Source organism: Mustelus asterias, chromosome 18, assembly GCF_964213995.1.
Source record: "Mustelus asterias chromosome 18, sMusAst1.hap1.1, whole genome shotgun sequence".
Taxonomy (NCBI): Eukaryota; Metazoa; Chordata; class Chondrichthyes; order Carcharhiniformes; family Triakidae; genus Mustelus; species Mustelus asterias.
Genome location: NC_135818.1, coordinates 86,256,642 through 86,316,289, shown reverse-complemented (window position 1 = coordinate 86,316,289; position 59,648 = coordinate 86,256,642). Strand labels below are relative to the sequence as shown.

The window sequence follows — 59,648 nt, the reverse complement described above, 5'->3', positions numbered from 1 at the left end:
TTTCTTTTTGGATGGGAATGGGTGTAAGGGAAAGTTAGTAGCTCTCACAGGCAGCTTGCTGCATCCTTTAGAGTAGCTTGTCTTGTGTTGCCTTCACTTTCGCCCGCTCTCGTTTCGGTAGGGGAACATGTGGCAAATAGTGACCACAATTCTGTTAGCTTTAGGATAGTGATGGAAAAGGATGAGTGGTGTCCCAAGGATAAGGTGTTGGATTGGGGGAAGGCTAACTTTAGTGGGATTAGGCAGAAATTGGCAGCTGTTGATTGGGAGACTGTTTGAGGGTAAATCCACATCTGGCATGTGGGAGTCTTTTAAGGAACAGTTGTTAGGGCTGCAGGATAGGCATGTGCCTGTAAAAAAGAAGGATAGGAAGGGTAGGATTCGAGAACCGTGGATAACCAGGGAAATTGAGGGATTGGTCAAAAAGACCAATCCCTGGTCCAGGCAGCTAAAAACGGAGGGAGCTCTGGAGGAATACAAAGAAAGTAGGAAAGAACTCAAACGAGGAATTAGAAGGGCAAAAAGGGGGTCACGAAATGTCATTGGCAGACAGGATTAAGGAGAATCCCAAGGCATTTTATTCATACATTAGGAACACAAGGGTTGTCAGGGAAAAAATCGGACCTCTCAGGGACAAAAGTGGGGAATTATGCTTAGAGCCCAAAGAAGTAGGGGAGATCCTAAATGAATACTTTGCGTCGGTATTCAGAAAGGAGAGGGATGTGTTGACTGGGAGTGTCTCGGAGGGGAGTGTTGACCCGTTAGCGAAAATCTCCATTACAAGGGAGGAAGTGTTCGGTTTTTTAGGGAATATAAAGACTGACAAATCCCCAGGGCCTGATGGAATCTATCCCAGGCTGCTCAGGGAGACGAGAGATGAAATCGCTGGGCCTCTGACGCAAATCTTTGTCTCGTCACTGGACACAGGTGAGGTCCCAGAGGATTGGAGGATAGCTAATGTGGTCCGTTATTTAAGAAGGGTAGGAAGAATAACCCGGGAAATTATAGGCCGGTGAGCTTGACGTCCGTGGTCGGGAAGTTGCTGGAGAGGATTCTTAGAGATAGGATGTATGCGCATTTAGAAAGGAATAAACTCATTAACGATAGTCAGTATGGTTTTGTGAGAGGGAGGTCATGCCTCACTAACCTGGTGGAGTTTTTTGAAGAAGTGACTAGAATAGTTGACGAGGGAAGAGCCGTGGATGTCGTCTATATGGACTTTAGTAAAGCGTTTGACAAAGTCCCTCATGGTAGGTTGGTGCAAAAGGTTGGATCTCATGGGATAAAGGGGGAGGTGGCTAGATGGGTGGAGAACTGGCTTGGTCACAGAAGACAGAGGGTGGTAGTGGAAGGGTCTTTTTCCGGCTGGAGGCCTGTGACTAGTGGTGTTCCGCAGGGCTCTGTATTGGGACCTCTGCTGTTTGTGATTTATATAAACGATCTGGAAGAAGGTGTAACTGGGGTGATCAGTAAGTTTGCAGACGACACGAAAATGGCTGGACTTGCAGATAGTGAGGAACATTGTCAGAGGCTACAGAAGGATATAGATAGGCTGGAAATTTGGGCAAAGAAATGGCAGATGGAGTTCAATCCAGATAAATGCGAAGTGATGCATTTTGGTAGAACTAATGTAGGGGGGAACTATATGATAAATGGCAGAACCATAAAGGGTGTAGATACGCAGAGGGACCTGGGTGTACAAGTCCACAGATCCTTGAAGGTGACGTCACAGGTGGAGAAGGTGGTGAATAAGGCATATGGCATGCTTGCCTTTATAGGATGGGGCATAGAGTATAAAAGTTGGGGTCTGATGTTGCAGTTGTATAGAACGTTGGTTCGGCCGCATTTGGAATACTGCACCCAGTTCTGGTCGCCGCACTACCGAAAGGACGTGGAGGTTTTAGAGAGAGTGCAGAGAAGGTTTACCAGGATGTTGCCTGGTATGGAAGGGCTTAGTTATGAGGAGAGATTGGGTAAACTGGGGTTGTTCTCACTGGAAAGATGGAGGATGAGGGGGTGACCTAATAGAGGTGTATAAAATTATGAAAGGCATAGATAGGGTGAACGATGGGAAGCTTTTTCCCAGGTCAGTGGTGACGTTCACGAGGGGTCATAGGTTCAAGGTGAGGGCGGGGGAGGTTTAACACGGATATCAGAAGGACGTATTTTACACAGAGGGTGGTGGGGGCCTGGAATGCACTGCCGGGCAAGGTGGTGGAGGCGGACACACTAGGAACGTTTAAGACTTATCTAGATAGCCACATGAACGGAGTGAGAATGGAGGGATACAAAAGAATGGTCTAGTTTGAACCAGGGAGCGGCGCGGGCTTGGAGGGCCAAAGGGCCTATTCCTGTGCTGTATTGTTCTTTGTTCTTTGTTTGTTCGTGTTCTCTCACCTATGACTCGAAGTAGCTGTTAGTATGCAACAGCGACCATATTCTGGGTAACTGCTTCAATGGGCAGGCTGAACAAGGTGAGGGCAACTGTCCTATCCTATTCTCCTACCCTTGTACATAATCATGCAGAAACTGGTTCCTGCAGACTGGTGGATGAGTCTATTCTAAGTTCAATGGTAATGAATGTGATTCAGCACTGTGCTGTGAACACATAGAGCACAAGACACAGGAGGCATCTTGGTCCATAAACAGAAAATGCCGGAAATTCTCAGCAGGTCTGACAGCATCTATGGAGTGAGAATAGAGCCAACGTTTTGAGTCTGGATGATTCTTCATCAGAGCTGAAGACAAAGAAAATAGGATGAGAATTATACTGTTAGGGTGAGGGGAAGTGGGTGGAATTGACAAAGATATCATAGACAAAAAGACAAGGGAATGTAAATGGTGGTGAGCATGGCTAAGAATGGTGCAGATAGCGGCCATTGGGAGATCAGAATGTGTAAATGGCAGAACAAAGGTAAGCAGAGTGTCGAAGGACAACCTGAGACAGGTAACAGATGGCCGTAGTGGGGTGGAGAGAGGGGGGAGACCTTGCCCAGGGGGTGGGGGATGTTGGGGAAGTGGAAAGCGAGATTTTTAAAAATGGACAAATGAAGGTGGAGGAGAGAGTTGATGCTCTGAGGTTGTTGAGCTCAGTGTTCAGTCCGAAAGGCTGTATAGCATCTAATCCGAAGATCAGGTGCTGTTCCTCCAACTTGCTTTGGGCTTCACTGGGACATTGTAACATGCCAAGGATGGACATGTGAATGTGAGAGCAGGATGATGTGCTGAATTGGCAAGCGACAGGCAGGTCTGGGTCCTGCTTGTGGTCGGACCAAAGGTATTCTGCAAAGCGGTCACCCAGTCTGCGTTTGGTCTCTCCTATGTAGCATAGACCACATTGGGAGCAGCGAATGCAATAGACTAGATTATAGGAGATGCATGTGAAGCACTGCCTCACCTGAAAAGAGTGTTTGGACGCTTGAATGGTGAGCAGGCAAGTTGGAAGCTATGGAAGGAAGATCTCCAGAGGAGATGAGGTCAGTGACCATCCTAGAAAGAATGGCTTGATGTTCGGTGGTGGGGTCATGGTCCAGGGGGATGCAGGAGGAAGCGTCCGAGAGTTGGTGCTCAGCCTCTGCAAGGTAGAGGTCAGTACGCCAGACAACAACAGCACCATCCTTGTCAGCGAGTTTAATGACAAAGCCAGGGTTGGATCTGCGAGAGGGAAGTGCAGCAAGTTTACAAGGAGACAGGCTATAGTGAGTGAGAGGAGCAAAGAAGTTGAGATGGCCGATATCACGCTGACACTTCTTAATGAAAAGATCAAGAGAAGGTAAAAGACCGAAGGGAGGGGTCTAGCTGGAGGGAGAACGCTGGAGGGGGGGTGAAAGGATCTGTTGAACAGAGCACAGAGACGAAGGTGGTGAAAGAAGAGTTCAGCTTCATGTCGAGCCAGAAATTAGTTAAGGTGAGGACGTAAGGTTATGAAGCCGAGTCCTTTGCTGAGAACAGAAAATTCAGCCTCAGACAGCAGAAGATCAGAGGGTATGGAGAACATACGGCAAGGAATGGGGTTAAGAGGGATGGGTCCAAGGATGGGAAGGGGAGGAGGGTCCTGGATGGGTGTTGATATTGATGGGTGTTGTTATCGGGGCGGCACGGTGGCACAGTGGTTAGCACTGCTGCCTCACAGTGCCAGGGACCTGGGTTCAATTCCCAGCTTGGATCACTGTCTGTGTGGAGTTTGCATGTTCTTCCCGTGTCCGCATGGATTTCCTACAGGTGCACCGGTTTCCTCCCACAGCCCAAATATGTGCGGATTAGATGGATTGGCCATGCTAAATTGCTCCTTAGTGTCGGGGGCACTAGCTAGGGTAAATGTGGGGTTGTGAGAATGGAGCCTGGATGGGATTGTGGTCGATGCAGACTCAATGGGCCGAATGACCTCCTTCTGCACTGTAGGATTCTATGGTTCCATAGAGTTGTTGGAGCTTGCATGCTTAACACCTGAAAGGCACAACAAGTAAGCAACTCTGCTCTGTCAAAGGATCATCCAGACTCTAAGCATTGGCTCTATTCTCTCTCCACAGATGCTGCCAGACCTGCTGAGATTTTCCCACATTTTCTGGGGTTTTTTCAGATTTCAGCATCTGCAGTATTTTGCCTTTATTTAAGTAAGCGACTCTCATCAGGATTTATGCAGCTACCGGGATCAATCTTGTAGAAGTCCTGGGCCAATTCTATATGATCTCCAGTCCTTGATTGCTGCTGTATCAAAATCATTCATGGTGACTTCAACGCTAAAGTTGACATGATCACCATGGGAAAGGGTTGCTGGAAATCACAAGGTAGACAGCTGCAACAGCAACCTCCTCTTGCTGAAAATGTTGTCAACTATCACTCTTAGTCACCAACACAGTTTTCCACTTCCTCAATCACAAGGCAACTTGGATGCACTCCTGTTCCATGCACTGACATTTCATTGACTAGGCAGAGGCACAGGTAGAATGTGTGTGTAATGAAAGCCATATGTGGTGCTGAATACTGGACTGACTTATCTTATTAGCTCAAAGCTAAACATCAAAACTGACCCCCTATATGCTCCAGGGACTATTGTCTATACAGTGAAAATGATCACTCACTCAAATGAGGATGACCGGGTGAACTTCAAGGATACGGTATATTCTACGCTCAAGAAACCCTTGGCCCTACCTTTTGTAAGCATCAAGATTGGTTTGATGAAAACAATGAGGTGATCCAGAAACTCAGAGATGCAAAACACTTGGCTGAATCAGAAAGCAGATGATCTTCAGTGATATGTCAACTGCAAAGACTGACGAGATTCTATGATGCTCTGAAATCTGTCTATGGGCCCCAATCTACTGGTTCATCACCAATCCTTCGTGCCAATAGGTCAATATTGCTCTCAGAAAAAGCTCGAAATCTAGAAAGGATGGCACGATAGCACAGTGGCTAGCACTGTGCCTCACAGCCACAGAGTGGACGCTTGGCATGTCAGCTTGGGCGAGCACCTCAGTGTCTGGTATTCTATCTTGCCATTTGATCTTCAAGAACGGTAGCATATGTGTTGGAATGTGTTGCCGGGCAAGGTGGTGGAGGCGGACACACTGGGAACGTTTAAGACTTATCTAGACAGCTATATGACCGGAGTGGGAATGGAGGGATACAAAAGAGTGGTCTAGTTTGGACCAGGGAGCGGCGCGGGCTAATTGTTCCTTGTTTCTCGTTTCAAGGCTTCATTCTATGATCATCTTGCTGGTGCCAGTACAGAGCGAGACTGCGGATAGTTGGGAACCTGTCTCGGGGGCAGGGAATTCATATGGTGTTCATGGAAGTGGAAATGACTAGGGTTGGGAAGCATTTTCCGATCAGGGCCATTGTGATCTCCTGGACTCGTTTCGATCGCCTCAGGGGGTCGGAGAGGAATTTCCCAGATTTTTTTTTCCCCATATTGGCCCTGGGGTTTTTCACTCTGGGTTTTCGCCTCTCCCTGGGGATCACATGGTCTGGAATAGGGGGGTGGGGGTGAGTTAATAGGTTGTAATGAACAAAGCATCGTAGCTGTGAGGGACAGCTCGGTGGATAGGATATTGGTATGTAGATAGGCTGGAAAATTGGGCGGGGATCCTGGATTCAGGATTCAATCCTGGACCGGGGAGCGGCGCGGGCTTGGAGGGCCGAAGGGCCTGTTCCTGTGCTGTATTGTTCTTTGTTCTTTGTTCTTTTGTTCATAGCGGTTTTGTCACTGGACGAGTAATCCAGAGTTTTTTTTTTATTCATTCGTGGGGACATGGGTGTCACTGGCTGGTCAGCATTTATTGCCCACTTCTAGTGCCCTTGAGAAGGTGATGAACTGAGTGGCTGTTAGGCCATTTCAGAGGGCAGTTGAGAGTCAACCACATTGCTGTGGCTCTGGAGTCACATGTAGGCCAGACCAGGTAAGGACGGCAGATTTCCTTCCCTAAAAGACATTAGTGAACCAGATGGGTTTTTCCACAATCTAAAATGGTTTCATGGTCATCAGTAGATTCTTAATTCTAGGTATACAATCAGACAGTCAAAACTTAATTGGGTTGGACATGCAGCCAAAATGCTTGACACTCACTTACCAAAGTGAATCTTTTGTGGAGAGCTTGAATGTGGGTGTGGTATTATGGTGATCAAAGGAAGCATTTCAGAGGCAGAGAGAAAATGCAGGAGAGAAAATCCCAAGTGAGCAGCACATCTAAAACTTTGTCGTCTGCAGTCACCTGTCTTGTTTGGATTTGAACCTTCTGGGTGCAGATTGGATTTAACAGTCACCTACATACCCACTAGAACCCGAACAACACCCCAGATAGTGAACATAGTCACCTACACCTCAAATGACAAACTATTCTTCTGCAAAAGCTTACAAGTACGTTTCCTTCACTCATTATAGTGTTTCTCTGGTGTAAAACCCGATGACCAAGATTACGTAAGATGATTGCTTGCTCTTCCTCCTGCTCTCCAAAGTGGTTGTGGGGCTGAAGTCGTGATCTTATTGTGGTACTTTCCACCTGGGAAGAAGTTGCTGTTGGCTGCATTAATAAGAAAGAAAGGTTTGCATTTCAATAGCACCTGTCACAACCTCAGTACATCCACAAGCACTTTACAGCCATTAAAATACTTTTGAAGTGCTTTTGCAGTTGTATTGTAGGAAACACAACAACAAATATTCGCATAGGAAAACCCCACAAACAGCAATAAGATATGGATCGGATCAACTGCTTAGTCATTTTTGATTTCAGGGAAACCTTTAGCTAGGACATCAGAGAGAACCCTGTCATAGAGTCATAGAGGTTTACAGCATGGAAACAGGCCCTTCGACCCAACTTGTCCATGCCGCCCTTTTTTTTAAACCCCTAAGCTAATCCCAATTGTCCGCATTTGGCCCATATCCCTCCATACCCATCTTATCCATGTAACTGTCTAAATGCTTTTTAAAAGACAAAATTGTACCCGCCTCTACTACTATCTCTGGCAGCTTGTTCCAGACACTCACCACCCTCTGTGTGAAAACATTGCCCCTCTGGACACTCTTGTACCTCTCCCCTCTCATCTTAAACCTATGCCCTCTAGTTTTAGACTCCCCTACCTTTGGGAAAAGATATTGATTATCCAGCTGATCTGTGCCCCTCATTATTTTATAGACCTTTATAAGGTCACCCCTCAGCCTTCCAAGCTCCAGAGAAAAAAGTCCCAATCTATCCAGCCTCTCCTTATAACTCAAACCATCAAGTCCGGGAAGCATTCTAGTAAATCTTTTCTGCACTCTTTCTAGTTTAATAATAACTTTTCTATAATAGGGTGACCAGAACTGTACACAATATTCCAAGTGTGGTCTTACCAATGTCTTGTACAACTTCAACAAGACGTCCCAACTCCTATATTTAATGTTCTGACCAATGAAACCAAGCATGCTGAATGCCTTCTTCACCACTCTGTACACCTGTGACTCCACTTTCAAGGAGCTATGAACATGTACCCCTCAATCTCTTTGTTCTGTAACTCTCCCCAGCGCTCTACCATTAACTGAATAAGTCCTGCCCTGGTTCAGTCTACTAAAATGCATCACCTCGCATCGAAGAATGCATCATTCTTCTTCAAATAATACTGCAGCACCTTTTATACCTCTCTGGCCTGGCCTGTGTCCTGAGAGATAAGGACTGCAATCAGGTGACTTCAGCCATTACTGTCCCACTGGGCCCTGGATCTGTCACACAATACTCAATTTAGACGCCTGATCTAAAAATGCCTAAGATCCTGAATTCCCTGAGACAGAATGAATTAAAATTGCACTGGTCTCAAATTATTTGTGATGTGGAGATGCCAGCGTTGGACTGGGGTAAACACAGTAAGAAGTCTCACAACACCAGGTTAAAGTCCAACAGGTTTATTTGGTAGCAAATACCATAAGCTTTCGGAGCACTGCTCCTTCGTCAGATGGAGTGGTTATCTGTTCTCAAACAGTGCACAGACACAGAAATCAAGTTACAGAATACTAATTAGAATGCGAATCTCTACGGCCAGCCAGGTCTTAAAGGTACAGACAATGTGGGTGGAGGGAGCATTCAACACAGGTTAAAGAGATGTGTATTGTCTCCAGACAGAACAGCTAGTGAGATTCTGCAAGATCAGGGGGAAAGCTGTGGGGGTTACTGATAATGTGACATAAATCCAACATCCCGGTTTAGGCCGTCCTCATGTGTGCGGAACTTGGCTATCAGTTTCTGCTCAGCGACTCTGCGCTGTCGTGTGTCGTGAAGGCCGCTTTGGAGAACGCTTACCTGAAGATCCAAGGCTGAATGCCTGTGACTGCTGAAGTGCTCCCCCACAGGAAGAGAACAGTCTTGCCTGGTGATTGTCGAGCGGTGTTCATTCATCCGTTGTCGTAGCGTCTGCATGGTTTCCCCAATGTACCATGCCTTGAGACATCCTTTCCTGCAGCGTATCAGGTAGACAATGTTGGCCGAGTTGCAAGAGTATGTACTGTGTACCTGGTAGATGGTGTTCTCACGTGAGATGATGGCATCCGTGTCGATGATCCGGCACGTCTTGCAGAGGTTGCTGTGGCAGGGTTGTGTGGTGTCATGGTCACTGTTCTCCTGAAGGCTGGGTAGTTTGCTGCGGACAATGGTCTGTTTGAGGTTGTGCGGTTGTTTGAAGGCAAGAAGTGGGGGTGTGGGGATGGCCTTGGCGAGATGTTCGTCTTCATCAATGACATGTTGAAGGCTCCGGAGGAGATGCCGTAGCTTCTCCGCTCTGGGGAAGTACTGGACGACGAAGGGTACTCTGTCCACCGTGTCCGTGTTTGTCTTCTGAGGAGGTCGGTGCGGTTTTTCGCTGTGGCGCGTCGGAACTGTTGATCAATGAGTCGAGCGCCATATCCTGTTCTTATGAGGGCATCTTTCAGCGTCTGGAGGTGTCCAACGCGCCACAGCGAAAAACCGCGTCCCGTGTTTGTCTTCTGAGGAGGTCGGTGCGGTTTTTCGCTGTGGCGCGTCGGACACCTCCAGACGCTGAAAGATGCCCTCATAAGAACAGGATATGGCACTCGACTCATCGATCAACAGTTCCGACGCGCTACAGCGAAAAACCGCACCAACCTCCTCAGAAGACAAACACGGGACACGGTGGACAGAGTACCCTTCGTCGTCCAGTACTTCCCCGGAGCGGAGAAGCTACGGCATCTCCTCCGGAGCCTTCAACATGTCATTGATGAAGACGAACATCTCGCCAAGGCCATCCCCACACCCCCACTTCTTGCCTTCAAACAACCACGCAACCTCAAACAGACCATTGTCCGCAGCAAACTACCCAGCCTTCAGGAGAACAGTGACCACGACACCACACAACCCTGCCACAGCAACCTCTGCAAGACGTGCCGGATCATCGACACGGATGCCATCATCTCACGTGAGAACACCATCTACCAGGTACACGGTACCTACTCTTGCAACTCGGCCAACATTGTCTACCTGATACGCTGCAGGAAAGGATGTCCCGAGGCATGGTACATTGGGGAAACCATGCAGACGCTACGACAACGGATGAATGAACACCGCTCGACAATCACCAGGCAAGACTGTTCTCTTCCTGTGGGGGAGCACTTCAGCAGTCACGGGCATTCAGCCTTGGATCTTCAGGTAAGCGTTCTCCAAGGCGGCCTTCACGACACACGACAGCGCAGAGTCGCTGAGCAGAAACTGATAGCCAAGTTCCGCACACATGAGGACGGCCTAAACCGGGATGTTGGATTTATGTCACATTATCAGTAACCCCCACAGCTTGCCCCCTGGACTTGCAGAATCTCACTAGCTGTTCTGTCTGGAGACAACACACATCTCTTTAACCTGTGTTGAATGCTCCCTCCACCCACATTGTCTGTACCTTTAAGACCTGGCTGGCTGTAGAGATTCGCATTTTAATTAGTATTCTGTAACTTGATTTCTGTGTCTGTGCACTGTTTGAGAGCACAATCCACTCCATCTGACGAAGGAGCAGTGCTCCGAAAGCTTATGGTATTTGCTACCAAATAAACCTGTTGGACTTTAACCTGGTGTTGTGAGACTTCTTACTCAAATTATTTGGCAGGCTATTCTTAGCAATGCAATGTTTACCACCCCTTTGGTTCCAACACCCAGGTCTCCACCGTAATGGAAGGGTCCTGACATAAGTGACCCAGACATTCACCAGGAACAGGTGAACTTCATTCGCTCATGCAAACTGGGGCCTTAGAACCTCGGTAATGGTCCTAAAGGGACTGCTCCGATAAGACTTACAAAATAGCTCATAACTTAGTTTATTTTTGGAGAGGGTCATCCCACAAAAATTGTTACATGTGACATCCACTCCTTGATGCACTATCAATCAAGGACAAATAGGCTTTTATTAGCCAGAACTTGGAGCCATCCCTGTCGGAGATCTGGTCTGTACTGAAGGCTAGGGGGAGGAGCCACCGCCTTTATACCCGGACCAGGGGGAGGGGAGTCTTGGGCGGAACCGACAGGGATGTGCCACATATACAGATAATAATAAATACTAACTAACAGTGGTTAACCACAACAGATAACAGATAACAATGGTTTACCACACCCCTCTACAGCTTTCCCAGAGAATTTCCTCCCCCCACCCTTTTCCCTTTAATTCCCCTGGATATACTGAGCTCTGTTGTGGAGCTGACAGAGTTCTGAGCCTCACTGATAAACGAGCCATTACAACAGAATGGAAATGAAGCCTGACCATGACATTCATTCAGGTCTCAGTTAGGCTCTCAGACCAGCTCTTGGGAAGGTTTGGGTGAAGTGGGAGGGTAGGCTCATTCTGACCACCTCACGCCAGATGGACATGACTAAGTCACAATGCCTCCAGAACTTACATTTCTATCTGAATAGTGATGCATATCCAAACCTTTTGGGAAATCTGACGAACAGCGTTCTGTAGAGCCTCTGTCCTTTTCCGTTTGCCACCATTTCTTAACCATTCCTGGTGCTGAGAGAGCTGCTAATGAAAAAAGATTTAAATTTTTGATAGGAGGACAATATAAAGGGAAGGAGGAGTGAACAGTTTGGTGTGGGTTGTGGTTAAGCATTAATGCTAAGCCATGACAAGAGATAGTGCATCCCCAGTGTTCAGCATGTCTGTCAATCAAAGAGGTTAGTTGGTTAGATAGAATCCTATAGTGCAGAAGGCAGCCATTCGGCCCACCGAGTCTGTACCGACTACAATCCCACCCAAGCTCTATTCTCGTAACCCCAGACATTTACCCTTCTAGTCCCCTTGACACTAGGGTCAACTTAGCATGGCCAATCAACTTAACCCAAACGTCTTTGGACTGTGGGAGGAAACCGGAGCACCCACCTCATAGCGCCAGGGACCTGGGTTCAATTCCCGGCTTGGGTCACTGTCTGTGTGGAGTCTGCACGTTCTCCCCATGTCTGCATGGGTTTCCTTCGGTTTGCTCCCACAGTCCAAAAGACATTCTGGTTAGGTGCATTGGCCATGCTAAATTCTCCTACCGTGTACTAGAACAGGCGCCAGGGAGTGGCGACTAGGGATTTTCACAGTAACTTAATTGCGGTGTTAATGAAAACCTACCTGTGACACTAATAAATAAACTTTAAAAATGCCCCTCCTTCTGCGCTGTACTATTCTACGATTCGATCCAGTGATTGGGTTCCTGTCCGTACATGCTAAAAACTCAGAGATTGATTTTCATTCTCTTTTCCAAGTTGGGAGATACATGTGGAATGTAGCACTTACCAAAACATTTATGGCAGAGTCCAAGTCGCTGCCACTTTGATTTGAGGCTTGAAGTGAACGATCTTGATGTTTTTCTGCATGTGCTTTTCCAGGATTCTTGTGTGCCTGTGGTTCCTGTACTAACTAAAGACAATACATGAGGAAAATGTTAAATCTATACTCAGGATGCAGGTGATATTGGCAAAACTACATTTTTGATCATCTCAATGTTTCCCTGAAAAGAATGTACAACATTGGAAGGTACTGAAATAAAAACAGAAAATGGTGGAAATTCTCAACAAATATTTGTTATTGATATGAAACATGAACTGTTTCTCTCTCCACTGATGCTGCCTGTCCTGCTGAGTTTACCTGCATTTTCTGTTTTTATTTTATATTTCCAACATCTACAGTATTTTGTTCCAGTGTAGAACTGGAGCGACATGTAAGGCAGATGATGTAAGGGCACTACAGCACTTTCCTGAAGGGCATTATGAACCAACTGAGTTTTTAATGACAATCTGGTAGCTTGAAATGACTGGTTTGCCAGCTGCCAGTGTGGGATTTAAACTATAAGTCCAGTACCGTAACTGCTATACTAGCACACACGCTAAAATGACAGAATTCACGGTCTCCCAGTATGTAGCTTTTGTACATGAAGGCTGGACTTTTACCGGCCCGCCCGTCACGGGAATCGGAGCAGGTGAGGGGCAGAGCATGGGAATGTCCGTTGACCTCAGGGCGGGATTTTAGGGTTTCGGGACAAGCAAGGCCGTAAAATCCTGCCCAAAAGGTTTGGTCACAAAATTCACTCATTGTCCATGTTGTTGAATCCTTAGTCTTGCAGTCATGATGGATTGGAATTGGGAGTTAACTTTTCCCATCCATGAGTATCTTACTTTTTTTTGCATGTTCTTGGATGAAGGATGAGACTTACAAACCTGGACTGGGTTACCCTGAAATTGTTAAGAGTTAACCATTAGTATTGGACTTGAATCATACATAGGCCAGGTAAGGTGTGGCAGGTGCCCTTCACTTTCAAAACCCATTGTCTTTTCCCTATAGTTCACCTGGTTTCATGATCATTGATTCAAGAGGAGGTGGTCTTACCATTGCACTTCGCCGGCCGATGGGCAGGACAAGCCAGTAAGATCACACCCCACCGGCCGGTGGGCACTCAGCCAGGCACCTGGCACTGCCCACCGGGCTCTGAGCAGTACTAAGGGGCATCGCCTAAGGGATGGGGCTTACTAGGGGTGGGGCCAGACCAGAGGCGGGCCGATCAGTGGTGGGGGCGGAAAGCTGTGCACTCTGTTTTTGAGATCAGTGGTGGAAGAGAGAGGGGCCCTCTGCCACTCTGCAACAGTGATCGGTGGGGGGAGGGAGGGGGATCGATCCAGGGTGGGGACGGTCATGGGGTTCGATCTTTCCAGGCAGGGGGGTGTTGTGAGAGTCCATTTTTCCGGACAGGGAGGGCTCGCGATTGGCCGTGGGCCCCTGCAATAGCTGGGGGGGGGTTTAGGCCACAGAGACCAGCTGAAAGCTGCAGGGGCTTCGTGACAGGTCTCTCTGCTGCTCAGAGCAGAGAGACCTGCACATGCACAATTATGCCCTCTGCTGCTATCAGCAAGCCCCCTCTCCTAGTGGTGTGAAACAGATTTTGAGGGGTTTTTTCTGCTCTAAATACCAGATTTGGACTCACCGAAAAAATGGATAAGAAACTCTCCTGTTTTTATGCTCGTTCTGGACTTAGAATTTTTAAATAAGTTTGCCCCCAAGAGCTTCATACTTAAGACCATTCTTCTTTCTCACAGAATAGCATCTTACAGCAAGGAGGCCATTCAGCCAATCCTGTCATTGTCAGCTACTTGACAGGGCTATCTCACAGTTCCTTTATCCCCTGCTCTTTCCCAATTTTTTCGTATTCAAGTACTCATCCAATTTCATTCTGAAATTATTACTGAATCCTCTTCCATCAACTTTTCAAGCAGTACATTCCAGATCACAATTCACTGCATTAAAAAATTCTCCTCATCTCCCTTCTGCTCTCTTTGCATGTGTCCCTGTCCCTCCACACTCTCTCTCTGACCTTTTGCCTCTGTGCGTGTGCCTCTCTCTCCCTCTGTTCCCTCTCATTGTATTATGTCTTTCTCCCCATATCTCCCTTCATGTCTCTCAGCTTTCAAATTACCCCCTCTCTCTCTGTGTCTTTCTTTGTCTCTGTCCCCATCTTTCTCTCTGTATCTCTATCCAAGATTCCACACCTGGTAATGCTTTGCAGTATCCAACACTTTCCGGATTAAGTAGGAATTCTGTCTTTGCTTTTTGGTTTTCAGTTGTTTTTTTCTCTTTATCACACTCTGCTGAAAAAGAGAAGAACATAATGTGGCTTATTCACAGATCAAATGCTGCTGTCAAAGTTTTCTCATAGTCTAAGCCAGCGTATCTCTCTATTAATAGTGAGTGTAAAAGGCATTATTATCTTCTTAATAATATAAAGATGTCATCAAAGTGACACTGTGGAGCTAGAGCTGCAGAGCACAGATCCATCAGTAATACTGTGATAAAACAGACCTACTTCAGTCACTCTCCTTCACCTGGTCCCAGACAGACATTGGTGGAACCCAAGGAACCTGCTAAAATTATGCAAGATTATACATTGTACCTATCCCAACAGATTGGTCATTCAACTACAGTGGCATCAGCACTAAACCCAATCTAGTTGTCAGTCAGTCTCCAATTCCAGCAGAAGTTGTTGAACAGTAATGGGTATCTTGATGATTTAATCTCCTTTACCAAGCGGCAAGCTGGCTGAGATCAACTAGCTAAGCATCAAACTTGGGTCCTTCTGGTCTCAATGAGTCTACTTGTACCAGTTAACCAGCTGAACCACCAGGGAAAAACCTTTTCATTAACCCAGGTAACCATGAGAATCATTTCTTGAGGAAAACTCTCGCTACAGCCTCGCAAGTGAGTGACGCCAGCGATCTATAAAATAGATGATTACAGTCAAGTAATAGTGATCAAGCAGTACATCACGACTGTGTTACTTAAGCGCACCTTTTGTCAGGAACTTATATTTGATTCAAATAGCATGAAGAAAAGCAATGAAAACCAGGCAATAAATTTCCCACTTAAGCTGCTTAGTGAAGTAAAAGTTTATCTTTGACATACTAAGTTGGGGCTATCTTGTTTGACTATGCCTGTCATCCAAACCTCTTGTCTGATTGACCAATCAAATTTGCTGTACAGCCTCAGTGTCCTGGTCAATATTGAACACCACATTCTCTGTATAGGGTCTCCAAACAGCAATCTCCATCAACGTCATCGCATTCAAAACTCTGCCAATTACCACCTTTCCCATACAATGTCCTGCTCGCCCATTATTCCTGACCTTGAAAATTTCCATAACTCTTCCCTATCTCTGCAAACTTCACCCATCTCTCTGTCCCAGCTTGAATCCTTCATTCGTTGAATTCTGGTAATGCCACCATCAGTGGGAATACCTTCAACACTCACCCCCAAACACTGGAACTCTCTCTCTCTCTCTCTCTCCAAGTGCCGTGCATCTCTCCCCCCAACCACCCATAAAACTATTACTTCAAATGTGCCTGAATAGGTCACATGAACTCCCCAGAGTTTGAAGCAGATGCAACATGGTTGCGACAACTAGATGCTGATGGGCCAGGTTTTCTCCTTTGTTTCCCAAGAGGCATGTTCCACTTTAAAGTACAACTCCCCAACTTCCTGGGTGGAAATTTCCTGTCTCGCCTGCCAAGGGAATTGTAGCGAGTGGGACACAGACCATGTAAAGGTCCATTGACCTTGGGCGGGATTTTCCAGTTCTGGGGCAAGCACTGCTGTAAAGTCCCGCCCGAATCCTTTTGGTGCTTCATCCTTATGCATGAGCTCAAAGAGTACAATCAGCAAGAGATTCAATCATTCAGTGTCTTCACAACCAAGTCCATTGGTTCTCATTCATCACCTATGCACTAACACTGCATAACATTCAGGAGCAAAAATCCCAAACAACTTTCCCCTCACTAGCCCGGGGAAACAGAAGTGGTCTTGGGGTAACATCCCACTGCAGCCTCACTGAAATCAGCTGACTCAATACAGACTAAGGTGAAACTTGGGAAATTCTGTTCTACATGACTTTTATTCATCACTGGGACATAGTCTTCCTGGCAAGGCCAACATTTGTTGCTCATCCTTAGTTATCCTGATAAGTTGATTGTGGATCTATCTCTTAAATTGTTGCAGTCCCTTACATTGGTGTGGGACTGGAATTAAACATAGGTCCAGACCAGATACAGCAAATTTCCTTCCTCAAAGGACATTAGTGATCCAGTTAATTTTTTAATGACAATTCAACAGCTTTATGGTCACTTTGCTGATTTTTCTTTCAGCTTTTTAAAAAATTGAATTCAAATACTTCTGCCATGGTAGATTTTGAATTCACATTCTCCTACATTATTAGTCCAGGCCTCTGGATCACTAGCCAATTAACATAAGCACCGCATTACTCAATGGCAAAACTGGCAATACCTTCATCCAGTAGACCATTCGGAGCAGCTGGCACCATCAACAGTGAGAAAGGTAGGAGAGAAGCTGAAATAAATCAAGAAAAAGTAGACCTATTTGCTGAGCAGAGGACCAACTTCCCAGAGAATAAGCAACCATTCAGTGCATACCTCGTGCCCCTCTTTTCCAAAATGCAAAGGCTGGTCATCAGACTCGGAGCTGTTTGAGCCAGTGGTGCTGAAATGAGAAGAGAAAGTAACAAGCATTTCACCAATAACAACAATTCACAGTCCATGGTGTCACCTGTGGCTCAGTGGGTGTCATTCTCATCCCTGAATTTGAAGGTGGTGGGTTCAAGGCCCTCTGCACATAATTGAGGTTAGCTTAGTATTGAGGGAGTGCTGCACAGTTGGAGGTACTGTGCGGGATCTTACAGCCTTGCCCAAACCGAACCGGAAAATCCCACCTGAGGTCAATGGACATTTCCATTATCCACTCCTTGCCTGCTCCGGTTCCATGGTGGGCGAGGCAGTAGAATTCCAGCAACTATGTCCAGATGAGATATTAAACCAAGGCTCTGTCTGCTCTCTTAGCCAGATGCAAAGATCCCACGGTGTTACTTCAAAGCAGTCCTCCCCAGTGTCCTGACTAATATTGATTCCACAACCAACATCACTAAAAGGTATTATCTTGTCATTTTTATATTGCAGTTTGTTGGAGCTTGTTGTGTGGAAATTTGCGACTGCATTTATACATTACAACAGTTCATCAGCTGTAATTGAGATTGTAACTGCAGTTATATAAATGCAAGCTCTTCTTCCTGTTCTACAGAGTAAAGTATGAATAATTGTGAAAGCCTTTCTCTTTTAATGTAAAACATTCAGATGCCATTAAAACTGGTATTTTCCAATGAATTTAACACTGTAGGTCTCAATAAGGGGAAATTCATGAACAAGATAAAAAGCAGCAGTAGTAGTAATATCAGGCCTCCAAATTTATATCTATCCAGAACTTGCACAAGTGCAGGAGACTCACATGCCTTCACTTTTTGCACAGAGAGCCAGTTGTTAATGAGCTAAGTGGCAAATAGCTGGCAACTGACAAACAAAGCAAATGATTGAGGAAATTTGGCAACAGGTACAGCCTGGCATAAAACCAGCATAAATCAGTTATGTATGTATTCCCTTGGCAGGAGGATGGCACCGGGGTGGAGGGCAGGGGAATAGTAAAACTTGAACATGATACTAAGGCACCAACCATAAGCTTGGTGCAAGATGTTCATTAGACTGGGATGGTGCTGCTCCCTCTACTCTCGTTCTCCTCAGAAGGTGACAACAGGGGTATCATCAGGAAACAGTTCAATCACGGCTTCTGTATAGCACGTGAAACAGCAACTTAATAGAACTTCTTTTGGCTTCTTATGGGGTAGTGCCTGAATTCCACTTTGCAAGATGAAAATGTAGAACTTACCACATGAGGAATTGAATGTGCGTTCCAACAACTCATCAATACGTGGCACAAAATGTTCTACAGTTCCTCAAACTAAGATATTGCTTGGTATTGTGGCTCTTAATAAAATTCCAGTGAATCATATGAAGCTAAATGTACAGTAAGTTAAGGAGAGCTTGTTCTGTATGTCATTACTGTCACCACGTAAGAAATATTGTCATGTACCTGGATTCAATATAGGAGAGGATATCGCCAATCGATGCATCAGAATCATATCTTGCACCAGACATCTTCATTTTGGCAGCAACATCTTCTTTTATTTGATTCTGCAACTGCCTTTTGCATTGGATATACTAGAGAGGAGACATGGAATCAACAAATTCACTTCATTAAATGAGGGTGAAATTGGCCTTTGGCCATAAAACAAAATGAACGATAATGAATCAGCCCCTCACTTTACAGTTTATTCCATATTCAGGGCCTTAAAACTGATGTAGTTGAATATTTTTGAGAGGCTGCTAGCATGGTGGATATGGTCTTTAGATATTGTCCATATGGGAAGAGAGGTTAGGTTGTATATAGGATATGAGGTTAGTTGTATATTGGTGTAATAGTATGGATGTGAAGTTAGATACGCATTGAGGTGATAGTACAGGAAGTTAATTTGGATAGATTTTGCATTTGTAGTATCAGACCTGAGGTTCATTAGGTGTTGAAATGAAGAATATGGGATGTGAAATTAACCTGATCGTGAGAATGCATTTTCTGAGATTTGACAGATGTTGAGATGCATAGTTAGGTGTAAAAAACAGGACAGATGTTGAGATGTGAGGTGGAGATGGGACCAGTCACCCACCACAATGGACTGCATTTAATCTGGTCAGGAGCCATTCGGTTATGTTCAATTTCAGAGGTGCAAGAGCAGGCACCTTTCAAATTTCTTAATCAGGCACAACGCCTTTATACCCAAAGATGGATCCACAAATGTCCTATCGCACTATAGCATCTAAGAGGTCAATTCTTCTCTGAACTTAATCCGAATGCTAAAATGGATAGGCAATGAAGAGAATCCAGTATATAAGACAAATGCCTCTTATAGATTTAGAAACATGCAGAAACTTAGCAATTTAATGTAATCACTACAGGCAGGCTACATTAACATGTTTTGATTTTACAAACGACAAGTTTACCTTGGATTGATCAGGATCACAGTAGTCCAGCAAGGTGTCACAGAACTCAAAACCCACTGATTCCAGATCATTCACATTGAAATGAAAATCTTTACTGTTCCCTGCAATGAAACATCAGAGTCAAGACTCAGGTAGCTTCTTTTCAGTATCTTGTTTTAGGGGTGGAAATTGAGACTTGTCCACTGGCAGTCTAATTGGGAAAACTCAGTCTTGATTCAGATTTGCCTTAAACAGGAGTTTGCTGTTTGGACGTTTGGGAGTTGAGTCTCTACCAACTGTAAGGCCGTGGACGTTTTGGGGGCAGGGCTAAGGGACAGGAACTGATTCTCCAAGACACACATTCCCTGTTTTGGATCCTCAGTCAGGATCTCACCATGCACACCTGAAGGAAGCCTCACCTAGAGTCGAGATCATGGTGGGGATTTACCCCCATGGATTTATGGGGCAGAAAAAAGCCCTTGTGTATTAATGTTCTAGTATGACGATTTGCATACATTTGTGAGGCTGTTATGTGCTTTAGGTTATCACTTGACCCAGATTAACATCACAAACAGTGATTGGACAGGATAACACGATATGTATAAGTTTTTTAACGGCTCATCTTAGTGGGTTTAACATGTTTCCAGTTTTCACCTGGCAGGTGTGGTTAAAATTGAACCCCATCATATTGCTAAAAGTAGGCTTACATTGCATAGAATTACATGAGAAGCATGAGTAGGAACAGGAGTAGACTATACCATCACTCATATTAGCAATGTGCTGGCATTCAATAGGATCATGGCTGTTCTTTCACTTGAACATCACTTATCCTGTATTGGTTAATTATTGAATATTCCCAATGATTGGACATACACAGACATCTAGGTTGGAGAATTTCAAAGATTCATAACCCTCTGAGTGAAAACATTTCTCCTCATCTTGATCCTAAATGGCTGACCCCTTATGCAGAGACTGTGCCCTAAACTCTAAACTCTCTAACCAGGGAAAACAATCTCTCTACATCTATCCTGTAAAGCCCGTCACAATCCTACATGTTTCAGTGAGATCATCTCCCACATTCTTCTAAGCTCCAGAGAGTGCAGTCCCATTCTTCTTAATCACTATTCAGAGGACAACCCTCAGCAGGTCTGACAGCATCTGTGAGGAGAGAATAGAGCCAACTTTTCGAGTCTGGATGACCCTTGGTCAGAGCTGCTCTCTATTCTCACTCCACAGATGCTGTCAAACCTGCTGAGATTTTCCAGCATTTTCTATTTTTGTTTCAGATTCCAGCATCTGCAGTGTTTTGCTTTCATATTATAACATTCAGGGCTATGAGCCAAGTGCTGGCAGGTGGGATTAGTTGGGAGTTCAGGTGTCTCTAATGTGTCAGTACGGACTCGATGGGCTGAAGGGCCTCTCCTGTGCTGTATGATTCTATACGTATGTGTATTCCTCTCTCTCCCTAGGTCCTTTTTACTTGCTATTTTATCCCCCGCGCTCAGACTTACAAACTGATTTCTAATTCCATAAATTGATTGAGGCAGAGTCATATTGCTCTTACCCAATGTGGAACCACAGAAAGTCGCCTCCAGGGTGTAACTGTTCGTGATGCCCATCCTCCAAACCACCACACGGCCCGTTCCTTCTTTAACCCGCTTAACATGGAATTTACAACTTTTGAAGGAGAACTGGAATGAAAAGCAGTCAGCAGGTAAGAGCACAATAATGTTCACTTGTCGCTTTTGGACATTTGAGTGTTTAGTATTGATGCGCGATTAATTCACTCGGGAGGCTGGATCGTACCCGGGAAATAAAGGCTTTTATTAGCAACAAGAATGGAGCATACTGCTTAACAATACAATCCCAGACTAAAGGGTCACTAGGAAGTGCAGTGACCTTTATACTCCTATAGGAAGGCGGAGCCAACCGGAGTGTACCACAGAACAATACCAACAGGTGGAACACCCCAACCCTAACCCCAACAGTAACAAGAGTAACATATGTACAAGTACCCATAGTGGTAACCATCTATGGTTCACCACAAGTATATTCCCAAATGTGCCATCTTAATGTAATCACTACCCATTTTCACATAAACAGCTAGCAGTAACAGAGCATTGGTGGCAATAAAGCAGAGTGTATTAAGCTTGAGACATTGATAGATTTTGATCGGTAAATATATCCAGAGATTTGGAGCTGTGATACAGATCAACATGCTTTAACTGAGCGACAGAACCAACTTGACAGGCTGAATGATTTGCTCATATTCATAATCCGGGATGGGAGGATTTCATAAATTATAGGATCTTGCAGCACTCGAGCAGACACATCCACCGGACTTTTACCGGCATGCACGCCCCGATTCCAGGGACAGGCAGGCTCGAAGAATGGCATTCTCCGTTGGCCTCGGACGGAATCTTACAAGCCTCAGGCGGGCGAGGTGGTAAAATTCGGTGATCATGTCTATGCTCACTCTTTAAAAGAACCAATTAATTAGTCCCACTCCCTGTTCTTATGTCTTGTCAATCACACCACTGAAACCTAATCAAGTCCTTTTTAAGTGGATGTGCAGAAATTTCTAAAATCTAACTCAAAGGTAAGTTTATCCAGAGGTGAATTTACAGTTCATGGGTCCCATGCTCACCATCATTTCTGCCACCGCCCCCCACCCCTCCCCACCCCTCCCCACCCTTCCCACAACCTCACATCCCTCCTGACCCCACCCGCCACCTTGGAAACATCCACCACAGGGAAGGTGGAAAATCCCAGCCTCAGTTTTCCTCAGAGAGAGTTCCGGTTACTTTCGTCATGTAGAGTGGCACAGTGGTTAGCACTGCTGCCTCACAACGCCAGGGACCCGGGTTCAATTCCGGCCTCGGGTCACTGTCTGTGTGGAGTTCTCCCCATGTCTGTGCAGGTTTCCGCTGGGTGCTCTCATTTCCTCCCACACTCCAAAGATGTGCAGGATAGGTGCATTGGCCATGCTAAATTGTCCCTTAGGATCAGGGGGATTAGCAGTTTAAATACATGGGGTTACAGGGATAGGGCCTGGGTGGGATTACTGTCAGTGCAGCTCAATGGGCTGAATGGTCTCCTTCTACACTGTAGGGATTCTATGATTCTACGATTTAGCCTCCAGTCCTCAGCCAACAGCAACACCCAACCAATCCAGATTCCACAGGCACAGGTTTCATCTAAATGGTGCACATCTGCAGAACCTACTCACCATGGCCTTGATGGTGTGGATTTACTAAGATTATACTTCTCAGTAGTCCCATGGACAACCCTGTGCACTGTATGATCAATGTAGTAAATTACCCCTTTATATTTAACTGCTGCCAAATCCTCAATCTCACCTTCGTTTTTCAACTTATTCAAAACATTTCTCTCAAACCTCTTCTGCTGGCCAAAGCTGGTCACTGGAGTCCCTTCTTGTCTATCCTAAACATCTCTTGGAAACCCAACCAAAACAAACATGGCTGCTTTCCCCTGGGCCGACAGGTGAGGCTCCACCGCAAAACAAATGAAATAACTGCCTCAGAAGTTTGCTTTTCAAAAGAGAAAACCATTGGAATGTCATCACCTCGTGCCAGGTCCACACACAACTGATTGTTTCCATGTGATCGAGTCAGGAAGGGACTGGGAGCTGTATTCTCGGGATTGGGAGCTGTATTCTCGGGACTGGGAGCTGTATTCTCGGGATTGGGAACTGAATTCTTGGGATTGGGAGTTGTATTCTTGGGATTGGGAGCTGTATTCTTGGGATTGGCTTGAGGCTGTGTCACTTGCTTGTTAAAAGTCTTGATTGGGAGGAGGAATTTTCTCACTCCAAATCTTCAGCCAGAGTTTTGCCAAATTTCTCTACTGACCAGCTGGTAAGCTGTTGTTAAAATTGTGAACTTGGATAACTGATGCCAAAAGGACTGAAATGGGTATTTATTCATGTACATATATACACATAGTATGTCAAACAACAATGCATAATCTTATACATGTGAAATATAATTTTATAAGTATAATTACAGATACAATGTATATGTTGAGAGAGTTGGATTCCTTCCATGCAAGAAGTACAATGGAGGTATGCGATCCGACCTAAATTGTGGGTAGCTGGAAAATGTTCAAAGCTAAGGTTAGCTAACTAATCTTCATACTGAAACAGTACTTGTGTTATTGAGGGGTCCATGTAATTTTTATTACGCAAGGGAGGAGAACGTCAAGAAGCAATAAGGTTAACAAACTCTAATTTATTTGGAATGGAGATTGTGTTGTGAAGATGATGTTACATGAGTGCCACCCTCAGTATTCTGTTGAGGATATAAGAGGACAGGCTGGTAAGAAGTGGCAGTGTCAATGAGCATTGTCGATGATCCAACCTAAGTGAGGAGCATTGATTAAAAAATCCAATACTTTAACTTTGGAACCATAGCGTTCAAATTTGGGCCCGGCATTAGAATTTGATTCAAATAGCTCAAACTTCACATGTACAAGTTTCAAAGCTCCATTTCTAATGAAACTTTAACCAGAGTTCTCACCCAAATTAAAGGCTAATTGAAGCAGTTCTTACTTTCCTGGCCTGGGTCTGTTCTGCAGCCAGCACCCAGTGCAAACCCGCTCGCCTGCTCAGCCACTCATGGCTTGTTTCCAGGGTGCTGTGCACCTATAAGTCTGGGAAGGTCCCTCCTGCAAGTGCAAACCTCAGCAGCTTAATCCCTCATCATGTGGCCAGCCACCGCTCCTCTCCCTCGCCTCTTGGGGTCTTGGGCATGCCTGCAACAACTGTTACTTTTCCCACTCTTTGACCTGATTTTGCTCTGCATTTGCTGCTGATAGGCTCATTTGTATTTGTTTGAGCCTATCAGAAAATGCAGAGTAATCAGCTTCCATTTGGATGCCCAGTGCAGCAGCCCGGTGTGGGTCACCCCATTGTTTGGGGCCCTTTGTCCAGGCACAGTGTGTTTCATGGTAAATCTGTCTCTGAACCTACCCAGGTGTAAGTGGTCAGTAGATAGCAAACGTTCAAAATAGTCACAAAAGATGATTTAATAGAGTTCAATATCTGTGTAAAACCCGGCATCGTTAGACTATACCTTGTTACAGCAGTTCTTACTGAGCATGAGAGGGAAAACTCGCTGTTTGGCAAATGATGACACTGTACGCCTTCTACTCTGACAGCCATACATGAAAATGTTCTGCTTCCGATTGTGTCCGTGGAGATCACAGTAAAGAAAAACTGTCCGCTCCTTCATCAACCTGAAAAAAAATGGAAACGTAACAAGAGAGCAAATACAGCAACCACCAGCCTCCCCTTACTAGCGTTAAAGAAGCTCTGTTTTGGGAAATATCAGCAGAGTGGGGCATGGCACAAGCAGGTCACAGTATAAAACTGACCCTCATGAGGTACTAAAGGGCTATCTAATTCAAGAGAGGACACCTGAGAATAAGTTTGCTATTTTCTGAAAATGCTGGAAAATCTCAGCAGGTCTGACAGCATCTGAGGAGAGAGAATAGAGCCAACATTTCGAGTCTGGATGATACTTCAAGGGTCAGACCTGCTGAGATTTTCCAGCACTTTCTGTTTTTGTTTCAGATTCCAGCATCTGCAGTATTTTATCTGGGTGTAAACCTGGATCAGACCCATCTGATCAGAACAAATTGATTATAATTTCAAATCAAGCTCAACATGAGGGATCATCGGACTGTTTCACATCTGGTGAAAAGTTCAAAATAAGTTACATGTGTGGAATATGTGAAATATCACATCTCACTAACAGACAATGCTGTTCCGAGACTGCAGCATTTACTCCATAGAGGGAGCTTTACTCCATATCTAACCATGTGCTGTATCTGTCCTGGGAGTGTTTGATGGGGGACAGTGTAGAGGGAGCTTTACTCTGTATCTAACCCCGTGCTGTACCTGTCCTGGGAGTGTTTGATGGGGCAGAGAGGTCACCAGCTCAGTCTAGAGGAAAGCAGACTCAAAATGGCAAATCTTTGCTGGAATAGGAAATGGGTTGCTTTGTTTTTCAAAAGGAGTGATGCATTTTTTATTCTGTACCTCCTGCAGCACTGCCACTGGCTCTGAGAAGTCCTGGGTTGTACTATCTCACTGTTTTCTGCTTATGTATTTCTCATATTGTCCCTTGCTGTGCAGGACACACTCACACCTGAACCGCATCAATCACACTCCTTCCCAATCGTACCATCCTCAATTGAGTTCAGCCAATACATCCTGGACCAGTGAGTGACCTTCAGATCCTCCTGGTCTGAAAAGTCAATTCTACACTGGATGTGTTTACCTTCATTAGCTAAGATATGACCACGGCTGGATATGGAATAGGGACTGTAGAACTAATCTTTAGCTTCTAACAAACACACTACCTGCATCATTCCCTCTCACCGTTTTATCAGTTTCCGGGTGTACCACACAGGGGGATATGTCTCCTTCAAAAAGGACCGGTATTTCCTGTTCAAATCCTGGCCAGAGAGTGAGCACCGATAATTGCCGACTATGACCCCGTCAGGGTTCAACATTGGCACGATTTTGAAGAGGAATGTATCCCGCAGCAGCTTGGCATCCATTGAGTTGCCAAGAAGGCAGTCGAGGAAGCCTTTCATCATCCAAGAGCTGTTGGTCTCACCTGGGTGGACGCGGGCGGTCAGAATCACCGCCTTCTTTTCAGCTGCCGTCTTGGAATTCTCGGAGGGATTGGTCACAGTCAGGACATAAACCATGTTCCCAGCCAGCGACCGGCACAGCACTCGGACTTTACAGAACTTAGACTTGGCTGGATCATTGGCCACACTCATTAAATAGTCCTGGAGGTCAGAGTATGTGTAAGGGTAGCAGTGGGCGAAGTAGCAAGTGTCCGCATGATGGGGGAACTCGAATGTCCAGGTAAGTGAGTAATACTGTTGCTTGTCACTGCCATAGTTGTTTCTGTAGTACTTGATCTGGCTACCCACCCTGCGCCACCCCACCTGGTACAGTTCAGCATCCTTTGTGGAGTACATCAGTGGCTTCATTCCCATGTTGTATAAACTAGTGGGCTTCATCAGGTTGATAATGGTAAAGCGGTATTCAACTGCCTCCTGCATGTTCTGTACCTGGAAGTAATACCACTGGGTGTGTTTTGATGTGTACAGATCTGTGCGTAAGATCAAGTTGTATTCGTAATCCCCTCTGTAAAGGTTGAAGAAAATAACAACAGATTAAGGGGCAGGGAAGTATTAAGTGCACAGTGTCCTGAGAACTTAGGCTGTGCAAATATTAGTGTAATAACACGCTATATGAGTTTTTAAAAGTTATTTATTTTACAGAGAGTTAATCTATAGTTTAATAGTTTGCTTGGAGTAATTTCAAGCAAGTTACTAGTCCATCAAAACCAGATCACTACAATTCCAAAATCACCAGCAGCAAGATTTGTCCAAAATGAATGATCGTTAAATGCAGAGAGAAGCTCCTACACTGTCCCATTAAACACTGTAAGAAGTTTAACAACACCAGGTTAAAGTCCAACAGGTTTATTTGGTAGCAAAAGCCACACAAGCTTTCGAAGCTCTAAGCCCCTTCTTCAGGTAAACTTCTTACTGTGTTTACCCCAGTCCAACGCCGGCATCTCCACACCATTAAACACTCCCATAGCACATAGCACTGCATAGCACAGGTTAAACACCGAGTAATGCTGCCTCGACACTGTTCCAAGGCAGATGCATCAGAACATGCAGTTACATATCACCTTTAAAATAGCAAATATAACATCTCAAGGTGTTTGATAGGAGTAATTATCAAATTTGACACTGTGGTGAACCATCGTTGGGTCCCACTGGATAGTACTGAGCCAGGGTCTGGCCAGTACTACAAGGATGTACATATGTTACTGTTGGGTTAGGGATGGGTTGTGCTACTTGTTGCTGTTGGGGTTAGGGTGGGGTTGTTACACCTTTGTATTGTAGTGTTGTGGTACATCCCAGTCGGGCTCCGCCTCCTGGGAGAGGTATAAAGGTCCCTGCTCTGGCTGGGACCCCTCAGTCTGGGATCGTGTATATAATTATTGGCTGCTTCATTACAGTAAATAAAAGCCTTTATTTCCCGAGCATCTAGCCTCGTGTATGATAACGCGCATCAGACACCAAGCAGTGTAAGGACATATTAAGACAGATGACCAAAATTTAACCAAAGAGGTAACTTTTAAGGTGAGTCTTAGAGGATGAAAGAGAGATAGAAAGGCAGAGTTAAAGATTGGAATTCCAAGGATTAGGACTCGGGCAATTGAAGCAGCGTTCATGATAGACTGTGAAGAAAATGTTTTTTCATATTTCTGGGTCTACTGTGATACTCTGGGAAGTAGGTTTATGTCTGTATTTATTTGTGACTAATTTAATTAAACTGAAAACAGAAGGTGGAATTTTATGGCCTCGCTCATCCGAAACCGTAAAATCCCACCCAGGGTCGATGGACCTTCCCATTGTCCGCCCCTCAACCGCCCACCCCCCCCCGCTCTGATTCCCGTGGCAGGTGGGGCAGTAAAATTCCAGTCAGAATGTCTACAGGGTTACAAACATCAAAGGAGCTAAATGTAAAGGTAACACTTAAAATGAATACAGCTTTGCTGGATGTTCTACAGGTAAACACAGCATAGGTTAAAATTGGCATGAGGTGAAAGGTATGGGATTGGATTTCAGCTGCTAATTTTCAATGGGAATTAAAAGATTTTATAACATAGGAAAGGTCATAAGTAAACTTGGAAAAGTTTATTAAGTTTTATTTGACCATAGAGAACATGAACGATTTTTGTATTTTGAAGACAGTTCATTTCAGGGAGGTGTTCGGCACAGTAGTTTTAAAGATAAAAGAGATAAAACATATTTAAGGAAAGGTTGGGAGCTGTGTTGAACAATTTAGTTATGTCAGAGCCTGGAGTGTGCTTTGTGCTGAGTAAAAACTATGAAAAGAAGCAAAATGAAGCAGTCTTTAGCCATCCAGAAAAGTGCCTGTTGTTTTCAGACAGGAAAGTTTAATTCGAAAGCTTTTGGAATTCTCCACAGCAGAGTGAGAGAGAGCAAGAAGTGCTGTGACATACCTTCCCTATAGCAATAGTGGGTGCCTTATGGTAATATTACTGGAATTTTTATATATTAAATATCTATAGGGACTGTTGCTTAAAGAGATGTTTATTGTAACTCTAACCAAGTGAAATCTTTCTGGAGGAAACATTCTGATGACTAATTTTAACTGTGTAAGTGTAATCTTGTGTGCTTAAGTTTTCTTTTCTATTGTTAATAACTATTTAAATTTACTATTTGAAATACACATATCTTCTCAGAGGAAAATGCAAATTAAAAATCATTGTGAGAGCTTGGCAAGTTTTCATTTGGGATTTGGTTAGCGCACCACCTACCACCTGCTAGATCATAGAACTAATTACAATTGTGCAAGAAGTTTGAGTTGAAGGAACCCTGATATCTTAGAGGGTTGTAGAATTAGAAGTGATTGTAAAGGGGGTGCAATGAAGGGATTTGAAAAAAGTGAAAATTTTAGAATTAAGACTTTGCTTAACTCGAAGCAAATATAGGTCAGCAGGCACATTGATAATGGGTGAACCTTTTATCAAAGGTTATGGGGAAAAAGCAGGATTAGCCTATTGAGTTGGGTGATCAGCCATGATCTTAATAAATGGTGGAGCAGGCTCGGAGGACCTAATGGCCTCCTCCTGCTCCCATCTTCCATGTTTCTATCTTCTATGAATAGGATTTTTTGTGAGTTAGATCAAGGGAGTGATAGATTATTGGTGTAGACGGGATGCAGATTTGAGATTCCTATCAGATCAGCCATGATCTTATTAAATGGCAGAGCAGGCTCGAGGAGTTGAATGGCCTGCTCCTGCTCCTTGTTCACATGTATTTTGAATGACCTCAACTTAAAAGAGGATAGGACATGGTGGTGGGGGTGGGGGCGGGGGGGCGGGGGGGAGGGGGGGAGGCTGGCGGGGGGTGATGGTCAGTGGGGTGGTTTTGAACTGTTCCATTTTAGAAAGCCAGGTAAAGGATGGAATTGGAGTCAATCTTTATACTATTCTACATTTGTTTACGCAGTTACACATTACAGAAATTGCACTTCCTAGCCCAAAGGCCACAGATTTAGCCTGTGTCTATTGAAGCGAATCCTCATGCCAAATACCTGCTTGCAGTTCATTTAGAATTTATTATTTGGTAGTACAGAACTTGAGTACTGCTGAAAAGGGAGACATCTCAAAGCTTTTCATCTTGCACTCATCAAGACACTTCACAAGAATACTGATATAAGGAAACAACATGGGAACATAAAAAACAAGAGCAGGAGTAGGCTATTTGGCCTCTCGAGCCTGCTCCACCTATCATTATGATTATGGCTGATTATTCAACTTAGTAACCTGATCCCACTTTCTGCAATTTATAGTGCGTGGGAAGAGAATGGCTGGCTAGTGGGCTCTGATTGTTAGAGGGATTGCTATGGAGACTGCACCAGTTGATGATGACTGACAGATAACTGCCAAGCATTATTTGAAACTTAAGCCAGGCAGCTTGACCAGTATAAATTTCTTGTTTCCCTTATACTGGTATTCATGTGAAGTGTCCTGGTGAGTGCAAGACAAAAAACTTCAACATGTCTCTTTTTTCAGCAATATTTAATTTACAATTAACAATGCTGATTGAGGGATAATTATAGGCCTGCATGTGAGTGAGAAGTCCTCTGTGCTGCTTCAGAATAGAGGCCACATTATATTTTACATCCAACTGAGTGAGTAGGAGCGGCACGGTGGTTAGCACTGCTGCCTCACAGCGCCAGGGACCCGGGTTCGATTCCTGGCTTGGGTCACTGTCTGTGTGGAGTCTGCATGTTCTCCCTGTGTCTGCGTGGGTTTCCTCCGGGTGCTCCGGTTTCCTCCCACAATCCAAAAGACGTGCTGGTTAGGTAGATTGGCCATGCTAAATTCTCCCTCAGTGTACCCGCACAGGCGCCGGACTGTGGCGACGAGGGGATTTTCACAGTAACTTCATTGCAGAGTTAATGTAAGCCTACTTGTGACAAATAAATAAACTTTAGGCAAGGCGTTGCTTTAAAGTCTACTCCTAAAGTCAGCACTTCAGTCAGTGGAGCATCCCTTATTTACTGCACTGAAAGTATCAGCCTGGGGACTGGCCTTCTAATTCAGAGGCAAGAATAATACCAGCTGAACCATGGTTGACACACAGGTAGCTAAAGATAAATTCCCCTAACCTGCACTCCCAACAAGGAGTTGAATCTAAAGGGAGTTTTACAGATCACTGGCATGTGGGAGGGTTTCAACTGCACAAGATAACATACATTACAGACCTCAATACACTAAGGAAGAGGAGCTCAATACTTCCCCTTGCACTCAATTAAAATATCTTACGCACACTTTAAAAACTTTCTGGAGATTCCCACTCTCAAATCGGGCCTCAAATATCAGTGTGTTGTCTTGTCTGTCAGGATTAATGGCTGTCTGCTTCAGAGGCTTGGGACTGCCGCTGACTCGGGAAAAGGTGAAGTATGGTTCCAAATAAGCTGCAAAGTAAATGCATCACATGTTTTACATTCAATTCTCTCAAATTTGACATGAAAGGATAAATTTGCGATTTCAAGTTCCTGGTGAGGGACGGTACCATGGGTTGGTATCATGACAGACATGGATCAGTTGGGCCGAAGGGCCTGTTTCTGTGCTGTATTGCTTTGTGATTCTTGGGGTGGAATTTTATGTCCTCGCTCATCCCGAAATCATAAATCCTGTGTAAGGTCAACGGACCTTCCCATGCTCCGTCCCTTTCCCGCTCCAATTCCCATGGTGGGCGGGCTGGTAAAATTCTGGCTCATGACTCTATTACAAGGTGGGAGCACATATCAAAAAATCTTCAGTTGAACTCCCTTTCGAAATTCAACAGCTGAAACCAATTTCTCCACTTATCTCACAATGCAAATTTCAAGATCCAACCTAACTTCACCATAACCTCTCATTATAAATGCACAAACCCAACACCTTTAATTTATTAGACCTCACAGACAACTCTTCTCTAGTAACCTTTCCCCTGTTCAATTAATCCTTGTCTCCCTTTCTCGCTCTCTCTCATACACATACAATTTCCTTTAACTACACAGAAAGCATAATCACAAAAATATAAAAATATACATCTCTTATCACATATGTCTCCTCATCTCTCCGACTGTGCTTTTAGTCATTCCTGTACAATGCCCTTCTTCTTTCTCAGTGCCTAGCTCCTCCCCAACCTGTGAAAGGTATGAAAACTACACTACTGAAAGATATTGCTCTAATTTTCAAACTATCCCCCTGGTCCTATACTAGTTGGAGAACCCTGAATGCATCGAGCCCTCTATTGATCAGTAATACTGATCTTTAAAGGCTGAAAAGAATCACTGAAGGCTGCTCTAAAAACAGCCCATTTGAGAGCTACCCATGTCAAGTCCTACCTTGTTAGTCATCTCAGCTCTGCATGGGAGCCAGCCAATTTCCCACCTCCCACAACTGGTGCCGTCTGCAACTGTTCATCTGACTGTCAATGTGGCTGCTGGGCCTCAGAATGATTCCAGCCTCATAAACACTTACAGTGTCTTTGTACTCATTTGGACAGATCAGAGAGTCCCACTAGGTGCAGAACAATCAGTCACAGGAAACAGTGAAAACGCATTCGCCGGAATTCTACCGCTCCACTCGCCATGGGAATCGGAGCAGGCGAAGGACGGAAAATGGGAAGGTCCGTTTACCTTGGGCGGGATTTTCCGTCTCAGGTCGAGTGCGGCTGGAAAAACCCGATTGAAACAAATCACATCTATCATTCGTGAATGGAAATTCTTGCCTTTTATTTGAACAGTTAAGAATCGAAGAACAGCTCCTTACAAATAATGCAGAATAATTTTACTTGGTGTATTTCTAAAATTTACTTTTGTACGGACTGTATAGCACATCTCAAATTACCTTTATTGGCACTATAAACCACTTCACCCTCTTCAGGATTTATGTAGATTGGTGCAGGCTCTAATCCTGTTGCTCTGTACAGGGGCTCTGGGCCTAATGGAACACCCACTGTAAAAAGAGAGAATGGCCGGGAATCGCCACATTGCATTGTATTCTACACAAGTTACAAGAGACACATCGGCGGTGAGCTTCCTCGGTACTTCTCTTTTTTGTCAACATGACTTTGGAAGAAGATCAGTGCGAAACCCTGAGGAAGATCACCACTGTGTGGGCTCCAAAGGAGTGAAAAGAAGAACATTTACTGCTCTGCTTATACCACAACAGAATTAAAAGAACTTATCACTACCTTGCATTTGATGCATTTAAGGGCAGGAGATTTAATCACATGAGGGAGAAGGGAATAGAAGCATATGCAGATGAGTGGGATGAAATAGTATGTGAGGGAACTAATTTGGAGCATTAGCACTGGCAGAGACTGTTTAGCCTGTTTCTGTGCTAAAAATACCCTGTTATGAATAGGCCTTCCACTTAGTACATCCAAAGCAAGAAAGTGGCAATAACTGGAATGGACGATAGAACAAAGATGCTTGGAATGCAGCTCAGTGGCCAGCTTCCTTTCAGCTGTGTCTAGACCGTCTAAAACATTACTTGGTTCTCGGAGGGTTGTCAATTCTGAATGTATTTCAAGCGATTAGAGTATTGACTTTAGACTAGTGAGAAGAAAATCAGATAGACTTGACCACGTATGCCAGAGCCTGTCCCACTTTTCTTTTCTTCTGCATGCTAATCCAATGTCACCCGTTACACCAAATTTCAGTTAAAAGGCAAATCTGCTGTAGCATGTACTGGAAATACAATAAATGACGGGATAATCTGTTTTTACCAATGTTGATTGAGGAATAAATATTAATGAAGGACACTGGGAAAACTTCCTTGCTTTGTATCAGGCTCATTTGGTAGCAGCCTTGTCTGTCAGTCACATCCTTCTAACTTCAAGTCGTCATGAACCCAACTGATGTTATCTGTGAGAATGTCCCAACTTTGAACACCGGCTGTGGTGGTGTGTAATTTTGTTTATGGGAATGGTGTGAGGAGTCATGTGGAAGACCCAGTGAGAAAGTAACCAGCCCAGTTGTAGTATAACACTGATTAAAGACTATTTATTACAGTAAAAAACACATATACATGAACAGGACTATAATGATCTAAGACAGTTACATATTGGAAATACTAAACACACCCACAAAGTTTATGTGGAAATTATCCTTTTTGATCCAAAATATATTTAAGAGATCTGAACTCTTTCAGGGCTTCCCTATTCTCAAACAATATCCACCTCAATAGATCAATAAGTAAAGGCCAGCTTACAAGTACCACGCCGTACAAAGTTGAGTTCTTCTGGGAAATGTCTGTTCTTGGTTCAGCAAAGATATGATTTTTAACTACTTCCACAACGGTTTCTGCACTCTTGCTTTTTATCTACGAGCTAGCCTGGCTTCCAGACTGCTAGGTGGAATCTGCTTCCCTGAGGGATGGCAATTATACTATTTTTCCCTTTGATTGTTCTCTCTGTGTATTTTCTGTCTGTCCTCGCAGCTTCTGTGGGTCTAACAATACTTCCCCTTGATGGTTCAATCGTCTAACTAAGGTGCTTTATATTATGGTGGCGATGTATTTTTTTGGTCTGTCTAAAGCCTGCTAATCTTGTTACTGGGAAACTCACACCCTGTGAAATGCCTTTTTAAATGCTGGTGGCTTCTACTTGTTAGTTTTGTTACATTCTTGGTATTGCTTGTTACGAGGCACTGTCATGCAAAAGTCTCACTCTAGGACATAAGCGCAAAAATTGAGGCTGGCACTGGAGGAGTACTGCACTGTTTGAGATTTTCACCGGAATTCTACCGCCTTGCCCGCAACGGAATCGGAGCTGGTGAGGGGCGGACAGTGGAAGCGTTTGTTGACCTTGGGGTGGGAATTTCCGGTCTCACGCGACCGAGGTCGTAAAATACAGTCTTTTGGATAAGATGTTAAACTGAGGTTTTATCAGATGGATGTGAAAGGTCCCATGCTGCTATGAGAACAGGGAGTTATCCCTGGCTAATGTTCCAGCAAATATATATTCCTCATTCTCCAAAAAACATCTAAAAAAGCACAGGTTATCTGGTCATTATGACATTGCTGTTTGTGAGAGTTTACCAGTGATCCTATTGACTGCTATGTTTCCTACATTACAGCAATGACTACATTTAATTGGCTGGAATATGCTTTGGGACATCCAGTGATCATGAAATTGTTACAGAAATGCAGATCATTCTTTTTCTTTTCTCCTCTTCTAAATACATCCATCTGAGAGGAAAGAGAGAGCCGCTGTCAGAGCTGCCATCCAAAAGATGGCAGCTCTGACAGTGCAGTTTTCCCTCAGTGCTGCAGTGAAATGTCAGTTTGGATCCACTCAAATCCAGAGTAAGACCTGAACCCCCCGACGTTCTGAGGCCAGACTGCTATCACTGAGTCAGGGCTGACGCCTGGTCCTGTGGGAGTGTTGACCTTGTTTATGTGCAGTAGTTCTCAGCAATAATAAACTGTTTGAGTAACAGAAGCATCATCTTACACACCACCTGCTTTGCATCCTCCTTGCCACTGTTTGCACATCCATTGTCCAATGTTTCGTGGTCTACAGTCAGAACTCACCAATGTGCCTAATACGTTCTTTGATCACTTCGCACTCTTGTGGCCAGCAGGGTAGTTGATGTTTGGTGGAGAGGCCATAGAGGTCCCAAGGCTCACGTAAACGATGCACAAGCTCTCCAAAGCTATCTTCAATCACAATCTGAGTTGTACGAGGTAAATGAGATTTATGTTCACACCCTGCAGGGGGTGGGAAGAACAATAAGAGATTCTCTTTGTATGAACAGCGAACTTCTTAATTAAAATCGTCTTAATTAAGCCGAGCATGACAATAAGCAGCTTGTGCATGGTACAATTACTAATTGATCTGCTGTGGTTTTCTCACGACTGTGAAGTAAAGAGTGTTATCATTATAGTTTAAAGTTTATTAGTGTCACAAGTAGGCTTACATTAACTCTACAATGAAGTTATTGTGAAAATCCCCTAGCTGCCACTCTCCGGCGCCTGTTCGGGTACACCGAGTGAGAATTTAGCACGGCCAATGCGCTTAGCCAGTATGTCTTTTGGATTGTGGGGGGAAACCCACGCAGACACAGGGAGAACGTGCATACTCCGCACAGACAGTGACCAAAACCGGGAGTTGAACCCGAGTCCCTGGCGCTGTGAGGCAGCATTACTAACAACTGACCCCTATAAGTGTCATGGCAAGCAAAGTGTCACAGGAAGTGAATGTGAAGGAGAAAGTGTGACAAGGAAAGTGTTTCAGGAAGTGAATGTGATGAAGTGTGACAAAAGTGTAACAAGGAAAGTGTGTAGAAAATGTGGCAAGGAGATTGTTACAGGAATGCTCGCTATACAAGATTTTTCTTGAAAATTGAGAAAGTGAGTAAAGGGTCAGTGCTCACAATAAGAATAGCCAGGAGGAAAACACAAATAGAAACATCATGTTAAAGATTCGATTTAAAAAAATATTTAACAGAATTGTCAAACCATGTCTAACATTGAGAATTTTTGGCAGTCAGTGGAATATCTCTTTCATCACATTCATCATCTGAATCCTGTAGGAATTCTATTTCATCCTCATAATCATTTCCCGTTGAAGGCAAAAAGGCATGATCCTTATGCTTCACTTTAATTCCCACATCTGCTTGATGAGCCTTCTGTTGAGCTAAAAATATCACAAGAGACAAATAACTTTGTGAATATTACATTTGCCAAGCTAGATTTTTAAATAGTGTCAAATGATTCCTTTTGAGTGAATCCACGTTTGTGTTAAATGCTTATGGTCAGTGGAAGGAATGGGTTTAATGAGACAAATGTTTTTTTCTCGTTCAATGCATAGTGTGATCCCAGTACCACCAAACAACAACACCAAGAACATTATAAGAGTCTTCCTCTATATTAAATATATTGGAACATTCCAGGTGCTCCCCAGTATCAAACACTAGAGACAGGCAGAGTACCCCCCATTCCATCTCAAACATAGAGTGCTCCAAGTGTCCCCCTCCATATAAAACACTCGGAACATTTGGTACACCCCGAGTAAATATACGGAACATTCCGTGCCTCCACATCACCCCCCACCATCGGCACACCAACCTTCTATATCACGCATAGGTACATAGGGTGAAATTCTGCCCCATGCCCCTACTGGCAGAATCAATGGCGGGCAGGCGGACTTTGACAGGAGGCCCAAAAATTGGTTTCATGCTGGCATGAAATTACAGTGGAATCTTCCACTGCTGCCTGCCATGGCAAATCAGGAATCCCGCTAGAGTCAGTATGAAAAGTATTTGCATCCTGCCGATGGGTTGTAGATCAAGGCCTGACCAGAATCTTGCCCCCAATCCTGATTCGCTGCGACGCCAATGGAAAAACACGCCAATCCAGAAAATGCCAAAACCAACGTGGCATGCAGGATTCGGAACTTCGCTGAAGAAGGCCTGGGGTTGCCGCCGGAGCTCAGGATGTAGCCACCAGCGAGACTGGAGCAAGGAAAACCACAACAGTGGGTAGCGGGAGTCTCTTCCAGCTTTAATATCTTCGAGGAGGTCCATTTTACAACCTTGGAGTTTCTGGAGGTCTACCTTCTTTCTTTATAAGGCTCTGACCAGATCCCATTTGGAGTATTGTGAGCAGTTTTGGGCCCTGTATCTAAAGAATGATGTGCTGGCCTTGGAAAGGGTCCAGAGGAGGTTCACAAGAATGATCCCTGGAATAAAGAGCTTGTCGTATGAGGAACAGTTGAGGACTCAGTCTATACTTTTGGAGTTCAGTAGGATGAGGGGGGATCTTATTGAAACTTACAGGATACTGCGAGGCCTGGATAGAGTGGATGTGGAGAGGATGTTTCCACTAGTTGGAAAAACTAGAACCAGAGGGCACAACCTCAGGCTAAAGGGACGATCCTTTAAAACAGAGATGAGGAGGAATTTCTTCAGCCAGGGAGTGGTGAATCTGTGGAACCCTTTGCTGCAGAAGGCTGTGGAGGCCGGGGTCATTGAATGTCTTTAAGACAGAGATAGATAGGTTCTTGATTAATAAGGGGAAGAGGGGTTATGGGGAAAAGGCAGGAGAATGGGGATGAGAAAAATATCAACCATGAATGAATGGCGGAACAGACTCGATGGGCTGAGTGGCCTAATTCTGTTCCTATATCTTATGGTCTTTAGGGGGCCAATCTTCTTTCTTCAATGATTGGTCAGTGAGGTCGGGTGCTTTTTCATTCTGGCACCCAGCTATAATGATGAGATGCGCAGTATCAAGCCCATCCTGCCTTGGAATATGGCAACATTTCCAAATGCATAATTAATTACACCATGAATGGAAGATATAGCTAGGTTTCCCATGGATTTCTACAGTGGGAAGCACTCCCTATCCACGCCCCTGCCAGGGGACTTAGTCCCACATGGAAAAATTCCACTCAAAGAATGTTCTGAACATCCTTCATTGTTGAATGTGTAGAGTGCTCACATGCTGGTTAATGATATCTCATGACAACCATCTATGTTTGTGTGGAAATTACAACACTCTAGTGGAAAATGAAACAGTGTTTGGCTGCTCATATATACAGTTAGAGATAATCTTTACAAACTCTTAGCCACTGAAACTGTAACTCCACCTTCCTTTCACTGAATGGTTTTACTAGAAGCACAGACTGAAGGCACGGGCAACTAACCTGAAAAGACGTCTGGAAAATGCTTTCTCATGTATTGGACATAAATATCACCAGTCTGTTGAGAGAAAGCCAACATTACTTTTTACGCTATGTACGTTAAATATTTGGCTTTATCAAGGTGAAACAGTTGCAAACAGAAAATGGAATCAAACTCATTAAAGGTAGTCAATGGTTAGGTACACCTTTGACTAGATGCAGAGCAAAACTCCTTCACTGTCATTTCAAAAACTCCCAAGGGAGGTAGTCTAGAACAGAGAAAAATCCCACTATGGCAGGTGGTGAAATTTGAACTCAATAAAAAAAACTGGAATTAAAAATCTACTGATGAGCATGAAACCGTTGTCAATTATTGGAAAAATCCATCTGGGTCACTAATGTCCTTTAGGGAAGGAAATCTGCCATCCTTACCCGGTACCTGACCTACATGTGACTCCAGAGCCACAGCAATGTGATTGACTCTTAAATGCCCTCAAGGATGGGCAATAAATGTTGGCCCAGCCAGCAACGCCCACATCCCATGAATGAATTTAAAAAATACATAATCAAACATGGAAAAATTGAACACTACACTCTATATTCTGAAATCAAACATTCCATAGGCTAGATACAGGGTAAAGCTTCCACTATACTGTCCAATCAAGTACATCCAGGGCAGATTCTGCAGGGTTTCATTGACTCTGCCCCAGCAATGTACCTGTTCCTGTTCTATGTTCTCCGTTCTACGTTCTATGTTCCATGTTCTATGTTCCATGACACTATATCAGTCTCACAGTTTTCATTTTCCACACAAATTATCATGTGGTTTGTCCATGTGTGATTGCTAATTAAAAACCATGTTGGGCAATTTTGATGACATTATTTTGATCAGGGGATTGTGCTTTGGGGATTGTACAATGTATGGAGGATCCGGGGCAAACGGAGTCCAGCTTTCTACACCAAACATAGGAACCTTGCATCATGAAATCCTTGACACGGAGAGGATGTAAAGATACTTGTACAAACCTACTGACACAGTGGAGAGTGTTGTTAGAACATGGGAGCATAAAAATAGAAGTAGGCCATTCAGCCCTTTGAGCCTGCTCCACCATTCAGTAAGGTCACGGCTGAACTTTCAGCTCAACACCACCCCCCCGTACTTTCACAAACTCTGTCCATAACCCTTGATTGCCTTGGTGTCCAAAAATCTATCAAGTTCTGCCTTGAATTTACTGAACAACTGAGCGCCACATCTCTGGGTTAGAGAATTCCAAAGATTCACAACCCTTTGTGTGAAGACATTTCTCGTCCTTTCAGTCCTAATCGATTTGGCCTCTTATTCTGCAATTGTGGCCAATAGCTCAACTCCCAATCAGGAGAAACATCCTACATCATCTACCCTGGAAAGACCTGTAAGAATTTTACATTTTTCAATGAGATCACCTTTCATTCTACTAAAATTAAGAGAATAAAGACCCAGTCTAATCAATTTCTCCTCATAAGATAATCCATTTATGGACCCCCACAGCTTGCCTCCTGGACTTGCAGAATTTCACTAGCTGTTCTGTCTGGAGACAATACGCATCTCTTTAACCTGTGTTTAATGTTCCCTCCAACCACATTATCTGTACCTTTGAAGACCTGGCTGGCTGTAGAGATTTGCATTGTAATTAGTATTCTGTAACTTGATTTCTGTGTCTGTGCACTGTTGGAGAACAGAGACCACTCCATCTGACGAAGGAGCAGCAAGCTCCGAAAGCTTATGGTATTTGCTACCAAATAAACCTGTTGGACTTTAACCTGGTGTTGTGAGACTTCTTACTGTGCTTACCCCAGTCCGACGCCGGCATCTCCACATCATAATCCATTTATGACAGGAATCAGTCAAGTAAACCTAAGTTCCATTCCCTCAAAGGCAAGTAAGGAAGTAAGGAGATCTATAGGTAAGGAGATATGGGCATCTTGACAAATACATGAATAGGATGAGAATAGAGGGATATGGTCCCGCAAGGGTAGGGGTTTTTAGTTCAGTCGGACAGCATGGTCGGTGCAGGCTTGGAGGGCCGAAGGGCCTGTTCTTGTGTCATAATTTTCTTTGTTCTTTGAGATCAAAAGTATGCAAAGTGCTCTTGGTCTAGTTTCACCAATGCCCTAGACCATTGGTACTAGCAACACAAAATTCTTTCAAAATGTTACTACATACTTACCAAGGTGAGGGGTGTTACTGCAATGGAATGGGACACTTCTCTTTTAGGCCACCTTTGTTCACATCAAACACTTCCCATTCAGAGTAGACAAAACTCCCTTCAATAGGAACAGGAGGAGGCCAGTCAGCTCATTACCACCATCCAACCAGACCATTGCTGACCTGTACCTCGGCCCCCTTTACACACCTTGTTCCAATGCCCTGACAGCCTTGCCCAGCAAAACATACTCTTAAAAACTTCAACTAACCCCTAGAGTTCGCAGCCTTTTGGAGGATTTTCAAATTTTTTCTAGCCTTTGCATGAAAAGATGCTTTCCAGATTTTACAACCAATGACCTAATTTTAATTCTGAGATGGAGCACTCCTATTCTGGATTTCACCACAGAAGGAAATGATTTCTCTGTATCTACCCAAACAAATCTCTATTATTTTAAACAGCTAAATTAGATCATTCATCATCTTTCTCAAGGGAATACAATAGTAACCTTCTCCTTCTTGATGGCCAAACCTGAACACAGTACTCCAGAGGGGCCTAACCAACCAAGTGAAATTGCTTCCCCTTTAATATCTAACCCCTTTCAGATAAAGGCCAACATTTCACTTGTCTTACTATGTGAATAAAATGATTCAGCCCCAAGCTTATTTGTTCCCCTAGCTGTACCTGAGTACCAGTTTCCGACTCTCATTGTGCCATCTCAATAGAGATAGCTCTGCCACGGCTCATTATATAGTGAAATCTGTTTAGGTTTGGTTAGTTTGATGGTGACCTGAACAATGCTTATCCCTCAACTAACAAGTCAAAATCCGATTTGCTGGTTATTATCAAACTGTTGTTTGTGTGAACTTGCTGTGTGTAACTTGGCTTCCACGTTTCTAATCCCACCACAATGACTGCACTTTAGAAAGTTCCTCATGAGGTGTGAAAAACTCCACAAAAATGGAAGTAATTTTAATATGGTTGCCAGGGGGCAGTATACTCACAAAGACAGCATCTTCCATGGTCACAGGTGCCCCTATCGCAGCTCCTTTCTGTTCAAAGTTTCCTTGTTTTGGTTCAGCTGATCAACTCAGGGCAGCCCAAAGTCTTTAAGTATAGAGAGGACAGGTCCATTATCTTGAACATACTCTTCCAGGATTGACAACTCTTGATTCAGGGCAGTTGGAACGAACAGAAACCATCATTAAACTTTAGCCGCATCAGTACATTTGTATTTTTGATTGGCCAACAAAGATTTACCGAAGCAGCTACTACTGCAGTCAGAAATTTTGCAGTTGCCATAGAAACTGCATCTAACCAATCAGGAAGCACATTCATGAAATGCAATTCATTGTTACACAATTAGTGTGCATAGCCTGAAATGGAGGCATTTGTGAATTCTGCAACCATCCCATCTATTGTAAGCAGATGGCATTGCACCTATTAGCCTGCTCAAAACCATTTCATTGTGTGGCAATGAATCATTTTGAGGCGGTTCCAGGGTCAATCATTGATCAGTGCCCACGTTCACTAATCTCTGCTCTGTTGGAGCGAAGGGCCAAGGGTGAGGAAAGAGTAAAGCCAATCAGGCTTCATATTTATTGATAGTGGCTTAACCAGGTGTCTGCTTCATTCATTGGGTGGTGGGAGCTGGCGTGTTTGGCGGCGGTGGGATCCGACGTGTTTGATGATGGTGGGAGCCGGCATGTTTGGCGGCGGTGGGATCCAGCGTGTTTGACGACGGTGGGAGCCGGCATGTTTGGTGGCGGTGGGAGCCGGTGTGTTTGGTGGCGGTAGGATCCGGCGTTTCTGATGGCAGTGGGAGCCGGCGTGTTTGGCGGCGGTGGGAGCCGGTGTGTTTGGCGATGGTGGGATCCGGTGTGTTTGGCGGCGGTGGGATCCGGCATGTTTGGCGGTGGTGGGAGCTGGCGTGTTTGGCGGCGGTGGGAGCTGGTGTGTTTGGCGGTGGTGGGAGCTGGCGTGTTTGGCGGTGGTGGGAGCCGGTGTGTTTGGCGGTGGTGGGAGCCGGTGTGTTTGGCGGCGGTGGGATCCGACGTGTTTGGCAGCGGTGGGAGCTGGGTGTTTGGCAGTAACGGGGGCCAGCATGTTTGATGGCGGTGACAGGTGTTGTGCCTCTCGCCGGCAGCAGGATTTTATGGAGCCGTCATTGTCAGCAGGCTTTTCCGTTGAATGCACCCCTCACCACTGGGAAACCATGGCAGGGGTGCACAGTGTCGATCCCACCAACGTGAACGGGAGCACGATTTCGGTGATTGAGTAATGTTCTCACCTCTGAGTCGGAAGATTGTAGACCCAAGTTCCACGACAAAGATTTAAGCATATAATGCATGCTATTGCATTGCTCAGAGTGTGCTGCCGTGGGTAGCATCTTTTGGATAAAACATGAAGCCAAGACTCCATCTGCCCTTTCACATGGAGGTAAATGATCCAAAAAAACATAGGAGTTCGCCCGAGTGTCCAGGCCAATATTAATTCCTCAACAAACATCACAAAAACAGATTGTTACCTCGTTCTTATTTGTGGGACCTTACAGTATGCAAATTGGCTGCTGCGTTTCTATACTACCATGTTGCATTTCAACATTATTTCATTGGCTGAAAAGCCCTGAAGTCATCAAAGTTGTTATATACTTGGGGAAACAGTGACGTAGTGGTCGTGGGTTCAAATCCCACTGCGGCATATAGTGGAATTTGAATTCAATTAATAAAATCTGAAATTAAAAGCTAGTCTCAGTAATAGTGATCATGAAACTGTTCTTGATTACCGTAAAAACCAATCTCGTTCACTAATGTCCTTTAGGGAAGGAAATCTGCCGTCCTTACCTGGTCTGGCCTACATGTGACTCCAGAGCCACAGCAATGTGATTGACTCTTAACTGCCCTCTGAAATGGCCGAGCAAGTCGCTCAGTTCAAGGGCAATTAGGGTTGGGCAACAAATACTGTCCTTGCCAGCGACACCCACTTCCCGTGAAAGAATGAAAAAGTGGATGCAGTTCATTTCTTCCTTTTTAAAGGAAGACGCATCAGTAATTGTGAGGGCAAAGGTCATAGTTTCACTGGTATGACATCACAATGACAAGTGGCATCACAATTTTTATCAATTCTGTTGGGTGTTTCGCATCTGCAAATGATTGAGGCAGGGCACAAGATGTACAATGCAAACAGCCACCATTGCGGCCGGCTGGATTAAAGCCATTTTTCATGTCCACTCCCAAATTTAGTGCACTGTGAGGAAAATCCAGACCTGTGTTACTAGGACTCCTCACAGCTTAATTTTCCCACCTAACTCTGTAACATCAGCAAACCTAGACACACTACTCTCAATCTCTTCCTCTTACACATTAACATAGATTGAAAAGTACTGATCCATGTGACACTCATTTATTTACAACCTGCCAACTCAAAAATGCCTTGTTTATCCCTACTCTCTGCTTTCTATCCATTAACCCATCCTCCATCCATGCTAATACTGTACATTACCCCAACTCCATGAGACATAGTTTGCATTTTAACCTTTTGCACCTTATCAAATGTCATTTGGAATGTATTAATATGCCTCAAACATGTAAGGAAGAAAAACAACAAGATTCCCTCAAATACAAATGGGCAACTGTTGAGAGAGACTGTAAACTCCAGAATCCATGCCTCACAATCTTTAGTATTAATCCACATGAATCTAAAGCAAAGGATTTAACTGTCACTAAAACAAAAAGACTGACAAAGTTTTGCTGGCCAAATTATGAAATTAATTACTAAGATCCCAAAGCTTGGCTTGGTACATTGGGGAAACCATGCAGACGCTACGACAACGGATGAATGAACACCGCTCGACAATCACCAGGCAAGACTGTTCTCTTCCTGTGGGGGAGCACTTCAGCAGTCACGGGCATTCAGCCTTGGATCTTCAGGTAAGCGTTCTCCAAGGCGGCCTTCACGACACACGACAGAGCAGAGTCGCTGAGCAGAAACTGATAGCCAAGTTCCGCACACATGAGGACGGCCTAACCCGGGATGTTGGATTTATGTCACATTATCAGTAACCCCCACAGCTTGCCTCCTGGGCTTGTAGAATCTCACTAGCTGTTCTGTCTGGAGACAATACACATTTCTTTAACCTGTGTTTAATGTTCCCTCCACCCACATTGTCTGTACCTTTAAGACCTGGCTGGCTGTAGGATTCGCATTCTAATCAGTATTCTGCAACTTGATTTTGTCTGTTTGCACTGTTTGAGAGCACATTTCCACTCCATCTGACGAAGGAGCAGTGCTCCGAAAGCTTATGGTATTTGCTACCAAATAAACCTGTTGGACTTTAACCTGGTGTTGTGAGACTTCTTTCTGAAGAAGAGCAGGGTAGTTTTCCACAGTGACTTGGCCAATATTTATATATCAACCAATATCATAAAATAGATAATCTGGCCATTATCACATTGTCTTTTGTGTGACCTTACCATGTGTGACCCTGTTTCCTACATTACAATAGTGATTATTCTTTAATATTACTTCATTGTAAAGCACTTGGGGTACCCTGTGATCATGAAAGATGCTAAAGAAATGCAAAATCTTTCTTTATGGAGATGGGAAGTCACCTAGGAAGCTATTGGAATAGTTGAGTCTGGATGAAACGAAAGCCTGGAGACTTTCAACAACAAACTGGCTGAGGGAAAAGGTGGAGACAGGTGATATTAAGGAAGTGGAAATCGACAATTTTTGTGACCCAGATGAGATGGAAACTCAACTTGGGATTGACTAAGAAACCTAGGTTCCAAATTGACTCAATCCAGAGGGAGAGGGTGGAATCAGCCTGAGATCTCCTGGACTCCTATAGTCGACACTCCTCACTCAGCCACTGGATATTGGAGACAGTGAGGACTCTGGATATTGGAGACAGTAAGGACTCTGGATATTGGAGACATTGAGGACTCTGGATATTGGAGACAATGAAGACTCTGGATATTGGACAGTGATATCTCTGGATATTGGAGATAGTGGGGACTTTGAATATCAGAGGCAGTGAGGACTCTGGATATTGGAGACAGTGAGGACTCTGGATATTAGAGACAGTGAGGACTCTGGATATTGGAGACAGTGAGGACTCTGGATATTAGAGACAGTGAGAACTCTGGATATTGGAGACAGTGAGGACTCTGGATATTGGAGACACTGAGGACTCTGGATATTGGAGATACTGAGGACTCTGGATATTGGAGACAGTGAGGACTCTGGATACTAGAGACAATGAGGACTCTGGATATTGGAAACACAGGTCTGTGGATATTGGAGACAGTGAGAACTATGTATATTGGAGACACTGAGGATTGTGGATATTGGAGACAGTGAGAACTGTGGATATTGGAGACACCGAGGACTCTGGATATTGGAGACACTGAGGCCTCTGGATATTGGAGACACTGAGGACTCTGGATATTGGAGACACTGAGGACTCTGGATATTGGAGACAGTGAGGTTTCCCAGGTACTATGTTGGCCTCAGTGAGGACTTTGAGTGCTAGAATTCTGGGTATTGGTGTCAGTGAGGAATTTTGATGACTACAGCACTGGTCCCAATAAGAACCTATTGATGTGATGTTGGGTATTTAGCAGTGACATCAATGAAAGGCACACACTGAAGACTGATCATTACAGCACATGGACTTTATAAAGATTCCTCTGTGTCTTAAAAGAACTGTTGCTCAGCAATAGTGACAAGTTTCATCTTAAAGTAAACTGAAAATAATGATTAAACATGTTTAATTGTGTAACTAATTTTATAGAGAACCTATATAACACACCTGTGGTGTGGGGCAGGTGTGATTTCTTTGTAACACGATGGGGAGGGGGGCTGAGGGGGCCTCCAGAGTAAACAGTCTTTAAAATTGAGGGTTTACTGTGCTGGATTGGGAAGTTTTGAACCTGTGTTATATTTAGATTTTTGGGGTCGTGCTCTGCCACTTTTCTTTCGGCTCACATCCAATGCTTGATGCCCCCTGTGATGCCTTGCCCTTGTCTTGTGGCTTGTTGACTTCTATTAGAAATCTGTGTCGAATCAGCTGGTATCTGATACAATTCATTTGCAGCAACAAGAAAGGCCAAATTGATTGCACACCCACTGCTGGGTCACTTCATGGGATGGGATAATTTTCAACTTCCACTTATTATTTTCCATAGTGAAAATATCAGGAATCCAGGCTCCTGCGTTTTCAGGAAACTATTGATGATTGGAAAATCATGCATGTACGCAGCATTCCTGAATCTCCAAAGCATGTTCCTGGCAGGAGTAGCGAGCTGGTAAATTACTCCACTAGGCTGCAAGGTATAATTGCAACCTTTAAGTGGTAGAATATCACAAAGCATTTCACAGGAGCAATTATCAGACAGAATTTGTCAGGCCACATAAGAAGACATTAGGACAGGTGATCAGAAGTTTGGTCAAAGAGTTTTAAAGTGTATATTAAAGGAGGGGAGAGAGGCAGACTGACAGAAAGATTTATCTGAAGTCTGGAGCTGGCCAACAATGGCAGAATGATTAAAATTGGGGATGTGCAAGAAGCATGCATGAGTCTCAGAAGGTTCTGGGGCTGGAGGAGATTACAGAGAGAGGGAGGGGCAAAACCACAGAGAGATTTGAAAACAAGAATAAGATTCTGTTTTTAATTGAGGCGTTGCCAGATTGGGAACTTTCTAAAAACATCTGACATCAGTACTTGCTCTTGTCACAAGAGGGCACTGATTCTCAGTTCATGACTAACAGTAATGTGTTTATTTTCCCCGAATATGAAGTAAATAGAGCAGCATGTGACTCACTGGTGTAATTACATTAATTCCAAGTTATTAGTTTAACAGCGGGTGAGAACATGTCACTCGAGACTCGAGATGTAGGATTGAGTAGTGTTTAAAGTACAAGCTGACAAGAAAGGCCACTTATTTTCCTCAATCCTCCCGAATTGTGTAACTTCTGACACTACCCTGTAAACTTTGCACCCATAACCTTTAGGATTTCATAACTGCTTGGTCATATTTGCAGACATAGGTCAGGTTCAATTTATTAACTGATGGGAAAGTGAGGGTTGTATAGACAGTGTAATGCAGTATTCTTTTCAAAAAGTACTCAAGATGTTCTCATTAAACTTGGAAAGATTTTTAAATTCCTTTCTCGCTTTGTTTTGCCCCTTGTTGTTTTCCCAGAGCCTCCTCAAATTTCAGCCTCACAACTCCAGAATTCCACACAAGTCTCCTCAGGATAGAGTTAAGGTTTGAATTAGAGTTAGGGTTAGGGTAAATTAACATAATCTAGGATTAGTGGTATCTTTAGGGTTAGTGATAAATTAGCGTTAGCTCAGGGTGAGGAGTGGCCTTACATCAGATAGGGTGAGAGTTATGATTAGGTTAGGCTGGTTAGGTTATGCTGGTTAGGTTAAATTAGGTTATGTTAGATTAGGTTATGATAGGTTATGTTATGTTAGGTTAGGTTATGATAGGTTAGGTTATGATAGGTTATGTCAGGTTAGGTTATGATAGGTTATGTTATGTTAGGTTAGGTTAGGTTATGATAGGTTAGGTTATGATAGGTTAGGTTAGGTTAAGTTATGATAGGTTAGGTTATGATAGGTTAGGTTAAGTTATGATAGGTTAGGTTATGATAGGTTAGGTTAGGTTATGATAGGTTAGGTTATGATAGGTTAGGTTAGGTTATGAGAGGTTAGGTTAGGTTAAGTTATGATAGGTTAGGTTATGATAGGTTAGGTTAGGTTATGAGAGGTTAGGTTATGATAGGTTAGGTTAGGTTATGAGAGGTTAGGTTAGGTTAAGTTATGATAGGTTAGGTTATGATAGGTTAGGTTATGTTGTGCAGGTAGGAGAGTGTTCATTCTTGGATTCATATTCTCATTATTTCAGCTGCCATTTCTGTTTGGCTCACATTTTCAATCATATTGTTTGGCCTATTTTACTAATCATTATTTCTTTTCTCTTGTTCATGCACTGTCTTTTGTTTGAGACAGTAAACTATTTGCCTTCTCAGGTGGGCCTAAAAGACCTCAGGTAACACAGAAAGAGCAGGGAGTTCTTCCTGGAGTCCACCAACATCATTAAAATTGATGATCTGGCCATGTATCTGATTGCTGTTTCTGGGACCTTGCTGCACACAGAACTGGTTGCTTCTTTCTCCACAAATACTGCTGGACCCACTGTTTGATTCTTATGCCTTTTGTTTTATTCCAGTTTTCCAGCATCTGAAGTATTTTGCTTTTACTTCAAGTTAGAGTCAGGGTTAGGCTTAGGGTTTACATTGACTGATGAAAATCCTGGTGCTCCAGGGCCTGTCACTCCATTTAGCTCATGTTTCCCGGTACATCTTGTCCTGTTTTTCTTGCTGATATCTGGTTTGATTTTATTCTTATCAGTGGGATTGTTGCTGGTCTTTGTGGAATTATTATTCAAATAGCAGAAAATGGAGAAAGTTGTTGGAGCTGCATATTGACAAGTACCTGGGCCCTCATGGACTGTATCCGAGGGTTTTAAAAGAAGCAACTCATGAGATAATTGATGCATTAGTTTTAATTTTCCAAAATTCCCTAGATTCAGAGACGATTCCATTAGATTAGAAAATAGCGAATGTAACCCCTTTATTCACGAAGGGTGACATTAGGAAAACTAATGGAATGTAATTGTTTGTTGGGAGGGGAATTGAATACAAGAGTGGAGCGGTTATGCTTCAGTTGTACAGGGCATTGCTGAGACCACATCTGGAATGCTGTGTACAGCACTGGTCTCCTTACTTAAGGAAAGATGTAAATGCTTTGGGAGTTAATCCGAGAAGGTTTACTGGACTGATACTTGAAATGTCTGGGTTGTTTTCTGAGGAAAGGTTGTTCAGGCTAGGCTTGTACCCACAGAGTTTCACAGAGTAAGAAGCAATTTGATTGAAACATATAAGATCCTATGGAGCCATTACCCTCTTAGTCCCCCCATGGCCCCTCATATCCCCATACCACCTCCGTGGCCATTCACAGTATCCACCATGGGCTGACCTCAGGAGCATGTGGAGTGAAAAAGAATTAAACTTCTAACAATCTAATAGCATTGATAGTGAGAAAAACTCCCATTCCTGTAGCCCATGAATGGGTGGCATGGTGGCACAGTGGTTAGCACTGCTGCCTCACAGCACTAGGGACCTGGATTCAATTCCCGGCTTGGGTCACTGTCTGTGTGGAATCTGCACGTTCTCCCCGTGTCAGCATGGGTTTCCTCCGGGTGCTCCGGTTTCCTCCCACAATCCAAAGATGCACTGGTTCATGTGATTCTTTTACTTCAATGAATGTGATTCATGCTGCGACCCCCTTTCTCCTGCTGGAAAAACAGGATCTGTTGGAAATGGCAGCAGGACTTCCGCAGATGAACATGTCAGTGCAGCACTGAGAGAGCACTGCTTTGTTAGAGAGTCTGTTTGTATTCTCAGGTGGATGAAGGCAATTCCATGACACTATTTTGAAGAAGAACAGGGGTGTTATCCCTCGAACCGTGGCTAATATTATAAACATTAAGCCCACCAATTCTTCTACTTTCTCAGGAGGCTAAGGAAATTCAGCATGTCTGCTACGACTCTCACCAATTTTTACAGATGCACCATAGAAAGTATCCTTTCTGGTTGGATATAGCTCGTGCTCTGACCAAGACCGCAAGAAACTGCAAAGGGTTGTGAACATAGCCCAGTCCATCATGCAAACCAGCCTCCCATCCATTGCCTCTGTCTACACTTCCTGCTGCCTCAGAAAAGTAGCAGCATAATCAATAACAACCCCACACACTCCAGACATTCTCTCTTCCACCTTCTTCCATTGGGAAAAAGATACAAAAGCCTGAGATCACGTACCAACTGACTCAAGAACAGCTTCTTCCCTACTGCCATCAGACTTTTGAATGGACCTACCATATATTAAACTGATCTTTCTCTACACCTTAGCTATGACTGTAACATTACATTCTGCACCCTCTCCTTTCCTTCTCCCCTCTGTACTCTATGCTTTGTCTATATGGTGCGCAAGAAGTAATCCTTTTCACTGCATCCCAATATATGTGACAATAATAAATTAGATCAAAAAACATTGTAGTTTGTGGGAGTTTTTAGTGGAAGAACCTATTGCTGCATTTCTTACATTGCAACAGTTAATAAAATTTAAAAGCACTTAATTATCTGTAAAATGCTTTGAGACATCCTGCAGATGTGAAAACACTTTAAAGTCTCTTTTAAAAGAGAGGGTGCAGATCCTACAAGGACAGAGTGACAAACACACTGATTGAGTGGTACTAGCTGGCTGTGTTTCCAACTCCGGCATCTCCACATCATTTCCTGAATCTGTCAGAAGGGGAAGTAAATGGTGAGTGGAATTTTACATTTTCCAGAGAGTTCCCATCACAATCAGTAATTACAAGGTCATTAACATTTTATTCCTCTTATTTAAGTTTAATTTAATCTGGAGTGCAGGTGTTAGCAAGGTTTATGCACAGATGCTATGTTGGATATTGTGCTGTGTTTGGAGAACTTTAATAGTGCAATGCATCTTTTAACTGCTTTCCTCCCGTAAGTTATTAACAAGAATGTCAGTGTCCTTACCATAAGCATTCAGGGAGCCAATGCAATCCAATGAGCTATGTCACACCCTTAGACCAGATAAACAACTGGTCAATGCACAGGACAGTGTAGGCCTAGCATCACCCCCATCTCTCCTGCCACCACTAAAGAGGGTGCCAAATTCAATTCCTAGTCTGTAATGGGTTAACTGAACTCAGTAAAAAGAAAGAATTGCTTTAGTTCATATTGTTCAGAAAAATCTCAAAGCTGCTTGAAGTGTTATCGTGCAGGAAAACACGGCAGGTATTTCTCTTCCTCCTCTATGTCAAATAAAGCCCCCACAGGATCTTTCATACTAACCCAACTGGATATACACGGCCTTGGTTTAATGTTGCATCTGAAATGTGGCACCTCTGACAGTGCAGCACTCTCGGCACAACCCTGGCAATGCCATGGGGTGGGGTGGGGGAATTTTCTCCTCGTGTTTGCATTGGGCAGTATGGGTGACGGGAGCAGAAAATCTCGCAACATGTCCAAATCGTGTTTCATGCCGAAATAAAAATGTGACGTGATTATGCCCCCTCTCACCCTCCAACAGTGATCTAACAGAAATCCCAATGTTCAACATTAGGAACATCACTATAAGATATTTATATATCATTATCAGGCTGTTATGCCTAAATCATCTGCCCCACCATAAGAAAATCCATTCACATTGGCATGAAGGCAGACCGGCGCGGATTACAACCATCTCCCACCCGGAAGAAAACCACACAGAGAATTATACGGCCTAGAAAAGGAATGAGGCCCATATTGCCTGTACAAGATTTTGTCAATTAGTCCCCACTCCCCTGTTCTTTCCCTAGAGCCCTTTTACCATTTTTCCTTTTCCAGCATCTATCCTATTTCATTTTGAAAATAATTATTGATATGCTACCTTCAACCTTTTGAACAATGCATTCCAAATCACAACTTACTGTGTAAAAAAAATCTCTTTATCTCTCCTCTGATTCTTGTGCCAGATTTTTAAACTGTTCTCTTTGGTTAATGATCCTCGCCAGTAATTTACTCTATCAAAAGCCCTCATAATTCTCAAGTTGCAAGTTGTTATCCTCAGGATACTCTAACAATACAAATGATTCCTTGGGTACATGTTTCTACATGTAGGTGAATGCTGGACCTCGTGTCAGCCTGACATTTGTATAGGTAATTTAATAGAGCAGTACAGGTTCTGCAAACCTTCAGAGTGGAATTATTGTGCATTTGTATGAAAGCTGAGAAATTACTATCAGGGTGTTTGTTGTTCATGTGAAAAATGTAGAAACTTGCATCTCTGGAGCACTTTTCTTGACTTCTGGATGTTCCAGAGGGCTTTAGGGCACTTTAATTTTGAAATGCGATCAATGTTGTAATGTTGGAAATGCAGCTGGCAGCTTACATACTGGCAGCAATGAGATAACACGCAGATAACTCATTTGTTGTGATGTTTGTTGAAGGATAGATATTGGCCGAGACACTGGGGAAAATTCCCTTGTCCTTATTCAAATTGTAGTGATTTGAAAGTGGTTTTCAAGGTGGGCCTGTTAGATTATGAGCTCCCTGATTGAGATGGTTAATGCAGTCCAGTCCGGGAGCCCTGCAGAGGTATATAACGTGGAGTGTTTGTGTTACCGGCACTCAGGGTGTATACTCTGTGCTGTGAAGTGTCTGCCTGAACATTACTAACACTTGTAAATAAATCTGGTTTTGGTGAAGGGACACCAGCCTGTAGGAGTTATTTCACAAATAATATTATGAGACCTTTTATTCTACCCCCAATATAACACAACGGGCAGGATTTTACCCCCCCCCCCCCCCCCCCCCCCCCCCCCCAACAACATGTTTTACGGAGGCAGCCCGCCATTGGCTGATGGCGGGATCATCCAGTTCCGTTGAGGGCTTTTCCATTGTTCGCACCCTCAGCCATGGGGAGCCCACAGTGAGGGGTTGCTGTCGGCAGGACTGGAAGATTCTGCCAGTGGGAATTGGCAGAAAGCCTCACCCTCTAAGTTAGAATGCACAATTGTACAGGGCTTTGGTGAGAATACATCTGGAGTATCGTGCACAGCTTTGGTCTCCATATTTAAGGAAGGATATGCTTGTAATGGAGGCAGTATGGTGAAGATTCATTAAATAAGGATTTGTCCTGTGATGAGAAAATTGAGCCTATATTCTCTGGAGTTTTGAAGAATGAGAGGAGATGCAAGATTCTGAAGGGTCTTGATAGAGTAGACACTGAGAGATTGTTTCCCTGGTTAGGGAATATAAAACATGTGGGCAGTTTCAGAATCAGCAGCTGACTGTTTAGGATTAAAATTAGGAGGAATTATTTCACTCAAAGGGTTGTGAATATTTGGAATTCTCCACCCAAAGGGATGCTCTATTGTTGAATATGTTTATGATGGACATATTTTTGCTCTCTCAGGAAATGGAGAGCAGGTGGGAACATGGAGTAGAAGCTCAAGGTTAGTTATTGTAATGAATGATGGAGAAGGTTCAATGGGCCATATGGTTGATTCTCACTCCTATTCCTTGTGTGTTGGTGTTCTTGTATTCTCTCTGTTACACCCTCCTTTAGTACAGGCTTTTAGTTGCAACACCCTCTCTGCATCCTGAATATAAATCTCTCAGTTATAACACTTTCTATGTTACACCCCACCCTCAACAAGTCAAACTATTTACATTGTTTTAAGATGTTGTTGCACTTTTCAATTTTCATTATTGGTAGTTGGGGCGTTTATAATCATCATTCTCAATGATGATCTGTACAAGAACTTTAATATAAGGCTTTCAGTAATAACATTCTCTCTAGTTACACACTGCACCCTCAGTATAAGGCTCTCGATTATAGCACACTGTCTGTCAAACCCCGCCATTAGCATAGGGCCCTCGGTTATAACACTGTCAATTAGGCCCCACCCTCAATACAAGACTCTCAGTTAGTCTCTATATTGTATGCCCTACCCTTAGTCTAGGACTCTCAGGTTTAACTCTTTCCAACCCTTATTTTCCAGTGTTCTTCCACTGAAATTCACAACTACACATGTAGCCTGTGGATTTGATTTGATTTTTTTTGTCTAATTTTCTATTGATAATGAGTCGGAAGAGTGAAGTAAAACACCAGACTTTGCACAGTGTTCTAAGCATATAGAGTGGCATCTAATTGAGACATATTGAACCCAAATAACACCCCAACATCCCCAGCTCCAACTCCATCAGCCTCCACTCCTTATTCAGACTCCATGATGCTGGATTTCTGCCAGATATTCCTGCTTGGAGGCATAGACAAACTCATATCGATCTCACACATAAAAGAGACATTTCTTGTACTTACTTCCCAGTTTAAAGTATTCATTACATATCTGAGATCAAACCGTGGCTGCAGCTGCTGGATATGAAAGTAAATCAATGATAGGAATGGTTGTTAAAGAAAGGTGTAATCTCTGAAGTGATATTCAGGACTGGATCCTGTGAACAAAACAGAAGTCGTTTGAAAGACTGGAGTAACAAGGAGGCATAAACTGAAGATCACCAGGAGGAGAACAAAGGAAAAGTTGGGAGAAATGTGTTCACAAAGAAAGTAGAAAGCTTTACCATATCAAACAGCAATCTGCCTTTCTCACAGTAAAATATCCCAAAGCACTTCATAGGAGCATTATCAAACAAGAATATAAAATGATATTTGGACCAATAGCCAGACTGAAGGGGTTGATTTTAAAGAGCAACAGCAGGAGCTTAGATGGTCTATTTCTAACCTAATTTGAATATTGTTTTGAATGCTTTACATTAGTTAGCTTTCCATTTTCTCCTATTGTGTACAGTGAAGTACTTAGTAAAAATCAGATTGTAAGTATGCACCAGGAGGTCAGGGGTACACATATATCAATCCGCTGAAACAAGCAACATAATCATCTTATTTCAGATGCGAGCCCCATCTATCCATCTTGTACACTTGTTAATCAATCTTTTCCTTTCTAAATCTGAATGACCCTTGAAACTTGGTTGATAGTACAAACTGTAAAGCCCTAAAAACCCAAAATTCACCTGTTTTTCTTAATTTTCCTGGATCTGTTGTTCAATCCCTTTCTAACCTTGAAAACCTCAACTAGGTCTTGGCCTTATAGATATTACAGCAGAACCTGAGGCCATTTAGCTGACTGTGCTTGGGTCAAGGCTATCTTTTAAGTTGGGACCTATCTCTGTATTGGAAAGGTATTGCATTTGACAACAGAATTGTGAGACTAGAGAAAGAGAGAATTTAACCTGGATGTTCAGTAGCTATTCAGCCACTCCTGTTGGCCAAAGTATCTTTAAGTGTAAATCTGTTGACATCAAGGTTAGGATGGGGCTTGACTGAATGATTCCCATTGGTGAACATCCTGACAACATAATGGATGAGGGCAGGGGAAAACTTAACAGAAGCATGAGATGGCAATGAAGTCAGTTTTACAGCACAGAAAGTGACCCTTCAGCCCATCATGTCTGCACAACCATCCAGCATCTATCTATTCTAATCCCATTATCTAGCACTTGGTTGGTGGCCTTGTAAAACAGTAGGCCTGACTCCTCAATCTATTCTTATAGGCATTAGAACCAGGACAGCCCCATATTGTCAGAGGATGGTTCCAGGCCAACAGCGCTTTGTAATTTTCAGTGAAGGGTCGCTTGAATCCAGTTCTGTTCCCTGTGCTTAATTAAGTTCCTTTTTATAAACATATTTTTGGGTCACAAGTAGATCGCAAACAAATTCATGAGAAAACTTCCAAGGGTTAAACTCCACTCAGTTGCTCAGAGTCACATTATTAGAACAGGATGTGGGTGAGTTTAAGCTACATGAATGAAAAGAATGACTACCAACTAGAATATTGTCATGCACATAATTTGTCTGCTTAAATTTTTAATCCCGTCTGAAGAACTCCAAAGTGGCTTAGTTTAGGCTAATACGTTTAATGGAAGGGGAGTGAGGGAGGAGGGGTTTGCAGTTGGGGCAACTAGGCATGGGGTAGGTCATACAGTGAAATCTCCAGGACTACATTCAACCAGAATTATCAATCATATCCCGACACAAGTTCTCCATCTGGAAAATGTGCACAGTTTGAGAAAGGAAAGGCTAGAGCTTGACTGTGATGCCCCTGGTGGTGGAATAGCCAACGGACAGGTCTTTGCAGTGGCCTAAGTATGAAGGAAAACCGACAGCCAGGCCTCTGCCAGGCCTCTGTGTGTCTGTGTTAGCCCCAAGGAAAATAGTCCACAAGAAATTTGGCAGCTTGTGGAGCTTTAATAAAAAGAGGAAAAATTAGAGGGGAAAAGAATGATTTCTTTTAATAAAATAAGGTAATTTGAAAGCTGAGACTGTCTTTGAGTCTTTGCTGGAGAATATAATAAAACATTGTTTGATATGTTGAACTTGACTTCACCCTTTAATAATAACAAGAGATCTTTTTGTACTTTGTTCCATTACACATTAAACTCGCCTCAAAGTCTCAGATTAACCATTTGAGGATTCTGATAGCTTGCTGATTAGGGAAGTGAACTCAGTAAAGCCATGGTCTCTCGCTGAGTTTATAAAAAAATGTTGCTTCTAATTTGCATTAACTATTTGGAAAACTCGGTTCAAACTGCTTAGGTCTGCGGATATCAAACCGGTAAGGTAGGAGGTGAATTAATTTGAAGTGGCAGCAAGAGTTTTACTCAAATATTACACCAATTATGTGCTCATTACCACATTGCCGTTTGTGGAATCTTGCTCTGTGCAAATTAGCTGCAACATTTCCTACATCACAATATGACTACACTTCAAAAGTATCTCACTGGCTGTGATGTCCTGGTGTCATGAAAGGTGTTCCAGGAGTGCAAGTCTTTCTTCCTCAATATCAAAGAATGGAAAATGTTTCATTTTAGAAGATAAATATTAACCATACAGTTTAAGAGTAACATTGAATAAAACTTGGCATGATTCAACCATACCTCCTCGATTAGACTGCAGCCTGTAACTCACACTCCCCAATATCTATTCTTCTACATATAAACCACTAAAACACTTCAATTAGATCCCAGCCTGTAGCTCAATGCAGGGTATTTGTTATACCCCAACCCCAAATCCACTGATTAGATTCCCGCATGGACCTTACTTCAGGGTATCATTTATTCCATTTATAAATCGCATTAACTTCTCAATTAAATTCCAGACTATAATTCATCCCAGGTATCTGTTATTCTACATATAAACCATCCAAGCCTCAATTAGATTCCAGCCTGTAACTCGTGCCTAGGTGTTCATGCTTTTATTATCTTATAAATAATGTAGGTTTCAATGAATTAGCTTTCCCTCTGCCTCAGTTTTTGTAATTATCTCAAGGGCAATTGAGTGGCAATAAATGCTGATCTTCTGAGCAACGCCCACATCCTGTGAATGAATAAAAATAAATGTGTATCCAAATTGGCCATCTTAAATAATATTTTCAGGTCTTTATGTGAAACCAAAAGAGAAAATGCTGGAAAATCTCAGCAGGTCTGGCAGCATCTGTAAGGAGACAAAAGAGCTGACGTTTCGAGTCCAGATGACCCTTTGTCAAAGCGTGTGATTTGCGTGATTTATGTGATTTGGATTAAGGAGAAAAAAGGCGAATGTGAACTGCTGTCCCTCAGGTTCTAGTTTCTAACCAACAGCTTGATTTATTTCCTCCCTATTCCCCAGTTAAGTGGGTAGGCCAGGAATCTACTCCTAGATCTATGCCAGATAAGCTGAAGAACAGATCACCTTTTAAAAAACCCTTCTTGTGATATAAGTTCTGCTGACAACGCCAGTATTTATTGTCCATCTCTATCAGCCTTGACAAGCCACTGATGAGTCTTTCTCTTGAACCATTTGTCGTGATTTGATACAACAGAGTGGCTTGCTAGATATATTCAGAGAACAATTAAGAGCCAACCATGTTGGGAAGGGGCTAGAGTCACATAAAGACCAGACTAGCAAGGTCAGCAGATTTCTTTCTCAAAAAGAGTTGAGTGAACAAGTTGGATTTTACAATAATCTATCACCTCCATGGTCACTTTACAGACACCAGAAATTGTTTTAATTACAGATGTTCTTTTACAATAATCAAAATTCAACTTTTCAATCTGAAGTGCCCAGCCAAGATTATGAGATCAATTTTGGGAATGAAGCATGCTTCAGTGGAGACTATTTGGGAAATAGTGACAACATTATCATTAGGTTTAGACTACTTATGGAAAAGAACAAAGAACATCAAAGATGAAACTAATCAACTGAAGGAGGCCTAGCTTCAGGGAGTTGAAAAGGGACCAGGTGGATTGGAAACTAAGATTATCAGATAAAATTGCAAACAAGAAATGAGAGGCCAAAAATGACAAGACAGTTCAGATATCGACTAGTCAAATTTCTCTGAGTCGGGAAAGGAAGGGCATTCAAAGCTGGAGCTACCTAGATGACTAAAAAATTTGGGATTGAATTGAAACAGAAAAAATACACTTAAGATAAAAGAAGGTTATGATACAGAAGAGAATCAAGTTGACTGCACAAAGTGCAGATAGGAACTGAAAGAGAAAATGAAAGAGGAAAAGATGTGTGGGTAATATAAAAGGTACACTAAAGTATAAGAAACAAGAAGGGAAACCTTATAGAATCAGAGTACATGACTGAGGTAGTTTGTATCTACCTTCACAAATGAAGAGAAAGGATGCTGTTCATCTCACAGCAAAAGGAAAGGTAGGAAAATTGGACACAAATAAGGTAACTAAACAACTGACAAAGGCCCAAAATCTTCCAATGCCACCAGGATATTGGTGTGCAGTCAAAGGACTAGAGGATTACAAATGTTACACCACTGTTCAAAAAAAGAGGGAGAATGAGAATGAATCAAGTAACTACAGGGCAATCAGCTTAACTTTAACAGTGGTAAAACTTCTTGGGACAACATTGATTGTCACTTGGAAGAATATGGATTAAGAAGTGACAATTAACATAGATTTGTTAAAGATGGACAAATTTAACTAATTTTATTAAGAATGACTTACAAGTTGGTGCAGTTGAAATTGTATATATTTTGATAAAATGCCACATGATAGATTTGCTAGGAAAATTGAAGCCTATTGGATTAAATAACCAAGTGGAAATGAAGTTGGCTCAGAAAGTAGTGATGAACTGTTGTTTACACAATAAAACTGGAGGGAAAAGTTCACAGACAAATGAAACTTTGGAAAAGTGGTAAACTTTGAGGCTCCAGGAGAACAGAGACATGTGGAATTGATAATTAAAACTTAATGTAAAGCAGTGTGAAATGATTCATTTTGTCAAGGAAAATGAGAAGATGCAATATAATATGAATTTTTAAATGGGTGCAGGAACAAAGAGACCTGGGGCATAGCTACACCAATGTTTGAAGGTGGATGGACAAGTTTAGGTCGCTGATTTTTAAAAAAGTATAGTGGCTTTTTAAATAGAGGCAAGAAAGCTATGGTGAGTCTTTATAAATCTTTGGTTTGGTTCAGGTGGAGGAAGAATGTCAGTTGGCTGCTGAGGTTTACTAGAATGGGAACAAGACTAACAGAAGCAAAGAAAGGGAAAGAAAAATCAGATAGTATTATTTACTGAAGTAAGAAGACAACGAGACTGTTTTGTGAGTGAATAATAACCCCATTTGATGCCAGATATTAAGGAAGAAGCTAATATCAT

At 43.4% G+C, this 59,648-nt stretch overlaps 1 protein-coding gene across 1 annotated transcript; it reads right to left on the bottom strand.

The window, feature by feature from the left end:
- Positions 1 to 14,468: 14,468 nt before the first annotated feature.
- On the bottom strand, positions 14,469 to 35,690 carry LOC144506780 (cytosolic carboxypeptidase 3-like). The gene is made up of 11 exons (XM_078233140.1): positions 35,669 to 35,690; positions 35,051 to 35,227; positions 32,360 to 32,467; positions 30,789 to 30,936; positions 25,768 to 26,550; positions 24,458 to 24,620; positions 20,929 to 21,055; positions 19,386 to 19,486; positions 18,421 to 18,548; positions 16,917 to 16,983; positions 14,469 to 14,585 (listed from the first exon to the last, which is right to left on the bottom strand). The coding sequence occupies exons 1-11, from the start codon at positions 35,688 to 35,690 to the stop codon at positions 14,469 to 14,471; spliced, it is 1,941 nt and encodes a 646-aa protein (XP_078089266.1).
- Between the last annotated feature and the right edge of the window lie 23,958 nt (positions 35,691 to 59,648).

Coding starts and splice junctions, on each gene's coding strand:
- LOC144506780 (XM_078233140.1), bottom strand. CDS start 35,690: ATGACACTTATAGGGGTCAGTT. Junction 26,551..30,788: donor CTCCAGAAAGTTTTTAAAGT/GTGCGTAAGATA, acceptor CAACCTTTACAG/AGGGGATTACGAATACAACT. Junction 16,984..18,420: donor CTCTCCTATATTGAATCCAG/GTACATGACAAT, acceptor TTCTCATTTCAG/CACCACTGGCTCAAACAGCT.